At 44.4% G+C, this 72,089-nt stretch overlaps 3 protein-coding genes across 9 annotated transcripts in view; 1 reads left to right on the top strand and 2 right to left on the bottom strand.

Annotated features, from left to right (window-relative positions):
• Positions 1–3,729, top strand: part of LOC146354544 (melatonin receptor type 1A-like) — an 8,474-nt gene extending 4,745 nt beyond the window's left edge. The window contains exon 2 of the mRNA XM_084832433.1: positions 2,652–3,729. Within this exon, the coding sequence (XP_084688559.1) occupies positions 2,652–3,430 (779 nt within the window). The 3' untranslated portion in view covers positions 3,431–3,729. The remainder of the gene's footprint in view (positions 1–2,651) is intronic.
• Positions 3,730–12,846: 9,117 nt separating this feature from the next.
• Positions 12,847–64,991, bottom strand: LOC146354543 (proton-coupled amino acid transporter 1-like). 7 transcript variants are annotated; one of them, XR_014788430.1, is made up of 12 exons: positions 64,867–64,991; positions 56,265–56,412; positions 54,007–54,097; positions 48,729–48,817; positions 47,254–47,349; positions 45,645–45,729; positions 43,431–43,649; positions 41,830–41,928; positions 38,313–38,479; positions 29,822–29,991; positions 19,423–20,076; positions 12,849–17,296 (listed from the first exon to the last, which is right to left on the bottom strand). XR_014788430.1 is itself a non-coding variant. In XM_084839195.1 (11 exons), coding segments are annotated over exons 2-11 (1,161 nt in total). In that variant the 5' UTR covers positions 56,408–56,412; positions 64,867–64,991; the 3' UTR covers positions 12,847–17,294. The 7 variants fall into 7 exon arrangements, 5 of the variants coding, with proteins under 5 accessions (XP_084695321.1, XP_084695318.1, XP_084695319.1 ...); XR_014788431.1 differs by lacking the exon at positions 12,849–17,296 and adding an exon at positions 18,309–18,390; XM_084839195.1 differs by lacking the exon at positions 19,423–20,076 and having other exon boundaries at positions 12,847–17,296.
• Positions 64,992–67,477: 2,486 nt separating this feature from the next.
• GM2A (ganglioside GM2 activator) overlaps positions 67,478–72,089 on the bottom strand; it is a 19,465-nt gene continuing 14,853 nt past the window's right edge. The window contains exon 4 of the mRNA XM_084839189.1: positions 67,478–71,328. Within this exon, the coding sequence (XP_084695315.1) occupies positions 71,161–71,328 (168 nt within the window). The 3' untranslated portion in view covers positions 67,478–71,160. The remainder of the gene's footprint in view (positions 71,329–72,089) is intronic.

The following is a 72,089-nucleotide window of genomic DNA, read 5'->3' as shown; positions in this document are numbered from 1 at the left end:
TGGAGCCAGGCGGGCCTTGGTGAGGAACTCATTCCATAGTTGGGGGGACCACCCTTTGTGATTTGTGGTGTGGATCACCCCTATCCAATACCACCACACATCCATGGTCCTGCTGTACTGCAGTGTTGGAACCTGCCAATCTTAACGCACGGTTGCTCGTGATGGGGAAGCCATTTCACGCAGAAACAGAAACCTATCAATTGTGGTAGGAGCTGCCCTCTGCAACAAACTTCTTAAGAATGCAGTCCCAGGCAGCTATACTAGAAAACCTATTTCTGCCTGCGGAGCTGTTGAGAGAACGTGTGGGTCACCTCCATTAAAAGCCTCATGATACAATTAAACAAACGGCTTTTCATAGCTACCAGTGAAGCATTACAAGGAGTCCAAAATCCTGATTGCCAGTGACTACGCCTGTCTTTCGCTTTCTGCTTGCCCACTTGTATGCAAGCACAGGGCCCCTACTATTGAAACCCTTTGGATATAGATGCCAGGCAGCCAGTATGAGAGAGGACATGATTCAATACAATGAGAATTTACTGGCACGACAAGTTACTGAGTGAGATTTGGTTTTGTGCCCCCTGCTGAAAACCATGTGAAAAAGAAGGGCAGGGAGAGGGTATAGGAGGGAATGACCATGTATGGTCAGAGAAATGGACTCATCTGGTCCAGAAACATGTCTCCACTTATCTCCGATATTAGTGAGAGAGAGAGTTCAAGAGATCAGATGATTCTGCATTAACCCATGTTTTGAAGTTTGCATGCAGTGTGTGAGAATAAGAGGTTTGGTGGCCCCTTTTAAACAAGATGATACAACCTAACACTTACTGTATGTATCCTCTCCCCCCAAATATCTCTACATCATTTTAAGAACCATGGTTATAATACTGACTTTCAAAATGTTGCACCATGGCAGTGAATTCCATAGGTTAACTCCATGCCATGTAACATTGTCTCTCCTGCCTTTTTGTAAATTTTAGGCCAGCTTCCTTTGATTCTATTGTGGGGCAGCTCATTTGTTGTTCTGCCACTTCTTACACGCCAGTTAGGATCTTTGGACGCTTCTGCTACATTCTTCCTTGCTCCTCTTTGCTGGGATTGGCAAGAGCATCCCATTGGGTGTGAGAATAGAGCTGCTCTGTATATGCAGTTTCAGAGGCTGTGCTGGCATAGGGTGAGCTGGAGAGAGACTGGTGCTGGGTTTAGCCAGCTCCTGTCCAGTCCTAGAAAATATCCTAGACAATACAAAAGAACTACATCAAAAGACGTTCCTCTCCACAATCAAGATGGCCATCATAGTCTCAAAATTCTCATCTCAGCTTTTCCCCTTTAGCCTCTAAGAGTGATTTGCTGTCTGTTGTGCCCTTCAAAAGACTGTTCCCAAAGAGTCTGTCCCCAGGCCTCCAGGGATCACTGGTGCTTTATTTCCCATCACAGCTGTCCATCAAACACAGTTCTAAGCTGTAGTTGCTAAAGCCTCCCCCGCCCCCAGTGATCCTGGTTGCATCAGGTTTGTTTGTGCTGGGAAAGAGCACATTGTTTTCTCTGGTGTCAGTACAGGCAACTCACAGCCTGCATGTGGCCAGCTATGGAAGCCCTAGGTGGCCCCCCAATTTCTCCCTCCCATGCCAAGGCAGTACAATTGTGGATGTGTGGGGAAATGGGGCTCCCCCCACAGCCTCTTCCCCAGTATGTAACTCTGGGTGATTTGCAGGAGATCAGCAAGGATCTCTGATTCCCAGTTGTTTAACAATAGCACCAAAAAATGACTTGCCGCAATCCACCATAACGTATACTGCTGAAATGAAGGAAGCCTGGGGTAACCAGGGGTGGAATTGTTGTTTGAAAGGACTATGAAATCCATTCAGTTCTGGTACTCAAAAACAAACTCCTGGGCTCAGAATTCTTTAATTGGAATTGTGTGTCTTTTGATGGATTCTCAGGTTGAGCCAGCTCCTCTCCAATCCTAGAAAATATCCTAGACCATATGAAAGAACAACAAAAGACTTTCCTCTCCACAGTCAGGATGGGTATCATCATGCCAAAAGAAAGTAGATCCCACAGGCCTGAAGCTGCCCAGCCTGGCTCTATGGGTGTGCTGCTAAATGAACAAAAAAACCCCACAAGTTGGAGTCATGGGTGGGCCTCGGGGGGATTATAGTAAAGAGAGGATAATGAAAGCATGACTGAATTTACCTTCTCTGTCATCTTTACTGTAAGATTATCTCAGTATTTCAGAGAATTTCACCTTACCATGTCTGTGTCAAGTATGTCTACCATTACGCTTAGCTGAAAGCTGAAGCATGACAGCACAGAGAGGACTGAGGGATGCATTTGTGCACACTGTGCAAGGACGACCCCCCAAGCGTTCTGTGGGCTTCCTGCAGAGCGGATCTTTCTGTCCCACACATCTGGGATAGATTAATCACAGCTTATGAACAATGGGATGCCATCATGGAATCCAGCTCCTCCTGCAGTGAAATGAAAACACAACTTATTTGAGACACAGACAAGAAATATAGCTGTATCTAATGCTGGCACCGGTAGGATTTGGGCGGGGGGGGGGCAGGGCAGTGGGGGGGGGCAGCTACTATGTCTTTATAATCAACCATTACCTTTCAAATGCCTTTAACTGCTCAACTTGTACATTCTAGGGAATGCCTTTGTGGTCAGCCTGGCTGTTGCAGACTTGCTGGTGGCTTTATACCCCTACCCGCTTGCCCTGATAGCCATTTTCCATGATGAGTGGGTCATGGGCTACCTCCACTGTCAAGTCAGTGGTTTTCTGATGGGCATGAGCGTCATTGGCTCCATCTTCAACATTACTGGCATTGCCATTAACCGCTACTGCTACATTTGCCACAGCTTGAAGTATGACAGGCTCTTCTCCCTCCACAATACCCTCTGCTACGTGGGGTTAGTTTGGGCCCTGACGTTGCTGGCCATCATGCCAAACCTCTTTGTGGACTCCCTGAAGTATGATCCACGGGTGTATTCTTGCACTTTCGCCCAATCCGTCAACTCCCTTTACACTATCATGGTGGTGATGGTACATTTCGTCCTGCCTATCACCATTGTCAGCTACTGCTATCTGAGGATCTGGGTACTGGTGCTCCAGGTACAGCAGCGAGTCAAGCCAGACATCCAACCCAAAATAAAGCCCCACGACTTCCGGAACTTCCTGACCATGTTTATGGTCTTTGTACTCTTTGCTGTCTGTTGGGCGCCGCTAAACTTCATTGGCTTTGTGGTGGCACTGAAACCAATGTTGGATTCTTCCATACCAGAATGGCTCTTTACCACCAGCTACTTCATGGCCTACTTTAACAGCTGCTTGAATGCTGTGATTTATGGAGTGTTGAATCACAGTTTCAGAAAGGAGTACAAGAGAATCATACTAACTCTGTGCCAGAGAGTTTGTCCAGCGGACTAAAAAATCCACTGAATCTAAATGGGATGAAAAGATTGGATTGGATCACATAGAGCTGGCTAAATTGTGCAAGAGTACTTTTATAAACCATGTGAAGTGAACAGAGAACATCATTCAGTATCCCAATTGCCTGCAGCGGGGTGTTAGATGGCTTGCCACCGTTTGTCCTCTCGGAATACAATGAGGTTTGAGAGTGGCACTTTAGGGAATAATTGGTGTAGTAAATAGTGACTTTCCTAGCTTCTCATTCCCCCAGTTTCTCTCATCAGCAAAATCACATTGGTAACAGATAGAGCTGACCCAAAGAATTCTTAGCAAGTGAAGTGTTTTATTCTGTGAACTGCTCCCCAACCTCTTGTGGTTTTCTGTACTTGAGTCCCAAAGTCCCACCGAGTTTGAGATTGCTTTTGAGAAGATATCTGATACTCCCAAAATGGGTTTGTTAAAAGAATTCCAGGGACCATGGCTGGGATAACTCTCTGATCAGTGCTTTTTCTTTCTCTGAAGACCCAGTGCCCCTGATCTGGCATGCAATCTGCATGGAGTTGCAGGTGTCTGTATATCAACAGATGGCCACGTCCCCCAGCCACCCATCGTTTGGTGCTTTCCTGCCTTTTGTGCAGTTTTTTTCCCCATTCTAAAAGCTTGCAGTGCCTCTCCTAAGGCTTAATTCCTGGCAATAAGATATTGTAAGCTAAAATATGCTGGCATTTTTGGTTCCACCCTTGTTGCCTTCAGCCACACCTGGAATGTGGCCCCAGAGAGCTTCTCTGAAATGGAATTTGGCCCTTGAGAAAGAGATTCCTGACCGCTGCTTTATGTGGATCAGCCATGCTGAGTGGGCAAAAGCTGGCCGGCTGGCTGAGAGAAAGAAACTAGACTGTGTCATCCAAAGAAATCATGCAGGCATGCCTCTGTGTGCACTTCCATTTAAAAGTCTCTACCCAGGCTTGTTTCTATGAGCCCAAGAGTGTGCACGCAGCCTTGCCCTTCTCCTGTGTTTTTTTTTTAATCAGAGTGAAAGAATCCACACTGCTTGGCTTGGGCCAGTTGCCTTCCATGGGAGGAAGGGCTCCACCCATGGAAGAACTCTCCACCCTATTTTTGGGCATCCCCTTTCCCCCATGCCATAGCTCATGGCTTTCAGCAGGATCCAGGCTTTGTGCAGCATTTCAGGGAGCTGGAGGGGCTGCCGTGGGGAGTAGGGGTGGGGAAGTCCATTTCCAGCAGCACAGTTGATCCAGCTTAAATCTGGAACCAATCTGACTTCAGGAGATATTCTCTAATGTCCACTTGACACGTGCAGTTCACTTTGGTTACCATCTTTTTATGTTTTTCTTTCGGGGTGCATGAACGCTATAAAGTGAGTGCAAGCCAGGAGGAAGGAGCGTGAGAATGGTCGATAAAAGGGGCAGTGTGAAACTTCTTGATCGGGCTAAACTTGATAGATTCAGATGTATGTCTTCTCACGGAAGAAGGGCTTCTTCACACAGTGCATAGTTAAACTATGGAATTCACTTTCACAAGATGTTAACGTTGGCCACCAATTTGGATGGCTTTAAAAGGGGATTGGACAAGTTCACAGAGCAGAAGGCTATCCATGGCTACTAGTCCTGATGGCTATGTGCAACCTCCAGTACCAGAGGCAATATGCCTATGTGCACCAGTGGCTGGGCAGGAGGGTGCTCTTGCACTCATGCCCTGCTTGTGGGTTTCCCGTAGGCATCTGGTTGGCCACTGTGAACAGAATGCTGGACTAGATGGCTCTTGATCTGATCCAGCATGGCTCTTCTTATGTTCTTAACTTCAGGTACAAACGCACTGAAAGGTTTAGTGTGCATGAGGGCACCTGGTTTTTCCACATAGAGAAAAGACAACTACAGGGACCTATTCATTGTTGTCTGGGTCAGAATATAAAAGCAGCCATGCTGGATCAGACCAAAGGCCCATTTAGTCCACCATTCTATTTCCAGAGTGGCCAACCAAGTTCCATATGGGGGTCAATAGCACCCTCCCACTCATACTGGACACCATATAGGGCAGCCATTGATAGCCTTTTCCTCTGAAGGCAGTAAGCACCTCAGCTTCCTGGGAGGAAGACGCTTCTAGGCCATGCACAAATTGGCTTTCCACCCTCCCACTGCTTATACTTGTCCCAGAGAGGAGATGGGCTGAGCAAATCTGGGTATGGATTGAAGTGGGGTAGGAAAAGCTTGTCTTACCAGGTCCAGCAGTATGATCTTTCCAGCTTTCCGTTGCCCATGTTTGGCCCAAAACAGAGGTCTGTGCAAAGCATAATCAAAGGTATGGAAGACGGCTATAATGGGAACTTGGATGTTCAGAAGCTCCTGGGCTTCAGTCTTGGTCTCTTCCATCTTTCCATCTCTACAGTGTAGAGCACTGGTCTGTCTCCAAAAAAGGGGTGCGTGATAATAATGCAATGAAAAACAGTTTCTTAGAGAACCATGACATTTAAAAACAAAATAATTGTTTGCTTTTGAAGAAAGCATCTCTGTGAGTTTAATGTTCCCTTCCAAAGGAGTTGATGGTCAAAGGTGAATGCTGTTGAGATGAATGGTCAACAATAATGGAAAACCATCATATGAAAAATGAAAGGAGCTCAAAGGCAATCTACAATTGTCTTGGGCCCCATTTTAAAATGACATTTTGCATTAAATGATCCTAAACATTATGGCCACTCAGAAGCCAAGTTCTAATGTTACTTGTGATATTGACAGGATATGGTGGACTAGAACTAGTCTTATTCAGGATCTAGAATATTTTTGAGGAGAAAGTTCAGATATCTGGGTAATCTCCAAAGTATAAACTGCAGCAAGTCTTATCTTCACAAGTTTCCAGAATGATAGAAGAGCATACAAAAAAAACTGAGGGCCAAGTTTCTATGGGATGTCTTCAGCAAGCAACCATGGTTCAAGAAGCAATATGAATTTCTACAGTTGAAACAATTTGTGTTGTAGACCTAACATGGGTCAAGGTGCAATAAGAAAAGGAGAAGGTATTCTGTACAACAAACTGAGAGTCTGTTCCAAGGAGGAGGGAGCAGGGTAAATATGGGGTGGTTTGTTTGGACTCATCTCCTTCCGGCCTATACAATTCAATCTGCAATGATAAATGCTGTATTCCTTTCTTTAGCCTGATCCAGACATTTTTTAGAATTATAAGAACGAGGTTGTTCTAGGATTGCCTTTCCAGGAGAAGAAGAAACACTTTCACATCATCCCATCACACCAGAGAATTTGCAATCCTTTAAAGAGCAGAAGGAGTCTGCAGAGCAAGGGCAGGCAATCTGATGCCCTCCAGAAGTTTTGGACTATGAATCCCAGCCAGCATAAGGAGGAAGGGCAGTATATAAATTAATAATAATAATAGGAATTGTAGTCCAAAACATTTGAGGGGGTACTGGGTTAGATACCCTAAAGGGAGTTAACTGCCACTACTTCCAATATTAAGTTTGTTTGCCTTATCTGTAATGAATATCCTCTTATGCAGGGCTGGCCCAACCATTAGGCAGAATGAAGCAGTTGCCTCAGGCGGCAAATACTTGGAGGCGGCAGTTGTTAGAAGAGAGAGCTGTAGGCCACGTGCCCCGCCTAGTGCCCCCTAAGCTAGCTAGCTTGCCTTCAGGTGCGGTGGAAGTTGCTGTTCCATTGCCAGTACTGAAGAAACAATCCCACTGGCTTTTGTACAGAGAATGGGAGAGGGTGCCATCTTGTTCTTTGCCTCAGGCAGCAGAATGTCTTGGTCTGGCCTTGCCCTTATGTTGCTGAAAGGGACATAGAAAAACCTTCCACCACCATCTTCTCCTGACTTCATTTCCTGCACTATGTATGCATTTGATTTTTTTTTTTAAAACACGTTTGTATCTCCACCTCCCCTTTAAAATGCTCAAGGCGGCTAACAACATTCAGTTAAAACAAATAGCTGGTGTGCGAGGGCCCCGCAGGTCTTGACATCAAAAACTCTGGTACATGAGCAGGCCTGGGGATGAAGCTCTAAACATGCCTGCTGTTGCTGGTGGTAAAAGAGCCCAAGGATGGGAGCGAGAGCCCAACACAAAAGCCGCAAGATGGGACTATTCATCTCAAATGGCGGTAAGTGCTCAGGGCACATCTGGGTGGAGCACTGGAATGGGTGTGGATTTAAAGCATTCACAAAATTCTGCGCCACACATGTGGGGGTGCCAGTAGTGTGTTGATCCTCCATATGGCCATCCTCAGACCACTAAAAAGAATATTTTATGGGTGGCACCAATGGCAGGTGAGGCAGTCTATACCATTGGCTTTCCATTATTAAAACAGGCAAATATGACCTTTTAAAAGGGATTCTTCATGTTAAGTACCTAGATACATAGAAAGACTGGACTCCTGTACCTTTAACTGTAACATCAAAGAGGATGTTATTGCAGGTTGAGTTTGTCGCTCAAGGCTGTGAAAAGTCACAAGACCTGCAGGCATGGGAGAAAAATGCTGTAATCTTCCCACAGTTAAGCAATGCACACTAATGGTTGTGTCAGCAAAGTTTTTCCTCACAGTTAAAAGAAAATTCCCTTTATTCTCACAGCCCATTTCAAAATGCCAGACTACAGTCTGGGTAATACAAATATTTTCAATACAAGGACATGAGGAAGAATTTGGCACTGAGCTCTTACAAGCTTTGATCAGCAGAGATGCAGAAAATTGCTATCTAAATATCCAGTGAAAGCCAAAAACTGGGTGTTGTGTGTGTGTTTTTTAAATGGAGCTAAGCAGGAATTGCAATCCAAGACAGCACAAATTAACTTTTCCAAAAACCACTGGTAGTTTAGGATGCCTCAACTGAAGTGCACATAGCGTGGCTTGAGTTCCAAAGACTGGAGTAATCAAATCTTCCTGAAGAGCTGGGGACTTAAGCAAAGCATTCAGACCTGATTCACATGACACCAGGTCTGAATGCTTAACCCGTGATGGGCTGCGCTGTGTGCTCTGCATGTGTGGCCGCTGTGTTCAATATGCAACCCCTGATCAGGGTGATCTGGAGTTGTGCCATGTTGTGCAAACCCAGCTATCATGGGTTATTCAAGGGTTAAACAACCCTTGCATAACCCTCAATTAGTAGATTTATGTGAAGGTTGTTTAACTCTTGAATAACCCATGATGGCTGGGTTTGCATGATATGGTGCAACACCCTATCGCCCTGATTGGGGGTTGTGTATTCAAGATGGTGGCTGCGCACTCCACAGCTCATTGTGGTTTAAATTACCCACAATGACCCTGCCATGTCATGCAAACTAGCCCTGTAATAAACTTGAAGCACGCAAAGACTGCTGGGATTCTGGGCATGACGTCCAATGCGAGTAACTTACCTGCGAGTAAGTTCCAATGAACACAGTGGGATTGACTCCTTAGTAAATATGCATAGGACTGCTCTGTATATGCCTTTCCACACAATTTTGTCAAGTGTATTTTTATCCTTGGCACAATACTTATCCTAGTATCATAGCCCATCACTGTATAATGGCTGGAGGTGGCAGAGAAAAGGAAGATTTGCTGTATCTGTGAGACAGAAGAGTGGAATTCTGCTACAATTCATAAAGCTTTTATAAACAGAATGGAATGACACTGAGTTGCCAGCTTTACGTATACTAGGTTGGATCCATGATCTGTCTTCTGCAAGAGGAAGGGCTCTGCTCACAGACGGTCCCCTCCACCCCAGAACTCACCCCACTCAGCAGGGTCTCCTGACTGTGTAGGGTGAAGGGGCATCCCTGGGAAGGAGGGGACAGGGAAGCCCACTTCTGCCAGCACAGTTGATCCAGCTTAAATCTGGATCCAAGCCATTGTGTATAAAAGCACAATGGATTTTTTAAAAATGTAAACATGCTTGACAGCTACTGAAATTGCACAACAGGGTAGGAGGGACAGGCATGTTGTTTTTAGTTAGGATCATAGGAAGTTGCCTTATGCTGATTCAGACCATTGGTTCATCTAGCTCAGTGCTGTCTACAGACCCGGCATCAAGGGTAGGCATGGTTGGGTACCCGCCAAGGGCCTGCTGACAAGAGCCCCCTGGAGTTGCTCCTCCTCTTCGCCATTGCAACCTGCTTGTCCACCTGGTTCTTGCTCTGGCCCCGACAATGGTGGTGGTGAGAAGCTGGAGCAGTAGGTGCCACGGCCTGCTTGCGCCCTGGCTCTCTGCCTGTCAAGCAAGCAAGTGGAGGCAATGAGAAAGAGGACGACGAGCAGTAGCAGCTGATGATGACGGTGGTGAGAAGGTAGACTCTGCGGGAGGGGGGGCCATGGAAGCTTTCTTAAGGCCCCTCAAAGACCTGAAGCCAACATTGTTCTACACACTGACTGAGTGGCAGAGGCTCTCCCTGTGTTTCAGAGAGGAGTTTTTCCCAGCTGTACCTGGAGATGAACCTGGGACCTTCGGTGTGCAAAGCATCCACGTGCTCCACCACTGAGCTATCGTTCCTCTGGGTGTCAGTGACCCCTCTTTCCCCCAGTGCAGGAGTTTGTCTGAAGAAGTTTTCAGAGTTGGTTTTTTAAAAGGTGCTAGTGTTGTACGAGTATTCCAGCATTGCAGCTCCACCCCAGGAAAAGTGCTTAAAAAACACACATACATGCCGGCACAACTTGGCAGAGAGAGTCAAAAATATCACTTATTGATACCCATGACACATGTACTTCCATTTCACACAGCATTCACAGGCCACTTCTTACATTTGTGTACACCTAGGATAAGTGCAGTTAAGTACAGAGCTGCCCTGGGACTGGAGAGCAGATGGGAAGCACATTGTGGCTCCTGCCATCAGCCAGGGAACCAAGGGCCACTGGGAGGCTGTACCACCTGCTTCCCAGGAATAACGTAGAGCCGAGGGTGAGACCGGACTGGCCCAACCTTTGGCCAGAGAAAGAGCAGTTGCTGGGAGCTCACTTCTGCCTCCCTGCCAGAATGAACGCTCAGCTTCAACTGAGCGCTGCCCTGCTGGGACTGCAGAGGGAAGGGGAAAGAACACCCTGGCCCCATCCACCTGCCAAAAGAACAAGAGCCCCTTATTCAAGGAAGAACACCAGCAAGGGGAGAATAGCCTGGCCCCAAAGTGTATTTAAATGCCTGCTTATAGCTCACCACCTTGTTCTACCTTTGAAGAACTGATCTCCCTCCACTTCCTTTTCCCTCCACTCCCCTTCCCTTGCGTGTCTCGTCGTATATGCTAAAATTATAGTATGTGAAAGACGCATGTTGTGTTTTTTTAAAATAATGCATTGTAGAAAATGCATTAGATTGTTGAGATAGCACCCCACAGCAATGCTCTCGGAGTCTGTGTGTCACAATAACATATAAACAAACTTGTAATACTAAAGAATAAACTAATTAAAACACAAAACTCCATAAACCCAACACCAATAAAGCATCACTTCTGGTGAGGAAGACTATACCCGAGCATGTAGATTATAAAACCAAACATTCTCTTAAATAGAATTGCCTTGACACGCTTTTAAAAAGTCAAGAAATGAAGCGTATCAAACAGGTACAGCCATCACAGAGCCACGGTTGACTGCAGTTGCCTGTCGAGGGCACACTCCGTGGCAATCCTGGAATTGCCTCCATGTAAGCACTCTCATAGATGTTTGCTACAGGCAGCGCCAGGTTTTGGAGCTGGTGACAATGTCTCACTGCCATTGTCACCAGCTCCTTTTGCTTCTCTTTCCCATCATTGCCTCCACTTGCTTGCTTGACAGGCAGAGAGCCAGGGCGCAAGCAGGCTGTGGCACCTACTGCTCCTGCCTCTCACCACCACCACTGTCTGGGCCAGAGCAAGAAACAGGTGGACAAGCAGGTTGCAATGGCGAAGAGGAGGAGCAACTCCAGGGAGCTCTTGTCAGTGGGCCCCTGCTGGGGTGTGGCCCCCTAGCAGGTGCCCCATGATGCTGGCCCTGGATACAGGGAAGAAACCTGATTTCCAAAAGATAACATTCTGGTTTGGGTATTGCCTGGAAAAGGCAGCCTAACCAAAATGGAAGCACTTGAGGGAAGATGTCTTGATTCTCTGCAGCACATGAATGACAACTGGGAATTTAGGGGGGTACGATATACTGATAGCCCTGCAGGGTTATATTGGTATTCCTGGCACCGTTATTGACAATGAAGGCGGCCAGTAATGATGTGCTATTAAAGCAAGTGAAGTGCCCCCTGGTGGCTCTAAAATGAATGGCTTTCCACTAACTCACTTCTTCCAAGGCCCATGTGGGAACAGCACACTTGTGATGCTGATTCATTAGGATGCCAAGATCAGCTTTTAGCTTCCCAGAGATGCAGTCATTAGACCCTGGAATCTGGCTCAACTTCAGGAGAATTCATTTTCCCCATAAAAAGAATTCTAGTTAAAAAATCAACTGGAGTTTTTCTCATGCCCCTTAAAAAAAAAATCTACCTCGAACTGCAGAGTCCAGTTTTCCCCTGTTTTATTTATTTTATCACTCCATCTGCATTCCAATCTTGTTCTTCTCCCAAAGGAGAGAGGGTGGGGGGCATTATTTCATTCCATTCCCACAAGAACCCTATGAGGTAAGTTAGGCTGAGAGTGGGTGACTGTCCAAAAGCCACCCAGGTCACTTCTTAGGCAAGGGGGCATAAGGCAAATACTGTAGTTATTACAGAAGTTTCAAAACTACACTTTAAAAAGAATTCCCAGGGCGGTTTACATAAAAAGGGAACACAGTATCCAACACTGCTGTTTTACTCTCACTGGTTCCGTGGTGCACGTGGAACCCACCACTTGCACAACAGGAAGTAGAGTTTCTAACAGTAATTCTGGAAATGAGTGAAAACACTCATTTTGGGGGAACGGGGGAGGTCTGTGCTGCTCCCTCCCGCAAGCTCTGCTGCCCTGCCCTGTTCCAGAAACAAGTAGTTTGCCTGTTTCTGACCACTGCAGGATCCACTAGCTTCCACCACTAGAGCAATGGGGTCCCACTAGCATGGGGCCAGCATTGAATACTGCCCAAGGGGATGGGACCACGCTTAGTCATGCTTAGAGAAGGCAATGCAGTGTCTAACTTGTCCCATCGACTTCAATAGGCCTAGATCCAGCCTATAAATGGCATTACAATAAATACCATAGCCACTACCATGATAGCGTGAGCATGTGCGCGTGCAAGGGTGTGCATGCACGTGTAAGTGGGTTCACGTACACTCTAGTTCCTTTCTCTCATACGCTCACACAAATAGCAGACATATGTTGCCAATTAAGGCAATGGATGCTCAAAGTCACCAGGAAGAGCAACATCTTTAAGAAGACTTCAGTTGAGTCAAATGTGATGGACAGGCCTTCTCTTTTCCCACTGAAGAGGCCAAGACTAGTCACTCATTCAGCCGGACAATACAGATCCTGTTTGGTCTCACATCCCACCTGGCACCCCCACTACATATACAATGCTTCTGCTTCACATGATCACGAATGTGCCAATCTCAGAATTGGGTTTCCAATTTGCAGTACTGCCATATTATAGTTTCAGAGACTATTAGCCACCAAAGCCCTGTTCTGCATTCTAAATGAGAGATCATAGAGAAACATCTGAGCAAGAGATAAATTCCAGCCGTAAGTTGTTGCAGCCCCCTCTCCAGAGTGTGTGAACTGGTTAAGGAAAACCCAATTGAGAGACCCCTGCTCTTGGCAATCAGACTATGATGCAGCTCACATGACATTTCAGAGCAGGGAATTTTGTGATGCAAGTCATAACCCCTTTTTTACAGGGGATGTCTCATTTTGTAAGACAAAGTCAAAGTCACAGGGCAAAGTTGGCCACAGTAGTATTTCACAAACTCTCTCCCCTAAATGTTTATCCCTTTTCTGGTTGGTGTATACACCTTTTTAAAGGTTCCTTCAAAAGCTGCAATAACAAAGCTGAGAAGCTTCCATTTCACAACCCCCACAACTTACTGTACCGCATAGCAGTGTTTCATTCCCATTTTCTTGCCTGGCTATAATGGCACTCACTCACCTATTGAAGCCAACACTAGATCGCATTAACAAGGCAAGTGCCCTATTCCTGCTCCCATCGTGATGGAAGGAGATGCAGTCCAACACATTTGGGGAGAACCAGATTGGGGAAGGTTGCCCTGTTTCTTCTGGTCATTAGAATCTACTCCAAACCCTCTGGGTGTAGAGGGGGTTCAAAGGGTGCACATCTGTAGAAGAAAAGTAAGGGCCCTTGATAGCCCTGGAGATTCTGATGGCTGAATGGTGCTACTCAGACCATCTAGGGGATGGGCAACGAGACTGGCAAGGGACCAGCACTATTTCAGGTCATCCTGAGCACGTGGCTACAAAGTGACAAGGTGAGTACAGCAGGCACCAATACCAGAGGTGGGACTGGCAGTGCCCACTCACCTGAATGAGTCACCCCCTCGGAGTGTGAAGGCAGGCGGTGTAGGAAGAGGAGATACTGTCTAGGTTTGGATGATCACAGGGGGAAAAGAAGCCATCGTGGCCTCTCCCCCCATCCCCACCACATATGCACCTGTCACATAATTACCCGTGCTGCAGCGTAGGTTGGCATGTCATCCCAACCCAGCACCTGGCACGGCACGAGTGGCTTCATATCCACCCTACAACCCACGACTTACAATCTAGGACAGGCCATGATCTAGTCCTAGTTCTAGCTGTTGATCCTCGTTTAAACTAACAGCGTCAACACATCTTTCCCTAGCTGGATAGCATAGAAACCTTATATATTGCCAGAGTTGCACTGGAGCATCATGCTCATGAACAGTTAAGTCAGCGACTATCATTTGCACAGAGCCTCAAATAACATATTGTTGTAATTTGGGGGATTGGTCTGGTTGTCCTCATGGGGTCCCTTCCAACTCAGTGATTCTTGACTTTTAAGATTTCTGTGAATGGGCTTTCTATCAGTGTAAGTTGCCTGGTAGGACTTGGTCCTAGTTCTGCCAAAATGCCGAATATTCTCTCCCCTACCATTTCAGCTATGGAATGTGCTAATGCAGAGATCTGTGGAAATGCAAGCGGCTGCAGCTGGAGACAGAGCTGGGCTGGATTTCTAGAAGCAATCTTTAGGGTACAAAGCCCCCCCCCCCAAATAACCTAATGTGGGAGCAGAAATCTGTTGGAGCATTAATGCTGCCAATCCCCATCTATGCTCAATTGGTATATAGTATAAATAAACCATTATGATATGTAATCATTTACCCAAAACACCAAAAACCACCAGTGACTTAATTTCAAGGATACTGCAACCCTGGGTTAAAGCTTACATCCCTGGAGTTCACTTCTCAGAGAACTGGGATGCAACCATATATGCTCCATTGGAAGGAGTGGTCTCCAAACACCGCTTGGCTTCAAGAAGCAGATCACTCTCGAGTCCCAGCTCTCATGACCCCACCCTTCTCTGTAGCTAGCAGCCGCCAATTCCAGCTTGAGAATCCTGGGGTCCTCAAGGATTTGTGGGTTTTGAAATTCTCTTGTTCACTGGGAGGACTAGTTAAAATAATGGATACCTGCTGGGGTATCAATTTATTTGGGAGTGGCCAACTATTTTTATTAGTGTTTTATTTATTCTTGCTGCTTTATCCTTATTGCTACTGAAGTCAGATATTAAAAGCCACATGCAAGCAATTCAAAAACTGTTTCAAATAAAGTTATTGCAGAGCCTTAAAGTAAAAAATAGACTTTATTGAATAAAATATCCAGTAAAGTACATGATTCGGATACAGCACCATCACACACAACATAGTTCTTCCACTGGGTATGCGCTGTAGCAGCATTACAAAGTATTTGCTTGCGATATACAAATTTAGGCACAAATAAATACACACTAATTGATTTAAGATCCATATACACACACACACACACACACGAATGACTTTGCCTGTCTTTTAAGTTGCCACTTCTTTTAAAACCGTTTTGTGGATAATTATATGTTTGTTAAAATTAACATATCCCCAAATTTAACTTGCCCTAAAATTTGTTTGCTTGATTGTGCATCATATATACATATATAAAAGATGACAACATACACAGCAGAGCTTCTTTAAGAAGTGCTGACATTTCTATACTTTCCTCTAGTAAATCACAGGAAAAGGTCCAAAGCTGCAAATCCAGAGTAACTTAGTAGGATTTCAAACAAATCCCCAAACCTGGATCTGCACATGCAACGGGGGTTTTCCCCCATGATCATCTATGGGGAGACAAATAAATGCAAGTGTGTCAATCAGGTGAATATGTTTTGTGTTTATGCACAGAGCCGATTTGAACTCCTAGTAGGAGCCATTACTGGGGACCCTGGTCAGCAATTCTCCTCCCATAGAAGTCTTAGAGAAGACCCAAGTTGCATTTGGATTTTGCATGCATCTACTACACAAGTGTGGTCACTACTGTTCCATAAATTAAAATCAAGCATACATTTGGTTTAGGATTGAAATGCCCTTTTATCCATTTTCAAAGTCAGAAATGACCTAATGACACAGATGATCCTCATGAAGAGAGTCCATAGTTTTAAGACCAGTCTAGTGTCAAATCAGGGAAGGAATGGTATTTTGAAAGGAAGGAAAAAAGAGACTTCATAACTCACATATGTCCAAAGACCACCATATACTAGCTAACATTAACAAGACTACACAGATCAAATCATTTGCCACCAGGATTAATTAGCAGTAAACCTGAAATTGATAATATATACATGTGGGTTTTTCTCCCATTAAAAATTTATGGATGTTATAACAGTTAATTAGCTGGGAGTCAAGTAGAACCATTCTTCCCATTGAAAGATGTACTTCAACTAGTGTTAGATTGGAATAAAAAATGATTAGAGAACCACTACAAATGGGAGATCGAGACAACTACCGAGAATTGTAAACATTCGTTTGTGTTTCTAAATGCAAGGGTAGTGACTGTAATAGCTATTAGCAGTGCATAGCATTATGGGAGTGACAGGAAATTAACAATGGCACCTCCTTGTCACAGAAGGAGAAAGTACTTGCAGACCTTCCAACCAGAGGAAATTCTATGGAACCAAACACCTTCCAACTACTTCTGACCTTCAGGAGGCAAAGACCCTCCTTCAATAGATTATATTTAAAGCGTATGCAAAATTGGCTGTATGGCACTCATTAACTGAAATGCTGGATGAACTCCAGAGCTAAACAAAGGTAAAACACGGTTCTGTAATCACTGACCCCCTCCCCACCCCGCTCTTAAGTTCCCCTTGTTCCTGCAGCCATCACTTGTCTTTTCAGAAATATCCCACAATGAATGGGTGCTAGCCTTCACACAGTCACTGATCCCATGACAAGTCAAGATAGAGCAGTAGCAAGGAAGCAAGAAACTCTACAAGTGTAAGCATCGATTATGGGCAACTACTGCTTCCAATATGGGCGACAATAAGAAACACTTTTGAAAGGGAGGGTGTGTCTAAAAACCAGCTCATTAAAAGGAGTTACTAATGTGAAGTTACTAATCTAAGCACATTTCATGTTGTCTACTCTAACTCTCATTTAAAGATGTGCGAGAGTTCTATAAATATAATCTTAAAATGTTGTGCCAGCACCACAGGATCTAAATATCTATGTACTAATATAGCAGGGCTCTGCTCTGCTAAGGGTCCAGATGCTAGGTGATCCCACACTCACTGGGCTCAAGTAATTTCAACTAGTGTTTCAGCATTAAGAGACAGTATAATGAAATTGTCTACTTTTTTCTCATGTACCTGTAAACGTCCTGCTTCCCTCACCATCCAGGAAGAGAAGTATGTTTCCCATGTAAACCTGAGGCACTCTTCAGGAGAAAGGATTCCTTTGCAGTTTTATGAGTATGAGAAGGGAGACAGGAAGCTGACCTGCATTTCTCTGACAATGGTATCAATAGTGTTAAGAAGCAGTCGATAAAGCATCATGGTTACATATTTAAAGCCAGAATATATCATCTTAAAAAAAAAATTAAAGCAATTCACAGATCACTGTTACTTACACTTGAGCAGAGCTATCCATGTAAAAAAAAAAAAATTATACGAACACTAGAGTGGCATCTCTGAAAAACCACCCGGGGCTACTCACGAAATCCCTCACTCTCAACACCATGCTGTGGCTACAGGAAGTCCCAAAGTGGGCTTTACACCTGCATTGCTTGAGTGCTCTAAATATAATATAACATGCATCATACCTTCATTCGTTTAGTTGAGCAACTTAACAGCACAACCCTGTTCATGCAGAAGCAAGCCCCTATTGAATTCAATAGCGTTACTCCCGGGTAAATGTGTATAGGATTGTACCCTAAGCCAGTAGCTTGGAAGCCTTAGCTACTTGGATAAAAGCACAAGTCACCGTGATGCAATCTGCATGTGTTAGGACTTTAGAAAGTGGATACGGTAATATTAAATAATTGATTAATTAAGACCATAACCCAAATTAAAATATTCTTATGAGCAAAACTTAAATAACTTTGGCTTGTTTGCACTATGGAGTTTAACATAGGCCTTGTTAAAACATTACAGCTGTGATCCTATGCAAATGTACCTGGAAGGAAGTTCTGCTGAACTCCATGGGAGTTACTTCTGAGTAAACATGCTTAGGGTTGCACTGTAAATGTTATCTTAGGGGTTGGTAATGAACACATGCAAAGTCCTATATTTTAGACAAAATAAGGCAGGCCTTGGTCAAAGCAAGCTGGCGCGTTCCATTTTGCTTTTCATCCCAGCTGCCTATGAGAACGATGTGCTCCATCCAATGCTACGTAAGCCGATGCTACTTGTGCAACAGGACTTCTGCTTGCTCTCCTCCTCCTGCATGCCCCCCAAATCTGCTCTGGAGGATCCCCCAACCCTTCCGAGCAGATCTGGGGGCCTATTAGGGGTGGGGAGCCACAGGGGGGAGGAGGAATCCGTTCCACGAGCAGTAGTTCCCATTCTGCTTGCAGACTGACAGCATTGGATACAACCCATCACCTATATCAGCAGAAAAATGACAAAGTGATATAGCAGTGTACAGGAAAAGTACAAGGTTTTTTTAAACAGTAAGAAACTTCATGTGCATATTCAACCCATTCTTTCATTCATTCATTTTCCTTGACTGACTAGCTTTTCTGGGCCTCTTCCCACATGACATTTTACCCAATAGGTATAGCAAAAACCATGTACACATCACATGTGAAGACTGCACGCTTCAATTTTAATACATTTATACATATTGAAGAGCCATGAGCATTGCTAGCATGCCCCCAGTATGTGCACGAGCCAGAAGTGAGACAAAAATCTTCATGTGGCTGCGTGCCTTTGTGTTTTTTCCGTCAACACGTGCATTCACGTAAAATGCCCCTATTTACTCAGGTTAGCTTCCTATGGGATTATGACTGGGGTACAGCATCAGCCATTTCGATTGCTATGTATTTTCTCTGTCATTGCTGCCTATTGGTTCAAAATTTATCTTAAGTGAATGCCCATTTCTTTCCCATTGCAAAAAAATTCACAAGAGAGAGGAAGGTTTGTACCTTAGAGCTGACCACTCTCCTCTGCAACTATACAACTGTAAATAAAACGATCTCTCTGTCAAACTGTTTCCATATCCCATGCCCAAATCTCCCACATACCTTTCTCCCAATGTATTCAGTATCAACTCTGCCACAGGGTTAAGCAGAGAAAGTGCTGGACTTAGCAACACAAACCTCCTTCACTCCATCTTTTGCTTAAATTCCAACTGATATCCAATGATACGATATGCAACTGCTTGCATCATTCTATGTTGCCTAAGCCTGCTTGTGACTCTCGCAATATCCACACAGGGGCAGAGAAGGGGCACGTCAGAAAGCAAGGAAAGAGTGGGGGAGGACAACTAATGCATGGCACCTATTTTAAAAAAATTGCTAGCAGACTTCCATTTGCCTCTCCCCTATTCTGTGCTTGCTGCCATTCCCAAGATATATACCACTTTCACTAATAAATATTTAATGTGGAAGAATTTACGGCAGAACTCAGATATACCGTTAAAGCTTGATGCAAGCTGTCAACCAGAAGTGCTTCAGATTTCAAGACAGTGGTGGCTGTGCTTGTCCTCCAAGGGCTGGTAACCCCATACTCAAAGGGCGTCATAAGAATGGCTTTTGAGGAGTATTGGGATACTTAATTCTCCACAGATTCATTGCTCTGGATTCAAAAGGATGTTGTGTGTACTTAAATCAACCCCAAACTTGTACCCAAAGGAGCACAGATAACGATCTGTCTTTTCCCTTTGCGACCTTGCCCTTGTATCTACAAAATAAATATACTCGGGAAGCAAGAAGAAGCAACAAGTCACTGCAGATGCTCCCAGGGAAACGAAGATCCAGCCAGGCTGCCTAAAGATTCCATAGCAATGGAGAAGAGACAAGTTACAGTATCACTGTAAGGCACTGGTGGCATTGGAAACAGTTGGGACGATGAGTTCCAAGAGAGATTCGTAGGTCCCCACCACAAATCCAGTACAACCTATAAAACTGATGAGGACGTCTTTGGCGATGGTGAGCGGGTGCATGCCCTCAGAGTAGTAGGTAGCAATCTCCAGGAGGGGTGGGATGATCAGGGCCAGGGCACTGCTGCTAATCGAGCCCACCAGGGAGATGACAATGTCCAGTCGAGGAATCAAGACTGCTAGCACACCTGAGAGACCGGGAAAAGCAAAGAAAAAAAAAATAAAAATGTTGTTGCTGGCATCTAATGAAGAAGACTAATTTCGAGCCAAACAAACCACTGCAATAGTTTGCTACCAACTTAAAACAGTGTTTCTTCAGTTCAAAGCCCTGAACTTTTTAAAGTTCAAAGCAGAAGGGGAGGCTGTACTGGGATGGACCATAACTTAGTGGTAGAGTACATGCTTTCCATGCGCAAGGCCCTACATTTGACATCGCCTACTAAAGAATCCCAGGTAGCAAGTGTTGGAAAAGATCCCTGCCAGAGACCTTGGTGATCTGCTGCCAGTGAAAGTAGACAATAGCTTATTAGACACACAGCCCAATTCAGGACAGGGTAGCTTGATATCTTCAAGGGTTCTAGCCTCTACAAATACTTTCCTTCTTAGTTTTCCAAAAACCATTCTTCTAAAAGTTTAGAGACGCCCTCTAGCAAACAGAGGTGAGAACTTGTGCTGTATTTTTCCTCTAAAATCAATCTGGTGGGATAGCAGATGGGAAATTTGGGAGTTCAATCTCCACATCTATCGTGACTCTCAAGTTTAAAAATGCATTCCTTAGGTATGTATGTAATTCTGTTTACATCCTGCCCTTCATAAAAAAACTATCCCAAGATGGGTAACAACATTAAAACAATAAAAGACAATAAACAATATATGTATTCCCTTTAGTGGTTAGACAAGGAGACAGGCCTCAGAAGTGCTAAACAAATCAAAGGGCTTAATCCTGATTCATACAAGAAGAATGGAAGCAGCCGCTTGAACAATGGAACTATGCAAAGCCGTTCTACATGGTTCAGCCAAACCACTGCAGTTCTGTGGCTGACAAAATCATTCCGCTAATGGGATTGCAGTCAGGCAAACCACATGATGGGAAGGTGCTCCATATAAATAGTTCCCTATTTGGAATGGTGTATCTATGCAGTTCTGTTTTGAAAAGATTTCTAAGGCTATCACTACTTTTCTGTAAGAATAGGGTCAAGGCCAAATCCCAAATCAATGTCTTTTGGAGCACAGCAATAGCTACTGTTCTTCAGACTTGATCTTTTGGAAAGAGTGCAGCACCTCCACACTTCCAGGAAGCTTTGGGGCTAGGTTGGAAAGACCCCACACATCAGGCCCCTCCCCCTCTATTACCCACAGATGGGAGAGATGCCATTTCAGCAAACCCCAAGACTCCACGGACAGAGTTGGCTGCCCCCAAAGCATGGCCTGTGCTTGAGCAATCTAGTCACTCCCCGGCTGGGCAAAGGAAGGAGCAGGCTTCCAGAGACTCATGAGAGTCGCTCCCCGGCTGTCAAGGGGAAGACGTGCCTGGGAAGGATGCTGCTGGAGCCTAGCTGGACCCCTTCCCATTGCTCAACCACTAATGAAGAGAGTTTGGCTCTTTCCCCAGCCGCAACCAAGTCCCCTGGGTGCCCGCCCCAATCAGCAGCTCATACCAGTCCATCTCAGCTCTCTCAGCCACCCTCACGTGCCCAGGGGCACAAAAACCCTTTCAGGCCTAAGACCTGGGATGCCCAGCCATAAGCCCTCGGGGTCTCAGCCCTGCAGCCTCACCCCCTTCTGTCTGGGAAAACAGTTTTGCGAATCACTCTGAGGATCTTAAGCGCCGCCTTCTCAGGCTTCTGGACAACGAGGTATCAGGCACAAGCAGCACAGCTCGTTTGCACAACTTCCCCAAACAGGCAAAGCACTACAGTCCTCAGCACAAGGATCTGATCAGGTAATACTAGAAGGCTGCTGGGCTAAGAGGCCAAAGGCCGACAGCTGAGAGTCCCACCTTAAGGCTGAAGGGTTCAACTGCCTTTTACATGAGGGTGATCCCCTAGGGCTGGAATGGACTTACTCATCCAGGATTTTGATACAGATTCAGAGATGTGGTGCACTAATTCTAGTATGGATAGTTTACATATATTATGTTCCTTTCTTTAACAGGGCTGCACAACCTGCGGCCCCCCAAGGACTTTACTGCGGCCCCACTAAGGGTGCCCTGATCCCAGTGGCTGTAATCTCCACTCCTTCTCCCAGAGATCCTCATATAAATCAGTCTTTTCCTGCTGCTACTAGCAGCAAGGAAAGGGCGATCTGTATCAGGATCACTAGAGGAGGGGTTGGAGAGAAGGCTCTGTTCCCTCCCCCAGAGATCCTCATACAGCTTCTGACCCCTGAAGCAGCATCACATGCAACCCTCAGGGTCGAAGAGGTTGTGCACCCCTGCTTTACAACCTGGCAAAATAAGCATGGGGAGAAGTTTATTTAGGCCTGAAGACCAACAGTACTCATGCTGAGGACTAAAGAAAAAGGGAAACAGACGCTGCACTGAAGGTAATGAAGAACTAAGGAAGTAGAACTAGGCAATCAAGTGATAAGAAAACAGGTTTGTTGTACTGCTTTTATAAAGAGCAAAAACAAATAAAATAAAACCCGGAACATTTCTATACTACAGTGTTTGAGAAAATGATGGTATGAGTTGCTCCAGGACCAAAAATACAACTTGGCCATTGCAAAGCAGAGAGATGCTGAATCCCTGGCATTTGGCAGGAGAAGATAGCCTAAGAAATACAGCCCATTCCATGGGGTCCTTGGGCAATTCAGCCTCCAATAACCCTCCGATCTAGGGTCCATCTCGTCCTCACCTGCCCCTTTGCTGCTGTGCTACAGAATCTAAATACCCATCCAGAAAGAGACGGCCCTGCTTGCAGAGAGAGCCTAGAGAGTGCGCTATGCTGTGAATGCCTGATGCCAGCCACCAGCCCAATTATGCGGAATACGAGAAACAACAGGGGAGGAAGCAACAGGGAAATTCTCCAGCTTAAAAGAGGGGAAGATATCAGGTGGCAAAGTCATGGGTGGAAGCTGTTCCAAACAATGTGCTCAGTCTGAGCAGAGTGAAGATTTTTTTTCATCTGTCAGGAGATGGCAAGGAGCCTCACGTTATAAGCTGAAAAGATAAGCTTCTCCCTCGCCCTCAAAATGGGCAGAGTGGGAAGGATGTCTGTAGAAAAGCACTGAAGTAATTAGCTGAGAGGCACATACTTGGGAAGAACTAGCCTGAACAGTTTCCCTTCTCTTAATGGAATTAATCGAAGATTAAATGTGACATGCTTGCGTCAGAGCTGATAGGATGTCAAAGGGCGTTTTCTGGACTACAAGACAGTCCCATTAGAAAGTCACACTAAGGAATTTCATTTTTAATAGTGTCAGATTTCTAACGTAGGGAAAAACAAGAGGGCTGGTGTGCTTAGGTCAAAGCTGTCAAAGGACAGTATATCCTAAGAGTTTAATTGGAAGTCAGTCAAGAAACCAATGCTTTAACCAACCAACTTAACAGCTCTGGGAGACTTTCGGCAGAAGGGTGAGGTTATAAATGCTGCAAATAAATAAAGACGTACACCTTTGCAAACAGTTGTAACAGTAGTGGGAGGCACATTAATTAGCCATGCCAAAATTACTGAACAGGACACTGGAAAAATGAGACAATGTTTTTGGATTTTGCCCCTGGGTTCCAGTGGCAGGGCACCAAGAAACACAGTTTTGTAACTTGATTGCAAAACCTCAGAAGATGAACTGTGCATATGTAAATGAGCTGTACTAAAAGGGGAAACCAATTAGTTCTGTCAGACTTGCAGTTTATTAACAGGAGCGCTGGGAGGAGCACAGCAACGCATGGAAGAAGTTAACCACAAAGGCAGTGAGTTCTTTCGGAAAGGCTAGTCAAAACACTTCATCACCACCTTTCACAGGTCTGGATGTGTCTACCAAGGGACCGCCGAGTTCAATGCCCTTTCCTGTAAATCATTTTAGAATTCCCAGCCAAAGATGTTCTAAATCAAGCCATGTAACAGCTTTGAAGGCATGACCACTACCTATACCTTATCTTGGACCCAAAGCCTGAGGAGAGATCTTAGGACCACTTCCAAAAAACTCATGGTTTTGGTGTGCGTGTGTGCGCACATGCCTGTATGCATGCTTTAAAGCAGGCTGCTGCTTATGCAGTTTCTAAAGGCTTCATTTTTTCAGTGAGAAGAGCCATCTCCATAAGCCTGGGAGACTAGGACAGGACAAAACCAAACAAATGGAGAGACTTGGCTAAGCCACAATGCATTTTTTTATACAAAGAGCTCAGGTGCTTTTTAATCGCCACTATGGGGGTGGGATGGAAATTGAACTATTTGCACCACAAAGACCCAGGTTGTGCTTGGGAGAAAATATGGTTTTGTTTAGATTAGGGGTGGGCAACTTGTGGCCCTCCAGATTTTAGGGCTTTTTTCCTCTCCTATTTTATTTCATCAGCCTACAACTCCCACGATCCCCCACCGTTGGCTATGCTGGCTAGGGCTGATGGGAATTATAGGACAAAACATCTTGAGGGCCACACTTCACCCACCCCTAGTTTATGGAGAGCCCCCCGCCGCCCCCATGAAGGGATGAAGCAGCTACAGATTCACTGTGAAGTCTGGAAAGCTAATGAAGTTACTTTAATTGGTGGAGTTTGGGTCTAGATGAACAAACAAAATGATGTCAAGCCTTCTCTAACTAAACCTCAATGAGCTCAAGATCTCTCTGAGCAAGCTGCTGATGCCTTGAGTTTGGAAAATCAGGTTTTGCCACGTATTCATCTGATGGGGGTGGAAAGTTACGTCGCCCAACTCACAAGACCGATTGTTCGGGGGCAGGCAGGGGGGGCAGACAGAGGCATCATTAATTCAGTAGCAATGGCTTTAAATAGAGGTAAGGTCAGATCCCATTTTGTATTTATAAATTTATTTACAGCAGCCTACCTCAAACTGGGTCGCCCCAGACGCTTTTGACTACAACTCTCATCAGCCCCAGCCAGCAGGACCTGTGGTGAGGGATAATAGTTGTAGTCCAAAACACCTGAAGGAACCCCAGATTTATAGTATTTATAGGCTGTCCTATAACCAGGTTCTTAGGATAGCTTACAACGAAGTTAAAAGCAAGTTTTTAAAACTCTCATGTTTTCTTTTTAATCTTCACAAATATCCCGGCCTACAAATGCATCTGAAGTAATCAAGCTCTCCTGTGAAAGCCTGACCACCTCAGATACACACATATGAAACAGTATGACTTAGATCTATCAATGGCTATTATTCAGCCATGCCCGTTAAAGGGAAGCTCAGACCATTCTTCCCAACTAAGGGCGGTGGAGAAATTAGGAGACATTTGTTAAGGGTGGGGGGAAGAGTCAATTGACTTTTGGGAGGGGGAAGACTTAGTAAGCTTACAATTACAAGATGGCCCCAGGACTTCTTCCAATTAAAAAAAAACATGGTTAAAAGGTGGAAGACCTCCAAAGCAGCTCTGTAGCTGTTTTACCACCACCTTCATAGTGAAGGAACCATGGCTACTGGTGCCGGGCACTTTGAAAATGGGGCCAGAACGCCCCTGGGAATGACTGTATATGGTGATGTACAGTTGGTCCTGGGGCACTGTATGGGGGGAAAATGGCTGTCCATTTTCCCAAAGATGGGAGTAGCCATCTTTTTTCGTACAATGCCCATGGAACCATGAGATCCCCAGCATCTCCAGGTAGGGCTAGGAAAGAATCCTGCCTGAAGCCCTGGAGAGCCACTGCTGCCAGTCAGTGTTGACAATACTGGGCTAGATGGAGCTAGGCTCTGACTCGGCATAAGGCAGCTTCCTATGTTCCTATGGTATGCCATCACATACTATTATTTCCAGGGGCATCCCAACCCCATTTCCAAAGCACACAGCAATAGCCACACTTCCTTCACTATGAAGGTGGTGGTAATACAGCTACACTTTAATGTGGTTTTAATGTTCGATATATTTTAAATTGCTTTGTTGTGTGCCATTTGGTTTTAATTTTTGTGAACCGCCCAGAGAGCTTCGGCTATTGGGCGGTATAGAAATGAATGAATTAATAAATAAATAAAATACATCGAGGACACAGCTCAACTTAGGAACACTTGACAACCAACCCTTTTACTTGGGAAAAACCTTGAACATTGCTTCCCCCGCCCTCCATTTTTGCCTTACAACATTTCAAGCTAAAGCTTAGTTTGACTTAAGGAAACAGAAATCGAATAGGACTTGGCTTCCCCCTTTTCCTCTTTTATAGATAGATAGAGAGGGAGAGAGGGAGGGAGGGAGGGAGGGAGGGAGGGAGGCATAGTATCTTACACACACATTGTCTGGAAGTAAGCCCCACTGAACAGGGTAGACCTTACCTTCTGAGTAAACATGCATAGGACCAGGGTGTCTGAATGCCTATGAGTATAGGTTAAGATGAGGAATGTGTCAATGCCAGGAGGAAGTCATCCAAGGCATACTGACGTTCCCTTCTCCATCTCCACTTTCCTCTATCCTCCAAAGGCATGACCCCACCAGTGAGCACTCAGTTGGACCAGTGAATTATTGGTCTGTCAAAACGCAGCAGTGTGTGAGCAACGCTATGACTCAGCCATAGAATAGTAGGGTTGGAAGGGGCCTACAAGCCAGAGTTGTCACACCTCACAGCAAACAGGATTTTAACGCCCACTAAAAAATAAAGAGATAGGCAGCCAAACCAAATTACCCAGCTGCCGCTTCTCAGCCCTCAGGGAGCCATGGTTACGCTTGCCATCGATATTAATTCAAAGGGCTTTTAAGTAGACTTTGCTTTTATTTTGCTTAGCACTTCAAAACCCAGAATTACATCCTCTCTTTGGACACCCAAGCAGTGACAAAGACTTACGCTGGGGCTGGGAGATCATTGTGATTAATATTCATCCAACTCACTTAATTGCTCTTATCCTTGCTGAGAGCCCAGTAAGCTTATACTCTGAAGGCACAAAGCCTATCCGGGATATATGCTAGAGTGGAATCTGCATCCTTCTCCCACAGCACCTTTCTGACACATGACTAATCCTCCTATCTGAGAGGGGATCACTTGCTCTCAGGTGCTGTCAGCCGCCACTTTAACCCCTTGTTTGTTCCCAGGCACTTCATTCAAGATGGAGGCACAGTGGGAAGGAGGTTCTTGGGTCCAGGAATGAGGAGTTTACCTGTTCTGGACAGGGTCCCACTCCTCCTGAAAGAAAGGGTACTCAGTCTGGGTGTGCTCCCAGATTAATCACTAACACTGGAGGCATACGTAAGGCACCTACGATTATGTACTTTCGAAGCTTTTAAAAAACTTTCTTGTTTACCCTGCCTTTTCCCACCCATTAACGCGTCTTAATGTCATTATGCTTTTATGGAGGTGTATTGCTTTATCATTTGTTGTAAACTTCAGGATTCTAGAATAATTTGCTGTAAGCGTCGGGAGTTTTGAAAATGGGAAGCGGCATATAAACATTTTAAAATAAGAAAATTTGGCCCTGGGTGCCCAGCGTTGCATCCCTGTGAACCCTGGTTCCACTTTCACCTCCAGGAGCAACTAAGAACATGTTTAGCCTTGAGAAGAGAAGACTGAGGGGAGATAGGATAGCACTCTCCAAGTACTCGAAAGGTTGTCACAGAGAGGAAGGCCAGGATCTCTTCTCGATCATCCCAGATTGCAGGACACGGAATAATGGGCTCAAGTGACAGGAAGCCAGATTCCGGCTGAACATCAGGAAAAACGTCCTGACTGTTAGAGCAATACAACAATGGAACCGATTACCCAGGGAGGTGGTGGGCTCTCCCACACTGGAGGCGCTCAAGACGAGGCTGGACAGCCATCTGTCAGGGATGCTCTGACCTGGATTCCTGCACTGAGCAGGGGGTTGGACTCGATGGCCTTGTGGGCCCCTTCCAACCCCACTATTCTATGATTCTATGATAATAAAAAAGGAGAAGTGGGAATTAATCTAGGCGAAAAATACATCCAGGGGTGACGGAACAAGTTTTCACAAAATTTAAGCCACGCATATTCAAGACATTTTTGAAAATTGATTCGTTATGAGGAACAAACAGAAGCTCTCCCGGACGTGCGGTACAGATGAATGCAGGTGCCAGCGCTCCTTCTGCCTCCCTTCTGTTCTCGCCAGTTCGTGCCACAGAAGGGGAGCAGGCAGATGCATGCGCCACCTCCATGGTCTCCACATCTCCTTCATGCTATCAAAGCTATCCTCGTTCTCCTCGTTGCGCAGTGCGGCACCAAATAAAAATGTGCGGAAACCCTATGTGGAGACATCATAACCTAGGGGTCATTCGCAACTAAAATACAGCTTGTTCTGGTCAAAAACTCCAGTGGGGCAAGTAGTCCCACTGCTTTACAGCTAGCAACGATGGGTGCTTTGCCCGGAAGCCAGTTACGTCGTTAGAACAATCCTGAAGCCGCTTCAAGTGATGCAATGGCAGCTTCAGCTACAGCGTGGTTACATAAGACTCTGGCACAGCTGTGATCAGAAATGATGCTATGAAGTGCGTTGAGTCGATGCACCAGCTTTCAGCCAGGCCCTAGCTACTGGTGGGCAGGCAGAAGCCTGACTGCGCTGCTGCTACACAGGGTGCACAGGAAAGACTCTCCTTGCATGCCCTGTGTAATGGGGGTTGGGGGTGATGTGGGCGGTCTCTGGGGGGAAGCATGCATGTTGCATGGTCCAGGGATTCTCACATCAAGTTGCAAAGAACGAACAAGGGAACATATAGCCACTGATCTCAAGGTCTTTACTGGACCTTGTCTGAAAGCAGAGACAAATAACTTGCTTGAAGCATGGACTCTCTCCAGTGCTGCAAAAAGCTATTTTGACGTCTTCTCTAGATTTCACCTACAGCCTTTCCCCATGCTACAGATAAACAAGGGGTCTGTATCTGTGTGCACATGTATGCACAAGATATCCTATCGCAGCAGTAAACTTTGCCTGCAAGCTTTAGCCACCTTCTTTGCTGGATCATATCTGCAATACTGGTTGGAGATATCAAGCTAACTTGGGGCATAAGCAACATATACAAGCTGGAGACAGCAAGCTATCTTGGGGCATAAGTAAAATGTACAAGCCTTGCACAGTTCTAGGAATTGGCAAAAATGGTATTATTGGGGTGCATCAACAACAAAGCTAGTCTTATCTACCCATACTTCTCAAGCTTGGCCCTGACAAATCCTACATGGAAGATAAGGCTATCAATGGCTACTAGTCATGCTGGCTATATATTACCTCCAGTATCAGAGGCAATGGATGCTTCCACTGGAAAAAGTGAGTGAGGGGGTGTGTGTGTGTGGGGGGGGCATTTTTAGCTGATCCTCCTTCTGCAGCTCCACACATGGTTCTGGAGGGTCCCCCAACCCTACAGAGCACATTTGCAGAAGGCACAAGGCAAAGGGGGGGGGGGAGAGAGAAAAGAAATAAACAGAAATCACCGCCCTGTCCCCCTTACTCCAGCAGGAGTGTCCCATGCGCAAGTTCCCACTTACAGGAACTCTATATCCAAGCTTTCATCTGCAGATGCCGAGCCAAAATGGATTTTCCAGGTGAGTCTTCCCATGGGAATTCATGCTGGGTTTCCCTTCACGTTCACAACAGGAATATTTAACAACTCTGAGTAACCTCTTACTGGCAGCAAACAGCATTATTCACTTTAGACAGCTAAGCAAAGCCATCGCACTAGACCGATGTGGACTAAGTCACCGAGACGCTGCAACAGCAGCATCACCTTGCGCACACACCCATGACGAGGCCTGCTCTTGATTTAATTTTTAGGTGTTCAGGATACGTCTTTCTTGCCAAACAGAAAGAAAACATTCACCAGATTTGGCCTCTTACTCACATGTTATGCAAACCAGAAATGCCCTCAGCAGCAGATTGACCCATAACGCCCAGCGTTCAGAGACCCGAGAGACGGCCATCGGAATTATTATTTCTGCAGGGACATAGAACTGCAGCGCGTAAGTGAAGAAGATCCCAATGGAGTAGAGCAGCTTAACAGACTGATACAACCTGCAAGAAAGGACAAAGAAAAAAAGGTGATGCATCAACACTTAAAGCCACTCAACCTCCCATGTGAAGAACTTCAGTCAAACACGAAAAGGAAGACAAGCCAGTGACAAAGCAAATTGAGAACGTCTGTGCTCCCTAAGGCATGGAGCAACAGGGTACCTTGGCAGGCAATTACTGCTTGCAAAAGTGAAAGCGAGTGCTGTTCCTGACCCAGGGGTTTGTAGAAACCAAGTGTAACATGGAAAGGCACTTGCCCTGATCAAATGGCTTTACTGCTACGCAACAAGGCATAGACTTCCTAGGGCAAGCAATGCCTTTTTCAGAGCCAAGAGGACAGATGCTGAAGAGCTGTCTGTCCCCAAATGATCTGACACCATTGAACTTTGTATTCAAAACTAATCACAACTTCATGGGCTCTAAAAAGTTATGGATTCTTGTTTAGAGTGGAAGTCTCCCAATTACACAGACTCCTGTCGGAGGGGTGTGCGTGTTTGACAACTGGCAAGAATTTTCAGCTCTGATTTTACAGAAAGGAGCTTCCTAAAATTCATTATGGAGCAAAAAGATAAAATATAGCAGAGATAATTAACAGGTCACACCGTGAATAAATATGACTGCATTGCTGAAATCCGCCGACACAATTAGACAGCACTGCTAACAGAGAGGTATTGGGAAGATAATGAAGGATGAACTGGATGACCTCAAGAACGGGAATAGAAATGGAATGAAATCCTTAGAAGGCAGCTGTCCTACATTTAGCCGTGCATTTTCATCTCAGGATAACTCTGCAACTGTAGAGGGAGTTATATAGGAGGCATTAAAACTATCGGTATTGTCCTGATATAATTCTAGGGTGCATCAACACACAGAGTACTGTGCACAGTTCTGACTGCTGCATTTCAATTATGCATGGTGTGGGAAAAATGAACAGGGAGACATTTCTGCCCCCCCTCCCCCAGTAATAGAACCAAGGGTCATCCCATGAACCTGAATGGTGGGAGAGCAGACAAATTCATGAAGGATAAGACTACTCATGGCTACTCGTCATGATGGCTGTTATATTTATATAACATCTTTGTAGGCAACCTTTTAGGATACAACCCTCTCAGTGTGGCTCACAAGATATAAACATGCTACTCCCATGGTGCATGAATACCAGTTGCTTGGGAAACCATAGGGGAAGAAGATTTTGCCCTCATGCCCTGCTTGTGAGTACCCCATTGGCATCTGCCTGACTGCTGTGGGAAACAGAATGCTGGACTTTTGTTCTTATGTTCCTATAAAACAGAAAATATTGATACAAGGCACTGGCGATGCCAGTGAATGCTGTATCCAGTCTGGGTCATCCATTTGAAAGAAGGATGAATTCAAACAGGAGCAGATGCAAGGAAGAACAACCAAGATGATTACAGGAGCATAGAATTTGCAGGACTGAAATAGGAAGTGAGAGAGCTTGACCTTTGTAAACTTGGGGGGGGGGGAAGAGGAAGCTGAGAGGGATTATGATGACATTCTACAAATATATTAGAAGGAATTAGAACTATTCGAGACTTAGGAGCCGTGGAGACAATAACCAATAACTACACACCAAAAAGATGGACAGGGTTTTAGCTACAAAAGATGTAAATCAGGGGTGGGGAACCTCCAGTCTCCCTGGAAGAGTTGAAAACTTCACTGGATTCAGAAAAAAACAAACCTCCCCCGCCCCCCATCCCCTGCAAATAATCCTGTAGCTTCTCTTGATGTTTCAGGTATGACTCATGGTCAGGACTTCCCCATATGATCTTGGAGATTTTCCACATCACTTTCCCCTGGGATTCAGGGGCTGCCACAAGAAGAGATAGGCTGGTGGGCGACACAATATTGTACCCAAAACTCTGATTGGGAGGACTTAGGTATTTCACGGTTTCTGATCATCTCCTTTCTCCCACAGCAGCGTACTTGCCAGCATTGGCACTGGTGTTCGTTCTATGCAATGCTGATGTCACTCACTGCTGCTTGCACTCTCACCAGCTTGACTCAAAGGCGAGCTATTTCGGGAGTGACGCATAGAGCATGTTTACATGGAGGGAGGGGTGCAGGGAAAAAAGTGTAATATATAAAAATGGCAACATTCAGAAATCAGTGGAAGAACATTTCAGTCTCCCAGGACACTCTACTGTGGACCCGAAAGTTGCCATTCTCCAGATTTTCAAAAGGGAGACTCCAGCAAGAGATTGCTGCATTAGAACTTAGCAAGAAGTTTGATTCCATACATATAGGCTTAAACTGAGACAATGGTTTCTTGTTCCACTGCAGATGTTTATTAATACAGCAAAGCTGAGAAGTCTGCATTATCGCCAATTACTGCTGTTCCGAATGGTCACTTCACTTATCTTAAACTTTACACAGAATTGTTAAAGTGTATTTGTTGCCATTTCATGGCCATTCGGTCCCATTTTCTTTCTGCCAACTGATAACACTTCATGCATCTGATGAAGTGGACACTAGTCTACAAAAGCTTATTCCACCCACAACTAACCTGTTAGTCTTAAGGTGCAGCAAGAATCTGTGTTGTAACAATTAAACTTTCAGGCAAATTTGGTGGCCTAGAGAAGTATCTTTGTTACTTCTATCATTCATTCCATGATTCTTAGTGACCTTGCTTCTTTAGTGCCCTAAATATTATCCATTTATTATATTTATACCCCAGTTGCTAACCAAGATTGGCTCCCAAAGTGGCTTGCAATTAAAATCCATGCAAAGGTACAATATAATTAGGGAGTATGTCTGTTCATTCATTTATTCATTCATTATATTTCTATACCGCCCCACAGCCGAAGTCTCTGGGCGGTTCACAAAAATTAAAAACCAATTAAAATGCATTATATAAAGTATAAAACCATTCATGTAATGGCACAGAAAGAATAGCACACCCAACAACATACAACTAAAACAATCAGCCAGATATAATAGACTAATTATATGCTGCCAAATGCCTGAGAGAAGAAGGCAGTTTTACCTGGCACTAAAAAGAAGACAATGTTGGCACCAGGCGGGCCTCATCAGAGAGATTATTCCATAAATGGGAGACCACCACCAAGAAGATCCTCACCCTTGTTGCCGCCCTCCGAGCCTCCCTCAGGGGAGGCTCCCAGAGGAGGGCCTTAGATGCAGAGCGTGGTGTACGAGGTGGTTCACGCCAGGAGAGGTGTTCCACTAGATACTGTGGTTCCAAGCTATGTAGGGCTTTATAGGTCAAAACCAGCACTTTGAATTGGGCTTGGAAGCATATAGGCAGCCAGTGCAAGTGGGCCAGAATCAGTCTTACATGTTTGGACTTTCTGGTCCCCATTATCAGTCTGGCTGCTGCATTTTGCACAAGCTGCAGCTTCCAAATTGTCTTCAAAGGTAGCCCCACGTACAGCGCACTGCAGTAATCATTTACAGTGGTCTCTTCTGGTCCACTACAGTTGACCATGCATTCCAGCCTTCAAAGGGGGGGGGCACTGGGAGGTGAAGACAGAGTCAGGAGCTGGCAAATGCTAAAGATGCCAACTAAGAGAAACAGCCCTTTCATTGATCTGAACAAATGCACTTAGTTTCTAGGAAACTGAAGGCTGGGGCAGAAAATGTTGATGACTCTGTGAGGGACAGAAAAGCTATTAAGCTAGCAACCTGCCATAGGACAGGAACAGAAAGTTGTCATAATCCTAAATGGTTTCAAAGTCCAAATTCAGTACAACCCACCCTCCCTTGCCTTGACTGAACAGTCCGTCCTCTGTACATTGAAAGACATTCCCAAGATAAGGGCGAGAAAGAAGCTTGACTCCTTCTGTTCAGAGAGCAGACTTGCGGAGTTGTACAAGAACAGCTCGACAATACCAAAAGCCCCCAAAGGTTAAAGGATCCCACTGGCAAAGCAAAAATATTGGCATAACCTGCAGCAGCCAGCTGAGAGTGAGCCAAGAATATAACCCACATATTTTCCTAACCAACAGGAAGGGGGCGGGAAGGGGAAGAATGGCTTCCCAAAAAATCCAAAGGAAGAAAGTACATGAGGGACAGTTTCCCTACTTATTGTTAAACAAAAGGAGAGCACCCACACATCTATCTGTTTTCTGTTTGAAGAGGAAGAACAGCAACCCTGAGCAGCACTCTTTGGACACCTACAGAGTGACTTCAGGAGCATCTAAGACAGGAGCAGGCGACTTGCTCTCCAGATGTTTTGGACTAAAAACCCCATAAGCCCCAGACAGAATGGCCAATGGCCAAGGATTACGGGAGCTGTAATCCAAAACATCTGGAGGGCACCAGGCTACTACCTCTGGTCTAAGCTATACAGTACATCAATGGATTGGATGAATTAATAGGTGACAGGAAAGAAGACTTGAACAAAACATGCATCAGCGGGGCATGAAACATTTCAAGGGATATTACTAACTGTGGGCATTAAACACTTCAGTCTTACTCAAAGATAACAAAATACATAGAAGAGGGCATGTTTTAATCAGAGCTTCAACTGGTTACTTCAAACATATCCCAACCAGCGTTATTGTGAAAGATGACACAATACCTCTGCTCTTGTCTGGCAACAGTGCTTTGGTGATAGGTAGCCAAGGTTAACAGAAGCTAAGGAGGTCAAGGTCATTGAGGGGAAAGAAAGCATCCATGTAAGATGCTTCTGCAAATGCCTGATGACTTTTCTTATTAAGTGATGTCAATGCAAATTAATGCTAGGGTGTGTTCTGCAGCACAGGGCAATTTTCAAGGCTTAGTTAGACATGCCTATTCTGCACATTGCATTCCTGGAAGACGACAGCCTCTGTGCTCTGCCTACACAGTTGCGATTCTCTGCCCATTTGCAGCACAGGCTGGCAGCAGAGAAAATGGGGCCAAACAGTGATACCTGCCCACATCACAAGGACTTCATTTTGCAGGTCCTGTTTAGGACCCAAGTAGTAACCCCAGGAGAGGGAAAAGGTTTTCATGCAGCACAGTCCTGCTGCTTTTCACAGTTCCTGTATTTACTGTTTGCCTAAAATCTCGAAGGGACTTATCCTATGCAGATAGTTGGCCATCGCTGAACTCGGAGGCGGCCGCCTATCCAATGCAAGGTGGGCAGAGCGCAGTGGGGATCTTCTCCTCTGTGCTCCGGCTGCCCTGCATTACTGACTAGATGGCCGATTTTGGCTGACTAGCTGGAGCAGTCTGGGGCAGGGAGAGACTGGACAGCACATTGACAGCCTTGTAAAGAGGCTTCCCCCATCCCCTCCCCACCCCCAGGAACACCCCCTTTTTCCCCGCTCCACACTGCTCTTCCAAATGCGGAGCTGGGACGATCTGCACTGCCTACAAGGCAGCAGGGGTGGGGAGGGGGTTCTCCAGGAACCAACCAATCCTACAGCCATCTAGCTGCTGCCTGGCGGCCACAGGATTACACCCTAAGACCCTTAGGCCACCTTGAGAGACTGAACATCCCAAACCAAAGCATGAGTAGCAAAGGGAACAGAAAAATGGCTTTAATTCACTTTTTCCAAATCTTTCCAGCCAATACAGCCACAGCAAATTGCTGTAGACATGGACATGTATTTTTGTACCAAAGTACAGTTTTGGGGCCATTTCACACATTACATGAAAGGCCAGCTCCCTTTGGCTCACTGGTGTCTCCAACGTGAGAACCATCGTGCATGAAGAGGAATAGTGTGCCTGAACACGCACTTGATGGCATTAACCAGGGTCACCTTTTAACCAAGATCTGAAATCACGGCATAGAGTAACATTTCAGATGCAGGAGAATCTTGGTTAATGTTGGTGCTGACTTACCACTTAACAACATTAAGGTAGGAAGGACAGAACTTTCTTCAGCTTCAAGGAGGGAGGGAGCGAGCATTCTTGATGCTGGTGCTCCATTTGTGAAAGGCAGTTGACAGGAGCCGGCTTTACATTTGCAGCAGAGAACTACAGTCTTTTCCTTGGTTAATTCATGTTGAGTCACTTCTTGGCCTCTGAGTTTGCGAAAGGTATTGGAATTTGAAAGGCATCTGAAAGCCTCCGAATCCAAGTGGCACAGCCAAAAGGAGGCCCTAAGCTCTGGCTAGCGGTGGGTGAAGCGAGACAGAAAGCATTTGGACTGGATGTCAAATGCTTTGAAGAAAGCGTGCTAACAAGATGCCTGTTCAGTTAGCATGGCCTCCAAGTTACAAATAAACAGAACAGCCAAAACTTTCAGCCAACGCAACCACTAGGCTTTTAATTAGGCCTTTCCCTCCATCTTGCTCAAACCTGAGCTTCTCAGAATCCGAAGGGGAAAAACAGCTGGAAAAAGCAGTTATGAAGAGGCTACGGTCTTAGATCAGCGCAACTGGCAAAAGCTTTGTCTGGGGGCTCCTATGGCAAAACAATTTCAATTTTAATATTATTCTCTCAGATAAGACAGTCCCAGGCGGCTTCCTATTTGCCAGCTTGTCCATAAAAGAGCAGAGTGCCATTTGTATAAGATGTAAGCAAGCAGTAGATGGTGCAGACTACCTAATGCCACTTGCTAGTTCCAAATGACACAGCTTGGACACATTAGGCTTTGAACAGTCTCTGCGTGTTGCCTTTGATTAATAAGACAAGTGAGTCAGACTGAAATGCGCAAGGTAAACCCAATGTGATACTTTGCATTTCCATCTTCAAAGCACTTTGGAAAATATCAGCCCTCACTTCCAGAGGTATTGAAGGTGAAGCAGCAGGTTGAAGAACAAAGAAGAACCCACTAGGGAGCACCCTAACCCTGCCCCCTTTCAGCCCTGCCTTCATTCCCATTGGTAGCCTACCAGTTTTAAAAGGGCTAACTGGTGAACACCCAGCTGGTAAACAGAAACTGAAAAAAAGTGGCAAGGCAGCTAGTGATATAAGAGGTGAGTTCAACATCCTTTAGACAAGAATAGAATGCTGCTTAAAGGTCAAGTCCATATGAAAACCAGCTGTCATTTAAAATGTTAGTTGCAGAAAGAATTCTGGGCTTGCACAGGTAATGTCTGAATAACATTAAATAAGACCTCACTGTTACATTCCATAGAGCAGAGGTGGACAACACACAGCCCCCCACAGCCCTTTTTGTGGCTCCCACCCCCCCACTGCTATTAAATTTGCTGCGGCAGCAAATTCAGCGGCAATAAGACCCCCCGCCAACACCCAAAAGTTGCCCACTTCTGCCATAGAGAACTCTTCACCTAGCATAACAATCTCTCCCTCACACTGTAGAAGTTAATGAGTGTCCGCATTCATAGTACATTGACTTGAATGCAGTATTTCCCTGACCAACTGAAATCCACCCATCCTTTTTTGGCAAAGATCAGGTTGTCAGGAAGAGATTCCATTCAATAAAATGGCACAGCCCAGTTCGTTCAATAATTTTCACCCCCAAGGGAGAGCCCAAGAAACATACAGGGTTAAGATTTCTTTCCGAAACATAACAAGCAAACAGGTCCCCTAAGGAAGCATTGGACAGGGTTCCTAGACTTAACCCTGTTGTACTGCCCCCTCAGGTTCAAAGAAATATATAAAGGAAAAACAGAGAAACAGCGAAGAGCTAATCAAAATAGCTTCCAGCAAGATTTGAGCAATGCTGCCAACAGACACGGATGTAAGGAAGGTAGTGTTGGAAGCCCCGGTTATGAACTTTTAGATGAGGTCTTGCAAGTGCAGACAGAGCTGCCTTGGCTATGTCCTACATGTGGCAACATGTACAGACACTCAATGTAAATAGGCCTAGATGCACAGAATAGTGAGTCAGAAGGAAGAGATTTTGCAGATACGGGATCCAGGCAAGTATGAGCGGGCAAATCATTTGCAAAAGCAAGATGACACATTGCAATTACAAGGTTGGCCGCTCTGCACTGTTAAAAGTTTCCACAACAGTAATCCCAAACGGTGTTTCCCAAGTGATGCTGGCCTCTTTCTGGTACAAACTGCGCCGCTACATCCGGTTGTTTCCAGAAGTGCCTGCCTTTCCAATCTGATTTGGAGATGAGGTATATGCTTGATTATACTATCACAACCTGTTTCTGGATCAGTTCAAATGCCACAAATTTGGAAAGCAGAGGGAAGTGGACTGTTTGGGGAGATGGTGACCCCAGGACAGAAAGATGAGGAGCCTGAACAAACTGGAAGACTCCACACACACACACCCCGCCCCTCTTCCTGCCACCGGGCCAGTGCCCCAAGTCCCTTGCAAACTGTTCCTCCGCCTTAGCATCCACCCATGCACTTCCATCCGACACCACTTCACTGTATCCTATTGTTCCAACTCCTGCTTGCATCAGACCAACAGAAGAGCCTTTGCCTCGACTCACCAACAGTTGGGCAGATTGAGAGTTATGCTGGGCTGGACGTGGACTCCGAAGCGTAAGTATCCCAGTACTCCCAGGCTGAGGTAGAGGAAGCCGACAATTCCCATTCCCACATAGAGGATGATGGGGAAGTGCTGAGGGGTCTTCATCTTGTTTTCTAGAGGAAGCACCTTGGTGAACAAAAGGAAACACAGAATTTAACTGAATTGAAAAGAAAACACGCAGAATGTATCACGTTACTCTTCACTTTAATTAAACCTCAGCCTGTTAATTCTGCAACAGAACCTCAACAACAGAAGACACTGGGGTATACCAGGATTCCATCTAGCTCAGCATTGGGTCTCTTCAGCAATCAGCCAGATGCCAAAGAGATCTTTTCAGTTAATCACCAGCATCTGGTAGCGACAAACACACTCCCCGAACACAGAGGATGACTTTTGACCATGATGGTAGCTTGTAGCTACCAAGAACTGAATCCAACAGTTATTAGTCTAAACCTTCAAAATAGTAAATTTAGGGCGCAATCCTATGCATGTTTAGACAGAAAAAAGTCCTATAGCAGGGCTAGCTGGGGAATGCTGGGAGTTGTAGGACTTTATGTTTAAACATGCATAGGATTGCACCCTTAAACAAGTCTCCCATCACGCCCAAGGAGCTGTGGCAAGGAGTTCTATACATTAAATCATTTCTATACCGCCCAATAGCTGAAGCTCTCTTGGCGGTTCACAAAAATTAATTAGCTGTTTTCATCAGCTAATATAGTTATAAGATGTTTTCATTATTGACACACCAATTGCACCTTGGGTGGCACTGCCTTTAAAAAGAAAAGGACTACTATTCCTGGAAGAAAGGACTGTGACAACTTTTAATCTCTTCTCATACACACACAATGACCTGGTTTGCATGATCAAAATAAGCTTATTTATTTATTTATTTATTTATTCATTTCATTTCATTTCTATACCACCCAATAGCCGAAGCTCTCTTCTATTTCATTCTATTTATGCCACGGTGGCTTGTTTAAATCACGGCACATGCTGGGGGGGGGGGGGGGGGTTCCATAATCATCGCCTGTCACGCAGCTTGTCATACCATCTGAAACCAGGCAGCATGGCCTGTTTGAGGGAGAAACATCCCTCCAATAACCCTCCCACAGCCCAACAGGTTCAGACAACATGACAAGCTGCGCCTGGGTGGTGATTATGGAAATTATGCCTGGCACGCACACTGGCTTAAATAAGCTATGGTGGCTTATTCTAATCATGCGAACCGGCCCACTACCTTAATTAACCCTGCCAGGACACATAGTACACACATTACCACCTGTAAAGAGTACTGCTATAATGTGCAGGATGTTCTGTAATTCCAGTATCTTAATGAACTTTGAGTTTTTGGCTTCCGAGTTTACACAGTGGCCCGGTACAGATAAGAAACAAGTAGCAGGGCAATTAAGTACCATTCCATCCACACCTTTTACTGCTTCCTCCCCATTATTTACCAATGCTCAATGGATTAGCTTTCAATGTCATGCACAGCTAGAAATATTCCTCTGATGTGGCCACTGTTCTTTAGCCCCTCATCTCTGCAAGCCATCTAAAATCCACTCTCCTCCTTCCTTATTCTTTGCCATCCTGGTCCTTGCCAAATACATTTAAAAGCTGCTTCCTATGTTGCAAGAAGGGAAAGGCACACTGGTATATTGCATGAACCTGTGCATTCTGTGTAATGCAAAAAAGGCAAACTCATACACACTGCAGGGACTCCCAATATAACTACTGTTTCTAGGGAGTCCAATCAGTGTACATGTGACAGAAGAAAAAATGGCTGTCTCTTCCCCATCATGGGGAACATTTATAAACATGGCAGTTTCGGGGACAGGGGAGAGAGACCTAACCTTTACTGTTGAAATCATAATTTATGAGCCAATTTGTATAATACACGCACACAAAGAGGCAGAGATGCTCTACGTAGAAGTCATTCATAGAACTCAAAATCAACCACAGATAACCACAGATCTGTGTGTGACTCACATTTCTGAATGCAAATCACATGAGTATCACATTTCTGCAAAGCCTGAATATTTTTTAAAAGTATATAATGCTTTTCTTTAAAAAAATGTCAAAGCAGCTAACAGAATAAAGACAAAATGAACAGAGATAATATAAAACAAATTGCCGCTAAATCTACAACCTACCCTTCAACACAGAATTTCACAAGCCAAGTCAATTTCCATACATTTCCTTAGATTATTATTTTTTCCTTGTTAATGAATGCAGATATTTTTGAAACAGTGGATATGAAGACCAATGCATGAGTCTTTTGCACCAAGGTTTGGCTAGAGCTATGATTGGAGTAAGTTATCCATTGCCTTCTTAATCTCCAGACCAGGAGATTCTATAAATGCACGAGTCAAGCACCTTTGTTTTTACAGTTGGAACACTGCTTGGCATTTAGATTAGTTGCACTCCACTACAACATAGCCCCTTTGCCTCTCATCCTCTGCTCAGGGCTATTAGAAAAGCCATTCTCCTTCAGGACCAGCCTCACTGTTTGGCAGAGTAAGGCAGTTGCCTCAGGCAACTGATTCTGGATGTCATGAAAGGGCAGCAAAGAGGTGTTTGTGGGATTTTCTGCCTCAGGTGCCAAAGTAATTTGACTGGCCTGGGGTATGATGAACCTTTGACTGTGGAGGCAAAGTGTGCCACTCGCTGCTCTACCTCAGGCATCAAAACCTCTTGGGCCAGCCCTGCCTTTAGTATTTTGCACCTCCCATCTCAACTAAACATACCTAGTTCCTTCAGAGCCTTGCATTCGCTCTTATCATCTTTCTGGCTCTGAATCCTCGACAGTTTGTCCACATCCTTCTCAAGGACACAAACAAAAACTAAACCCGGTGCTCCAGGGCTGAGGCCTAACCAGTGTTGGATGGAGCAGTGCTTTTTCTTTCCTGTCTTAGATGCAATGGTTATCTGGCTAATGCATCTCAGAATGTCATTAGCAGCTCAGGAAACAGAATTACCACTGCAGAAAATTGATCCTAAACCATGGCAAGATAAGACAGACAAATTACCTGAGAATACAGGGGGAGGGAAGAAAGGAGAAAACTGACACAGTAAACCTATTCAGATAAGTTCACTCACCCACACCACCATTCTGTGCTACAAATGCACTTTCAAATTAAAAAAAAAAAAAGCTAGAAAGGTCAATGTAAAAGTATCTTATCCCAGAAGAGCAATACAACATTACCATAACACTGTTAGGCCCAGAACACCATTAGCTTATCAATACCCTGCGAAAGGTTACATGGATGCTTTTCAAAGCCTGAGGCTGAAGCAGCAAGGAAATTCCAGATGGGAATAGATACGTAGTATTGGTCGCCTCATATATGTCCAGCAGCCAGATGACAAGCGCTGCCGGATTCCTCCCCAACCAGGGAGAAACTGCCCCCAACGCCCTACCACCACTGAATTCTCCTGCGACTCCCAGCAAAGCAAGCTAAGCAGACGCACACAAGACTTACCACTCCAATGCCTTCAAAGGCAAAGATGGCCGTGCCGAAAAACAGAGGAAATGTCTTCCATGGAGCCACCATAGGCAGATGGGAAGGATCTGGAATGCCCTGGCAAAGGGAAAAGAAAAAAAAGGAGTTTAGATTTCAGGGAAAATGAACCAATGACTTGGGAGAGGGTTCCAATAGGAAGCTACTGGGTCATAGGAGACTGCATTAGACCAAGGCAGTCCAGTATAGCTCAGGTCCATCTATCTCAGTATTGTCTATACCAGGGGTGGGCAACTTATGGCCCTACAACTCCCCTCATCTCTGGCCAGTGGGGAGGGAGCATGTGAGTTGTAGGCCAAAATACCTGGAGGGCCACAAGGTGCCCACCCCTGGTCTAGACTGACTGGCAGTGGCTCTCCAGGGTCTCAGGCAGGAGGCTTTCCTTGCCTGACCTAGAGATGACAGGGACCCAGCCTTCTGCATGCAAAGCATGTGCTCTACCACCAAGCTCATTTCCCACCCCCTCCGTGCCCTCTCCATAAGGACGTGTGGAATTTGAAAACGCTACTATGAATCCCACAGCTTACTGAAAACAGATGACCTACTACAAGCAGAAGCCAGCCAGCACCCCAACAGTTGCTTATGCCACACTTGGTGTTTTTTCCCCTAAATATGCCTAATGTGTTACCAGTAGCAGTCTTGCTATACCAGTGGTGGCCAGTCTTTATGGCACAGGCACACTATGTCCCAAAGTATTTTGCTCCCCCTCTTTCGCTCCTAATATTCACTCGGCAGCCAAATCCTTCTGGGACCACCTGTATATTGCAGCACTCGAGCTCCCCGCCAATTTTCCACCACTCCAGCTAAAACACTGGCTCATGCTGTGGTTGTCTTTTGGCCAGGCTGCGGCAACCGTCCTCTTTCAGGCCTTCCACCACCATACCTCACTACCCTCCCATCTGTCCAGGACTCTTCCCACTCAAAATCCCTTCACTGGGTTCCTTGTCCCCAACAGAAACTCCTTGTTGCTGCATTCAGCACATTTCACACACTGGGCTTACCCCGTACCTTATCACCTGACATGTAACCTTTGCCCCTTGAACTCTACCACTCTCAGCCTACTGGAAGTATACTGCTCCCCCGCCCCCACTAAACACTCTGCACTTAATCTCTTGCTGTACCCTATGCCAGATACTTCCCTCGCTATTCCTTCAAATCCCTCTTCGGAACACACTTCTTCCCCAAAAGGCTTTGGCTTAACCACTTAGCCCTCACCCTTCCTGCAACCAAAACAAATCTTGAGTATACATAATGTATTTGAATGCCCTCATCCTGTTATCCATGCCTTCCCTTTCTCTGCCTATGTTGAAATTTAAGGTGGTAAGGGTGGAGACCTGCCTTTAAATATAAATATATATATTACTCTGCATAACCCCATGTGCATTGATGGTGCTATATTGATGAAATAAATAAAGCACTCTTTTCACTGAACTGGACTGACATTGGACCTGCAACGTGAACCTCCAATGGCTTGCCTCCACAAAGGCCCCACTTCAAAATGGCACCACCATTGCCAACAAGGAAATTCAGAAAGGAGTTTTCATGCTGATCGCTCTACATACCCTGACGATATACTGGTATATCATGATCAGGCTGGTAATCATGAGAAGATTGGCCAGCATGGAGAAGATGGAGAGTATCTTGAGATTCTGGATGAAGACGAGCAATATCACAAACGGCAACAAGGACAGGATGTATAACTGGGAGCTCATGGTTGGAGCCATGATCGCCGTCTCATTGGCACTGCAGTCATTGGTTGTACCATTGGCAGAAGATATCACCTATGGATTAATAAGTTGAGGGAAATGGGTGATTAACGGGCTTTTTCCCGCCTCTGCTTGATTTGTAACATGATTATGACAGAATGTGTTTGACAATAAGTTAATATGCGTCTCATTCCAACAACGGGAATATAAGCAGCCCGGTCTTAAAAATCCAGTTTGCACACACCAAGTATTCTAGAATCTGTGTTACAGCCACACCATAAGACCAGGGTGCAAAGAAAGGTCGAGCTTTACATCGCTGTCCTGGAAAGAGCACAGACATCAGTTTATAAACATCACCCTATGGATACTGATGGGTACACATCTTGCACAAGCAATAAGATGTTATAACTGTCCCCCTTACATAAGAAGTGATACCTGTCCCCGGTATACAAAAGGGTGGCAGCAGAGTACACACAGGGCACGGCCAGGTTGCCTTCAGCTTTTGATACAAGTCAGTCCATGCCTTGCTACTACTGCTTGTCCTTAAACATTAAAACATTTTCACTAAGCCAGTCATGTGATTGAACTGAAATGTGGATCAGGAAGAGAGAGTGCCAAGTTATGCTAGACTCTTAATCAGAAGGTTGCACTCACTGCTGAATCACAGGAACGCCTGAAGGAGAATCACAACTGCGGATAAATAAATAAGAATGCACTTCTCTCAGATTCAGAAAACAACTGTTCAACAGGAGAACACATGTCCACTGACGAGATAAAGGCAGTCCTGTTTTCTGCTGTTCGCAAGGGATGGATGTTGATGGCTACAGCATCTTACTTATGATTTCCCCAGAGCCACAGGAGACAAGAGAGACACAAATTCATATGGTTATTGCAACTCTCTTCTCCTCTAAGTGCAGTGAGCATATTCTACAAGTTAATCCCTGTTCTGCCCAAGCTAAAAAGTATAAAGTATTCCTGTACCATTATGGTGCAGGAAGGTTTGGTAATTGTGTGGAGTATGTAATTAGAACTGTAATCCCCACTGTGCATTGAACTGGAAAAAGGTCTTATTTAATACTAAATTTATTAAAAACATTTTTCAAGTTAACTGAAAGTTAAAACTCACACAATCTTCAGGTAATCAAACTGGAACATCCTAAACACTAAATTATTAAAATATAAATATGTCCTGAAATTGACCCAGTGGATTTGCCACACAGACCTGGTAGCTTCAAAGTAGTAATTTAATGACGAACCTAACCTTATGTAGGAGTATTCTTAGTAAATTGTGAGAGGCTGTGATGGTAATGGAGAGAGAGAAGCACCAAGTTACACAGGCACAACCTCAATGCCCACAGTCACTATAAAAGCTAGCTATTGCTCCATAGAAGAGGATGGCAAATGACCAAGGAACAACACATTGCTATTCTCCTGCCTCTGGATTTCATTAAACAGGGAGTTCCGTTAAATTAAACAGGACATTTCAAAAACAACCCAGCATTGCCTCCTTCGACAAACCACAGTATTGATTTTCATAACCAGCTCCAAATACAGCCATTCTGAGCATACTGTCTTCAATAATGACATGCTACCATCAACAGAAGATAAAAAAAGCCATTATCCATTACTTTCCAGCAACAATGTATTGGATACACTCCAGTGGTCTGTTTAAGGGGCTGCCAGTTCATTTACATTTACACCATCTCTTTTGTGGGTGTACAAATGTACAGTATCTGTTGGATACCTATTGTACTTTACATCTTCTCTATTCTAGGGCAAAATGGAGGCAACATATCCACCATACTAAGGAAGGGCAGATTTTCATTTATAAAAGGGCCCAGGGTTCTGTATACCACAGCTAAGCCACTAATTTGTCACAAGCTAAATGAAAATGAGGTGGTGTTTTTTCTTGCCTGCTAGGACAACTCCAGTTATGGAAAATAGGCCCGTCTCTGCCCATCTGTTATAGGAATAATGAAGATGCTTAAGTTAGACCAGCTCTTAAATTCCTCAGTTCTCACCTAAACTGCCTTTAGACATTACACCACATTAAATTATTTTGAGTCTTACCTGTTTTAGATTGTCAGCCAGGAATACAAAATATACACAGCAGAATCCCAGCTGAGTGAGGATCAAGAAAAAAACTACTAGGTACCTGAAAAAAAATAAGATATACATGTTAAAGATGTACAATCGCAACAACTCAACCTGTCTGAAATATTTCAGTTAAGGCTTGAGAAGTACTGTCAGAATTCCAACTTCTATTAAAAAATAAAGTTTCTAGCCCTTATAGTCACATAAGCCTGAAAGCATGTTGACAAAAAAGGGATGCCCTTGAATGCAAGTGGAGACTTTTAAAGTGCAAGCGGAGGAAAACTCAGAGCAAATATAATCAAAGAGCTTATTATTGAGTCTGCATCTTCTCAATGTCATCCAAGTAGTTAGGGGCTTTTAAAAATCCACCCATAGTGGTGAAGTAGTGAAACCCTTGAATGGCACACTATCAGTTTTGCAAGACATTTTGAAGGTAAAATCACAACATGGACTCCACAGTTGCTACAGGTCAGTCCTTTGAAGTGTCTAGAGCTCTATCTGGTCCTGTATTGTTCGATGACATGCAACTCTATTTCTCCTTATCTTCAGATCCAAGGGAGACTGTGGGTGTGCTAGCCTGGCCACGGTAATGGACTAGATGAGGGCTAACAAACTTGAGGCTCATTCTAGACAAGGCAGGGGCACTCTTTCTGGATGGTTCCTTGGTCTGTATGAGCAGGATTCAACCTGCTTTGGAGACAGCTGCACTCCCCCTGAAGGACCAGGTTTTTAGCTTAGAGGTGCTACTGGATCCATCACTGTCATTAAAGACACAAGTGGTTTTCTGTAGTCTGAAGCACCTTTTACCAGTTTAGGCTGGTATACCAGCAATGACCTTATCTGGAGATGGATGGCTTGGCTGCTGTGATTCATGCTCTGCTAACCTCTCATTTGGACTATGTTACTGTCTTGTGTGTGGGGCTGCATTTAAAGATAATTTGGAAACTACCACTGTTGCAAAAACACTGCAGTGAGTTTTAACTTGGACCAGGTGGTTTGAACGTATCATGCCTACCCTGTCTTGCTTGCACTGCTTTCCAGTTCACTTTCAAGCCTAATGCTGGTTTCAGCCTATAAAGCTCTACATGGCTTGGTACCTTACTACCTGATGGAACACCTCCCCCCATATGTGCTTACCCATGTCTTAAGGCAGGGTGGGCCACGCATAACCTGTGAGCCACATGTAGCCCCACCCTCACCAGATTTGCAGCCCCTGCTGATGAGATCAAATCTTCCTTCACAACAGTGCTATGTAACTTCCATGCCAAACATCCCCATCCCCGCCATGCATGCAGGAAATAACATCTAAAAAGCACTACCATGTAAAGCAGGAGCACTGTCTATTCCCCTCCCCACCCACCCCATTTAAAATGCTTAAGGGAGCAATCCTATGTATATTTAGACAGAAAAAAGTCCTACAACTCCTAGCATGCCCGTAGTTGTAGGACATTTTCCCTGTCTAAATATGCACAGGATTGTGCCTTTAGACTATCTAGATCTACTTCTTTTCCACATGCATCGACTATTTCCAAGAGCATAAAGAAATTCACCCCCCCACACACACAAATAAAAGCAAAGTAATTACCTTCCCCAGATGGAGTGATTCCTAAGCCATGAACTGGGGCTGGCTTCTAGCCCATGCTTCACAGCATCCCCGTAATCCACAAATGGTTTCTGATGTCTAATTGGGGGGGAAAAGAGAGGAGTGGGTGGAAAGGATATTTGAATGGCTGAGCTGCTTGCTACAGAAGCATATGCTGGAGAAAAATCATGGTTGCAAGCCACAGACAACATTATTTGGGGGCAGTTCAGATTTTCTGCTGCACCATGCTAAGTTACCAGTGCTTTTCTGTTGAAGCCAGGCATGAAGTTAAGGAAGTCAGGTCCTTTGGAAATATGCATCAGACCCTGCATGCACACCAACCCAAGGAAGGAAAAGAAAACACTGTTGGAATCTTCAGCTAAACAGATCTGCAGCTGGCATTTGCTTATGGCTATGGAAAATTGTTACTGCCAGAGAACGTCTCACACATGCCTAGTGGTAAGGGAGCTGCTTCGCCACGGCAAAATCCCACATATGTGTGCGTGCATGAGGGAAGTGGGTGTAATTCAGGTTCATATCTGCTCTGCTGAGGCCCTTCCATGAATATAACACATCCGTACCTGCTTTTCAGAACATCAGATTAAGTCAATGGTGGTGGACATACATGTCCTCCCCTCCCCTCACTGACTTAATTCAGTACCCTGTCGTTGGTAGGGTAAGGGTTGCTTATCCCTGCTCTGGGTCACAACCACAGTTTTCAACTTGCTTTTCACAGGGCTAGCAGCATGATCCTAACTACATTTATTATCATTCTGCTAACTTTGTGAAAAGGATCTTGAAAACTGTGGCTATGATCCAGAGCAAGGAGGCAACCACTACCCTACCAGCTACAACTCCTATGACCCCTGACCATTGGCCATGCTGGCTGGAACTGATGAGGGCTGCAGTCCAAAACATTTGGAGGGCCACAAGTTGCCCACCCCGATCCAGAGCTCTGCTTGCCGCTGTGCAGGCCTACCCATTCTCTCCAACTTGCTTTGCATGCGTAACTAAGTGTCGCCCTTACAAAGGAAAATGGGTGCACCAAGTTGTTACCTCTCATGGAAGAGCATGGGAAGCTCCTGCACACGTCAGGCTCTCTCACCAATATTACACGAACAGAGCAAAACAAGTACAAGAAAGCATTCCGGAGGCTGCTGCATCTAGGCACAGTGTGGTCCAACAGAGTCATGACTAATGTAAAGATCAGGTCTGGCTGGATTAACTAGATGTCTCCAGCCAAGTTGCCGCCTCTCAGATCCATTTCTCCCCTCTGGGTCATCCTGACTCTTATTCCAGCCTCCCAGGTTTTGTGCAAGGGAAAAGAACAGTGCTTTAGACCATGAGAATTGCCATCTAGTTTAACTCATGTTCAAAGAATGGAGGTGGGGTATAAGGAGGGTGGAGGTGGCTGACACTGACAAGGAAAATAAAGCCACTTCCTTTAAGGAATACTACTCGCTCCCGTTTCCTCTTACTTCTTGCAGAAATGATGGGCACACTTCACCAGGATGTCCATGCAGTGCACTGCGATTATTCCGATCACAAGAAGGCTGATGGGGCCCATCTAAACAACACGAGAAGAAGGAGAAAGGAATTAAGAGCACACTTTCATGGCTGATAAATGCAAGATCCATGGCAGTAAAAATCCAACAATTTTTTACCAACAAAAATAGTAGAGCCAGTGTGATGTAGTGGTTAGAGCACTGGACTGGGACTCAGATCAGGGTACTAGTCCCCACTCAACCACGAAGCTCTCTGGGTGACTTTGGCCCAGTCAACCTAACTTATCTCACAGGGTTGTTGTGAGGATAAAATAGACAAGAGGAGGCCCATGTAAGCTGTCTTGGGTTCCTTGCAAGAGGAAAAAAGGCAGGATATAAATGTAATAATAAATAAAATAAAAACAGCCCATCAGCAGAAAGAGAACCTCATGCTCCAACAGCTGATAGTTTTATATTTTTTATTGTAGTGCTGCTTATTATTGTCCTGACAATTACATAATTCATACAGCGTTTGAATAGCATTTTTAAGCGTTCAGAGCACTTCACACACATTATCTTGTAGTCCTTTCAGCAACCCTGTAAAGTAAGTGATTATTATCCCCACTTTCCAGATAGGAAGAGAGATGTGGCGGAGGCATCTGACTTGTCACCTACGTGACAGAGCGGCGTTAAGTGAGACATGAGCCGGGGACTTCCCATAGTTTGTAGCATAGCATAGTTTGTAGCTACTATGTTACACCGACTCTGACGGAACCCTGGCTCGTGACAGCAGCTTCTATAAAGAAGAAGAAAGGCACCAAGCGTTCCATCAGCCACAGAAATAAACGTATCTGAAGACCTAGCTCTGCTGCAAATGCCTTTGTTTCTTGCAGTTCCCTCAATAATCCAGAGGCAGGATCCATTCTGCAACAAAACGTGTGGCTCAGCCTGCTTTCAGGCAGCAATTCTGGAAAAGAACAGCCCACACCCACTTGCTGCTGGACGGGAGAGCCTCTCTGCGTTAAGTGGAATTCCATCTAATGCTTCAGGGGAAAACCAAGAGTAATAGAACACCAGCATCTCAGATGTAGGAGGCTGCTCAACAGATAAAGGGCCAAGGAGGACGGCGCCTTCCTAAGATTAGGATAAGAGAAGGGAAAACAGACTCTGTGCAGGCCCTCTGCCTCTCACTGCTGGGTTCAAAGGCACATTTACATGCACTTTTATAACAGGACCCCTGCCCCAAGGTTGCTTGATAGGGCTTCAAAGGAGAAATCAGAGGTTCTGCTGCTTCACTACGAAGCCAACAGCGCACTCACTGGTTTGTGTATGGGCATGTATTTTATTTAATGTGACTATGTCCTGAAGAAACCCTTTTTCCATCCTCTTTTCAGCTAAAATTATTATCCTATTTTTCCTTTTCTTTCACTTCGGACATGTCAAACTCTCCATTTGCCTTATTAATTCACTGTTAGCTCCCTTTGAATCTGGTTTTCGGTCTTACTGTCCCATGGAATCTGCGCCTAACAAGTAAGAGATGATGGATACACGTAAACTACATGAACAACGAAGAGCCTTGAGGGCCTCCAAAAACTAATTTATTATGGCATATGCCAGGGGTGAGCAATTTCTAGGGTCAGGGGGCCACACTGCCCCCCTAGACCCCATTAGGAGCCACACCGCTATCCCTGTAAATTTGCCACCACAATTCAGCTGCATGGAAAAAGCTGCCAAATAGCCCCCTTTTTAAAAGGATAAACTGGCTGTTCACTGAATTTCAGTGGCAACGCTGGCAAAAAGGGGCTATTTTGCTTCAATAGTAGCCAGCAAAAAGGGGCTATTTTGTGCTGTCCTCCTTTAGCCCCTTTTTGCTGCTGTTGCCACTGAATTTTGGCAGCAAACAACTGCTTTATCCTTCAAAAATGGGGCTATTTGGCCATTTTTTCCTATCATCACTGAATTCCTGTTGTCATGGGGGGGGGGGCTGCATGAAGCCCATGTGCTGCCCACCCCTGAAATGAAAAATAGAATGACTATATAAAAAGCAGAAAATAAATAAAAACAGAAAAGGTGCCATGTAGCTTGAATTCTCAGAGGGTAGCTGTGTTACTCTGTTGCAGCAAAACAATAAAGTCTTGTGAGACTTTAAAGACTAACACATTTATTATGGCATAAGCCTTTGTGGGCTACAATTCACTTCATCCGATGCAGGAAGTTACAGGCTACCCTCTGAGGATTTAAGCTACATGGCACCTTTTCTATTTTTATTTATTGTCTGCTTTTTATATAGTCATTCTATTTTTCAGTTATATTATTTGAGTTTTAGTGAACATGCGCTTTATTGGTTCCATTCTCCTGGTTCATAGTGTCTTCTTTCTCTGTGTTAGTATCTCATCTTCCTCTTTCAACCGGAGTTCTTCAAGTGCGATTGTATGTATCTTCTTCTCCCTAGCTGCTCCATTTTGATCCCCTTCTTCCCTCTTAACATTCACTTTCAGTTTTATGCTGACAACCAAAAGCTCTGCTCCTCTTAGTGATATCTCTGCTCATCTTGTTGCTTTTTCTGATGACTCCTCATTGCCTGACATTTAACTTCTAAAGCAATGAGGAGACATCAGAAATAGCAACAAGATGAGCAGAGATATTATAAAAAAATGATTAACTTGTAAGCTGAATTTTTGTTTCTTCTAATTAACTTACTTTGGGTAAGAGGAATATTCTCCCTTCTCCCCAAGTATGGAACTTTGAGCTCTTTTCTTTTTTCTTTTATTCAAATCCCTTCAAAAATCAGACCTGTGAAATTTTTTGTTGTTGTTTATTTGTTCAGTCGCTTCCGACTCTTCGTGACTTCATGGACTAGCCCACGCCAGAGCTTCCTGTCGGCCGTCGCCACCCCCAGCTCCCCCAAGGTTCGAGTCTGTCACCTCCAGAATATCATCCATCCACCTTGCCCTTGGTCGGCCCCTCTTCCTTTGGCCTTCCACTTTCCCTAGCATCAGCATCTTCTCCAGGGTATCCTGCCTTCTCATTATGTGGCTAAAGTACTTCAGTTTTGCCTTTCATATCATTCCCTCAAGTGAGCAGTCTGGCTTTATCTCCTGGAGTATGGACTGGTTTGATCTTCTTGCAGTCCAAGGCACTCTCAGAATTTTCCTCCAACACCACAGTTCAAAAGCATCTATCTTCCATCGCTCAGTCTTCCTTATGGTCCAGCTCTCACAGCCATAGGTTACAATGGGGAATACCATTGCTTTAACTATGCAGACCTTTGTTGTCAGTGTGATGTCTCTGCTCTTAACTATTTTATCAAGATTTGTCATTGCTCTCCTCCCAAGAAGTAAACGTCTTCTGATTTCCTGGCTACAGTCAGCGTCTGCAGTAATCTTTGCGCCTAGAAAGACAAAGTCTGTCACTGCCTCCACGTTTTCTCCCTCTGTTTGCCAGTTATCTATCAAGCTGGTTGCCATAATCTTGGTTTTTTGAGGTTCAGTCTTCTTTTGTCTCACTCTACTACCAGAGTCTTTGGTTTACTCTTTTCTTTTATCATAATTATATTCTTTCTGGTTTAACTATCTCAACTTCAGCCTCTCCTCTATGCTCGGGTCTGTTGCTCATCTGGTTTTTTGTCTCCTTCATTTTACCCATGTTTCTCCTTTGTTATGGTTTCTCCACTGGCTTCTATTTCCTTATTAGATCCAGTGTAAGCTACTTGTTCATGTTTAAAATCTCCTTATTCTTCAATCCTTACTTTCCTTTTTTTCCCATGGTCTCTGCTCTGTTACTACTCTTTTCTTGCCTAAGCCTCAAGTTTCTTTAAATTCCTTTGAAGGCTCCTAACAGGTCAAAAAGTTAAGCTTAAAAATAGGTACTTCTATCTTGAAGTCTCCATCCATTCTTACTGTCCCATATCATCCTCTCTGCAAGCACCCAAACAGAATGTAAGGCATAGGCATGATCCAACAGCACTTTAAGTCCCACTGATTTCAGTGGGAAAGTTAAGCAAATGCCTCTGTTCTTTCCACTTCCCTTTCCAAACTGCCTTGTTGGCTAGACTGTAAGCCTATAAGGCAGGGTTTCTCTTCTTTTTACTTGATTTTTTACAGTACCTAATGTTGAGGATTTTAAGATGATCATTATCATTACCAACATCTTGTTTGCAGCCAGTTCAGTTATTTTGTATACAATATACTGTAACATGAAATAAGGACTATTTTGATGTAACGTAGCTTAATTGTAGCTCACATGATTTGAAGTATATGTCCCTGAAGAATCCTGCCTTGCTGGGAGGATTCCAATCCCTATGTTACACAGACAGAAGAGAGTTAGGGAGTATGATGCCACACACTAGAGGGGACTTTTTTTAGTTTATGACCTACATATTTGATTACTAGTTAATTATTTCATAATTCAGAGAGTACATATAATATTCTGGCTGAACTGGACCAATGTTGCATAATGTACAAACAGACTCTTCCCTGCTTTTAGAGGCCTTATTAGAAGAGCAGGAAGGAGAGCACCCTGAAAATATTTTGGCTTAGATGTTTTTGATGACTCTATTCAAATTGCTAGGAAATGCAAGACAGGTAAGTCTATGGTCGCAGTCCTCTATCTACTAAAAGGCAATGCTTTCTCTGTTCTGCTTACATCCTGGATTGAAGTAGGATTCTAAAAGCAGTCAAGGACTATTTTCATTAATGGAAAAAATTACTTGCTTGATCTCTCGATCTCTCTCTCTCCACTCCAGCCCCAGTGGGAAATTTGTAAACAGGTACAGGAATGCAGAAAGTTCAGCAACATCTCAGTATACCTCATTTGAAGCAGCAGTGCCCATGAAGAAAAAGTAGTGGTGAGAAGTAGCCAACTTATTTTACTTCACCTTTGACATCTTGGTCATTCTTCTGTGGATATCTGGCCACCAGAAGTCGAATGCCAGAAGTTGAAACACTAGCCTATCAACTGCCAGCTATTACATAGTCATATTCTGAAACTGCAGTAGATGAACTAGGATTAGAAGCAACAGCTCAATTCTGGAGAAAAAAGCCACTTGTTTTCCCCAGAACTAAACTCCTAAGGCTGTGATCCTATCCACATATACCAGGGAGTAAGCTCTATTGAACGCAATGTAACTTAGTTCCCAACAGATGCTCACAGGACTGTACTGTAAGGCATCAGCACAAGTATCGTTTGTTAAACAAGGAGGAAGATACAGATTTAATGAATCCTGCAGCACAAGAAGTTAACCAAGATTGCAGTGCAAAAGCGGCAGTCTTACCACAATGCCAGCGTTTCTGATGGCCAATGGGAGCCCCAACATGCCTGTACCAATGTTCCCTTTCAACAGATGTATTAAGGTCTGAAGCCATCTGAGAAAACAATGTAGAGAGAACATTAAGTACCTTAAAGGATGCAACCCTATTTCTTCCAGGCAGAAACTGCCAATCACATGTATTCTGGAATTTAAGTTAAACTACAAGAATGTACTAATAGGTTAGTTAAAAAATTGGGTTTTAAAATTTATATTTGAACTTGCATACACATTTTCACTCAGGACAATGCTCTAAATGGCTTACTAACATATATGATTGCCAGTATAATTTAACGTCTAATTTTGACGTACACTTGATTATTATAAAAACTTTTAGACTATGGCACATTCACGCTAAGAAAACTAAACTGATTAACAATCATTACGGTTAAGTTAATGGAGACGAACTGAAGAAAAGGGAAGGAAGAAGTATCAGGGGAGGCAAAAAAAGAAAATAAACAACCATTTCATCATCAAACCAGCAGGTTAAGATAGCTATTACAGCAGCATCAGAATTGGAACTTTTTTTCTTCAAAAACAAATGCCCCCAAGTGAAAGAGAGGTATCTTCACTAGACACTGTACGGCAGCCTTCCCCAGCCTGGTAGCCTCCAGATGTGCTGAACTTTAACTCCCAGCATCTCCCAGCCCGCATGGCTGACTAGAGAATGCTGGGAGTTGTAGAGCAACACATCTGGAGGGCACAAGGATGGGAAGGCTGCCGTAAGGTCTCCAAGCACCTGACAAGCCTCGGGGGGGGGGGGGGTCCATAGACCATCAGGAGAACATACTTTTGGTCACAGAATCTTATTTTGGAAGGTGGTGGCAGCCACAGCAGTATCAGTCCCATTAATCGCATTTCACAGGAGAGAATACATAGGACAAGGCTCTCCTACGTTATTCTGGATCAAGGCTGTACAAGGCTTTAACAGTCGACGTAAGCACCTTTACATCAGCCTGGAAATAAACCAGTGACCACTGAAACTCACAAAAGACTGATGTCATGTCGTCCTCCTGGCAGCTAATAGCTGAAGTTTCTAGGCTGCATTCAAAGGAGCCCTACGTGAAGCATGCTACAGAGGCCATATCAAGAGGTTACCCTTGTATGCACAACAGTGGCCAGATCCTTCGTTTACATGAAAGTATGCAGCGGTATTAACTGAAGCGGTCAAAGCATACTCTTGACAACAGGCACATGCAGTATGTGATGCAACTCTGCAGCTTCCACAAAGCTTTGCAGCTTCAGCAGATGGTCAGTGCAATCTGAAACACTTTGTGGGAAAGGGGGCAAGACAAGCTCTCAAGTAACGTCATAATAAGAAAGCACAGTCACGTCCATTAGAAGTTCATTTATTTATTTTAAAGAGAGAGACATTGCTATCATTTGCAAGAAAGACTAAGAAATCAAATGCATTTTGAGACTTCTAAAAGGTCACAATTTCTCCCAGGAAGCAAACATGAATATATTGAATTTCCTTAAAGCGAAGTCTCAGCTTGCTCCTGCATGTAACTGTTACAGATCAGGGATGCCAAAACTGGAACTTCGATGAACCTAATTCAAAAGACAGACTGAGAGCAAAGCAAAGCTATGGCTCATTGTTTTAATGGGTTTCAGTACACCGAATGAGGGCGAGGGGCAGGTTTTCCATGTTCAGAGGAGCTTGGAAGAAATAATGCAGATAGACAACACATCTATGAAAAATGTGTACTTGCAGGTTATGGTTTCCTGAGGGAACAAGGGGATAGAAGAAATTCAAGTTCCATGCCTAAATGATCTGAAACCACAATAGTCTTGGCTGGCTGAATTCATGCTTCCAAGGGTCCAAGAAGTGCAAGCCCATGGGCTTTCATATGACTGCCACATGGAAGACAAATTACAGTACGTGCCTGAACATGTTTCCCCCCAAACCTGAGTGAGCTTAATTATGTAGAACTGGGATATATGACCACCCCTTACTTCTTCTATATTTACATCCTGAAAGGAGCCTTACATGATAAACATGTTTCTCTCTTAGTTAAAATCAATTAGCCCAGCCTTCCCCAACCTGGTACTCTCCAGATGTTTTGCACTTCAACTTCCATCAACCACACCAACAAGGCCAATGGTGAGGAATGCTGGAAGTTATAGTCCAAAATATCTGGAGGGCATCAGCTTGGGGAAGGCCAAATTAGCCTGTCTACCAATATACACCCATAGAGATTCAGATGACGAGCTCAGTCACTTACGTTGTCCCATTTGCCTCTCCAAACCGCTGGTAGGATGATGGGTTAGAGAAGTTCCTTAGGCCTTCTGGGGGGCTGCCATCAGGAGTCACCTCTGTTGAGCTGTAGTCATTGTAGTCTTCGCCGCGCAACCTCTTGGTGGACATTGTGACTGTGGGAGAAGCAGGATTAGAAACCATCGTTCCTACTAACTCTATGCTTCTTCCTGGGGCTGTTGCAGACTCCACTGCACGGACCTTTTCTGGATGGGACATTGCTGCAGTACAAGTGCCCTGCTCCAATTAGTGGAACAAGTTCTGCCTGGAAGAGTTATATAGTGCCACACCTCCTGACCTGAATGAGGAGTTGCAACAGTAGCACATTCAAGAGGAAAACTCCAGATCAGAGATGTGCTTTGGGATCAGCACTTTAACTATAATTACCACTGGAGTCAAAGTGTAACCCTGTCAAAGTCCAGAACACCCACACTTTCCCCTTGAAGGCAAGAAGAGATACCCACTCTTGATCTGTTCAGCTGTTACCACTACCTTGAACATGATCAGCATACATTCTTCCACTTACTGCAAAATGTGTATCAGTTTTCCCTCAACAATTGGGATAAGAGGCTCATCTGACACACAGAAAAGGATTGCAGAAGTCAGTGCCTGTTTCCTGAATCCTGCAATTTGCCTCTGAGAGGTATCGATGACAAGTACAGAAAAACAAGGACCTACTTCTCTCACCCAGCTTATCCCACCGGGCCTTAGAACTAGAAAAATAGAATCCTTCAACTGAAATAATACAAAGATCAGAAGACTGGCCTATTCTTCCTTCCATGCATGCTGATGAACCTGGCTTCAAAGGTGGAGTGCCCATCTACTTCTATATCTACTGCAGTCGCTACAGCCAGTTCTGCTCCCACGTTAAATAGCTAAATTGTGTAGTGCTTGGGGAGGGAACACAGCATGCAGAAGGTTCCAGGTTTAATCCCCGGCAACTCCAGGCAGGGCTAGGAAGGAATCCTGCATGAAACCCTGGAGAGACGCTGCTACCAGTCAGTGTTGACAATACTGGGCTAGGTGGCCCAATGGTCTTACTCAGTATAAGGCAGCTTCCTGTGTTCCTATGTACTTTCACTGGCACAGATTTAACCTAGGCAAAGATTATAATCTAACTATTCCTGCTCTTAATGTCATCTGTCCCCAAACAAACTTCCAGTTTCCAAAACATGCCTTTCCACTGGGAGAAAAACCATGCAAGGAAGCCAGAATAGATGTACGCAAAACATTTTTTTGCCCAGAGAGACAGAAGTAGTTAGGAGGTACTCAGAACAGGACCGGGTGGTGTGATGCCCTCAAAAGATGCCCATTATAGAGTTGGAGGACCTTTGCCTTGGTTTCGTTTTTTACAGTGGCTTTTCTTGGAAGCCACAGTTTAACACAGGGGTACAAGACCTTTTTCGGGTTGAGGGCCAAATTCTAGTTTGGAGAAGCTTTCAGGAGCCTCATTCCAGGGCTGGGTGGGGCCGAGGGCAAGGGGCGGGGCCAAAAGCACCAGCATATTTTATTTTGACGCTCTTTCTGCCAGTAATTAAGCCCGAGGAGAGGCACCTCAACCTTTTAGAAGGGCGGGGGGGCTGCACAAAATCTGGGAAACCACCAAACCAATTGATGTTTGGGGAAAATTGGGTGCGGCCAGTGGAAGGGAGCATGGCCATCTAGGGAACCCTGGAGGGCCAGATTTGCCCTCCCGGGCCAGAGGTTCTGCACCCCTGGTTTCCCATGAAGTAGTCGGACTCATAAGCATAGACTTCAGAGGAGGTGTTGAGTCAATTCAAGCATACCATTCCTGACCCTCCAACCAACCATGGTTTGGATGAGTAGATACATGTTTTGTGACTGTGTGCACACAGAATCTATCCAAACCATTTGAACCCAGATATTGCCTATTCATAACTTTATGAAATATTTTTCTATTCCTTGGCCATTGTGAAAGACTGAAAGGGGGGGGGGGTATTTTGACCTTGAACTCCAGATTGAGCTTGCTTTGTTCTCTTGTCCTCTCCGGTAATCTAAAGGATGGACCTTGCCAGAGGCAAGAGAGAGAGAGAGAGAGAGAGTGTGTGTGTGTGTGTGTGTGTGAGAGAGAGAGAGAGAGAGCGAGAGAGAGCGAGCGCTAGTTAGGAAGCAGTTAGTTATGCCCCCTTCCAATTGACTCAGCTGTAGGAGAGAAAGGGCTAGATTTTTTGTTGCCTAAACAAAGAAGATTCCATCTTATGAACTCATATTAAATATTCTGAAAAATAATACAAGCAAGACAGCACCTGCTGGAGCTCAGACTAAAGTTCCTACATCGCATGTTTTGTTATAGGATTAATGCTTTCTGTATAAGCAGACAGGAGAGAAGGTTTTTCATAAAACAGATATTCTGCAGTTGAAAATTTTAAGTATGGAAGCTATGAGCCAAATAATTATTGTGCCAGTGGTGCTTGGGATATTGATAGTAGCCCCTCCGGTAGGTTTCCCCATTCCAGAAAGGCATGACAGTGAAGGCCCAGTGAATCATCAAGATGAGGATAATGTTTGGTAAGGTCTCAACAGAAGCAGTTAATAGACAGGTCAATGACATTTTATATGATTGAAAAGACCTTTTTTTTTTTTTTTTTACAAAACTCCCCTTGCCCCAACTACAATGAGCTCACTGTGGCCAGGTCTTCCTCACTTTATACCCAGGCTGTTAATGACTGATGAAAGTATGGACACTGCCCCTCCTAAAATGGGGTTGAGGAAAAATACTGCTACGAGGCAGAGTTGATAAAAATCAATGATTTTTTTTTTTAATCCACGTTTTTAAATTTAAATTGGATTTTTTAAAATCAGATTTTTTTTTATTTAAATCAAATTTTGAAATTAGTAAAAATAGAGCCTAGGTCAAAGATATCATCCTGAATACTAATTATACAACTTCTAATTATATTCTATGAATATGTTAACAGCAGTTTATGGAGATGGGAGATAACCTCATCAGTCCTATTCTGCACTGCAGACAGACGCACGTGTTCTCTCTCACGCACGCATCCTCTCTCAAGGTCTTGCCTATCTCTAAGTGCAAAGATAGAGAAGGTCAATGAAGAGAGCATTTGGGGAGATGGAGTAGATCTGAATGAGGAGGAGGAGTCTGGATGTAAATGCAATGGATAGGGGAGGGGAACAGAAAGTGAAACCAAAAGTGAACAGAACGTATTCATGCAGTCCTGACTCCTGAGGAAACTTCTGCTGCATGTACCCTCTGCAAAAATCCCTATGCGTGTTTGGTAATGTTGTTTGTTGAAAAAGAAAACTAACCAGAAGAATAAACAATCGCATTAGTACAATTTAAAAGCCTGTTTGGTGGTGGTGATTCCACATCATGAAAAAAATATCATGATTAATTGAACAGTTGGAGATGGTTCATCTCCTGAATGATTTCACAAGTTCATTCTGCTTTAGTACTTAAACGACCAAATTATCATCCAATTTTTGGATGAAAATTAATTTGAAAACAAGTCAGAATATAGTGACTGTAGCCATGAAATTAAAAGACGCTTGCTCCTTGGGAGCAAAGCTATGGCAAACCTAGACAGCATAGTAAGAAGCAGAGACATCACCTTGCCAACAAAGGTCCGTCTAATCAAAGCTATGGTCTTCCCAGTAGTAACATATGGCTGTGAGAGCTGGACTATAAGGAAGGCTGAGCGCCGAAGAATTGATGCTTTTGAACTGTGGTGCTGGAGAAGACTCTGACGAGTCCCCTGGACTGCAAGGAGGTCAAATCAGTCAATCCTAAAGGAAATCAACCCTGAGTGCTCATTGGAAGGACAGATACTGAAGCTGAAGCTCAAATATTTTGGCCACCTAATGCGAAGAGAAAACTCTCTGGAAAAGACCCTGATGCTGGGAAAGACTGAAGGCAAAAGGAGAAGGGGACGGCAGAGGATGAGATGGCTAGATAGCACCACTGATGCAATGAATATGGACTTGAGCACGCTCCGGGAGAGAGCGGAGGACAGGAAGGCCTGGCGTGCTATAGTCCATGGGGTCACAAAGAGTCGGACACGACTGAACGACTGAACAACAACAATGGGACAAATGAACTGCAGGTGGCTATTTATAATTGGCCAGTGAAAAAAGCTACCTGGGGCAAAGAGAACTGAAGAAGAAAGTTTCACTGGAAATCAATATATTTTGGGAGTATCATTGGATTTAGGATATGGTGTTCTCTGCAAATGCCTGATTCGGTTTAGGCAAAGAAGCAGTATAGCATTCACATTCCAGGATTCAGATTTACCGCTTAAGGTTTGGTTCTTGTTGTGTAAGTTTGTTGATAGAGAATGTTTTGTGCTCAGGGTTTTGATTTCCACATGCAAGTCTTCTGTTATTTTGTGCTACTGTTTTGCTGGCAGTTGCTGGCTGGGCTTTGTGTGGCATATCTTCTGGCCTGCTGGTAGACTTCTGCCACTCCCTAGGGTAGAGCCATGATGCTGGAAGTCTACTACAGTGTCAGTCGTAAATATCTAATTTATTTATCTGGATTTCTACCCTAACTCCTCATATCCTGAATCTGTGACAGAGCAGGACACACATCAGAAGGCTTATGCAAATTCAAAGCAGGGATGTAAGATTGCAGTTTCACCACTGAATTCAACACAAAATTGCAGAACCATTTTAAAATGGTTTTGATTTCTTTCAGATACCCCATTAATCTGCCCCAGTCAAAGTATATTACGCATAGAACAATATCAGCCATTTCACCAGCCAACCAAATGGGGACCCCAAACTCTGTCCCAGTATCACCAAGTATTTTGCAATATCTATGCAAGCAAGGAACACTTGCATAGATATTGCATAGGACATGGCAACTTATACAATATGTTGGCATAATTAGCTGTTTATCAGACTGGGGGTTAAGAAAACTCTTCAACAAAGCAATCCAAGTACAGATAATTATACAGAAACAGCTGCGCCACTTCCCCCTCCTCCCTCACTACTAGTTACATCATAAAGTTCTTTTTATTCTCCTATATCTGGCACAACGCCTCTCTATAATTGCACTGGGGCTCTTTTCCTTTGAAAAGTAGCCAGGAAAAGTACCCTTTCTCCCTCTGTTTCCAGATTACAGACTGCAGAGTAGCAGGAAGCTCAAGAGGCTAATTTGACTGCAATCAGCAAAAAAAATTGCTAGAAAAGGTGGAACCTGGAAAAGTACTGAAGGAAGGGTTACAACCTTAGATAGGAGAAATGTTTGCAGAGATCATCCATGGTCTGTCCCTTTTTGACCGCAGACCTAACATATGCATTACTTCATACTTTAACTCCTATTGAACTATTCTCAGGGAAGGCAGAGGACCCAGGGCTCAGCAAAATATTTTATTGGAATTCCAGAATGTCAGCCAGAACGGGAGGGGGGATATTCACTTGTTCATTTTCCAGTGTGATATATGCCATCTTCCGTAAGCAATGCCCTTCTGCATTTTAGGGCAAACAGGCCAGTATCTACAGAAAAGAATAGATGGACACAAATCTGCCATCAGAAATGGCAATATTCAGAATCAATGGCAGAACACTTCAGCCTCCCAGGATTCTTTCTCACTGACCTTAAAGAGACGATTGTGGAGCAAAGACATTTCAAAGGGAGACTAGAGTGAGAGATTGCTGAGTTAGAATTCATCAGCAGGTTTAATTCTATCGCCAGAGGTTTGAATCGAGATAAAAATCCTTCATCATGCTACTACATGTGTTAATTCACTGTCATGCCAAGGCTGTTTGTGTTCTGAGCAACAGCTGCACCATGAATGACTAGTGTTAATAATCTGATTGTCACTGTCAGTGGTTATTGAATTTAATTTCCTTCTGACCTTACTGTTCACAATTCTCCCTTCTCCCCTACCCTTACCACCACATGTACCGTATATAAATCTGAAACTCTCCATAATACTCCACGCATCTCATGAAGAGAGCTATAGTCCATGAAAGCTTATGCCAGAATATATTTGCTGGTCTTTAAGGTGCCAGTAACTTTACCATCATATTCTACCTATTACAGTGAAAAATCAGTAGTAATCATAGTAAGAACAAAAGACAACATAGCTTTGCTGCCTTGTAGGGTTACTGTCTTACACATAGTGATTGCTATTAAGCAGTTATTTTTCATTCCAAGAAGATCACAATCAGTAGTAATGCTCAGAAGGTCACTGGCCACTGCTAGCCATTTGGATGCACCACTAAGTGAAAATACTAGTAGTATGGCAAGTATCATGCAATACATTGCTTGCACATTTGTTTTCACAGAATGGTTTGCTCCCTGTGTAAAATTTCCACCTCATTACTTTGCCAAGCAGATACACACACACACTTTTTTTCCAACTCAGGATGTCTTTCTGCAGCCTCCAACAGTAGGAATCCATTAGGATCCTGAGAATGGTTCCAAAAGCAGCCCAATCTCCACATACGTCAAAAATGAAAAGAAATCAAGTATAGCTGCCCAACCATATCTGCCCACAAAACTGTGCGCTGAATAGAAAGCTGCCTTATTGGTTCATCTAGCTCAATATTGTCTACACTGATTGACAGGAACTTTCCAGGTTTTTGGACAGGGGCCTTTCCTGGCCTAACCTGGAGTTGCCAGGGATATGCCCGTGACTTACCCACGCTATCTTCCCTGTGTGCATTCACATACTGAAGAGTTATCCAGCGCTCATGTAACAATTAAAAATGGCAGTCAGAACTGAAGGTCAGGCTTCCTTCAGTGCAAAAGCATTTAAATTCAATTTCCCTAGCATTGTCCCTTTTTAGACACCACAATCTCCCAATGACATCCTGCTTATGAGAAGCACTGCATATTAGTTTTCGTTTCCCCTTCAACTGCGGTACTTATTATCCTCATGCTCCAAACTCTCTGTTAGACAAGATTTCTTCATAGGTCCCCCATCCTATACTGGCCTCTCTGTCACATCCAGAAAATCTCTGTTTAGTGCTTATTTCTATCTGGTTCATGCAACTACTGCAAAACATCTGGATTTTAGCTCTGCTGTGCAATTTCATCCATTCAGGGAATCCTAAACATAAATCATTTCCATATAGAAAATGACACATCTACACACACACAACCAATCAATTTCTATGTTAGAAAGCTGCAGACACAGCAGCTTCCTCAAAGACATGCATATGATTTTCACACACAACCATATTCCCCCTACACAGAGATTGCGTCCACATAGTGTTGTGTGTTAAGCAGGTCTCATCCATGATTTTCCTCATCTGTGATTCTCTGATTGCCACTCCAATGACAATTATCCCAAACAGAGCCCAAACACTTTCCTGGGCAAGGTATTAATTTGGACATCCTAATATGAGATGGAGAGAGCAATTCTATGGCAACTAGACAGCGGCTAGATGGCCACAGGATATGCTGTTTTCCGGGAACTGACCTCAGAGCCCATGCTTCAAGGTTGGTTCCTGGAAAACCAACCTCCCCCCAAGTCCGCGCTGCCTTGGAGGGAGCGCGGAGCAGCTGAAAAGGGCTGGGCTGGGGGTGTTCCAGGGCGGAGAGAGCTGATCTGTGTGTACAACACATCCTATGTGTTGTACGGCAGCCTCCTCTCCTGCTTGGCCCCCCCACGGCTAGACAGCCAAAATCAGCTGTCTAGCAAAAAAAGCAGGACAGGAGCGGTGGGGAGGGAATGATCCCCCCATGCTTCTCCTGCCTTGCTTTGGATAGGCGGTCGCCTCCAAGTTAGGAGGCAGCTGCCTATCTAGATAGGATTGCACTCTTACTCTTGTACCCCTTTTTGCCTAATACAAACACGGCAAGGAGCCCTATACAGTATCCAATTGGTCAGATTAAAAAAAAAAAAAAACCTTCAAAAAGAGAGAACAAATATTTTAACCTGCATATTCAACTAAAACATGTTCTTCTTCATCTTCCCCTAGAATGCATGTCACATTTCAGTTTCTCTTTAGTGCCATCCTCTGGGGTAAATTGCCTATCACCAGATCTATTTTCAATGCATGTTATTCCAGACAAAGAGCACCAACGCTTCCTACATGAGTCTGCAACCTCCATACACATCCCATCGCAGTACATACAAGCACTATTGTTCTGATGCATAGACCCTTTCCCCAGCTTCATCTGACAGGCTACTTAACCCACACCACTACACACACCCTGGACTGCCCCTGTGCCTTTAACAGCTGCCTAATCTGGAGAAGCTCAATAGGCACTGCAGTTCCTACCAGTGCACCTTCATGCCAGAAAGAGCTGCCCTACCGATTAGTCATTAGAAAAATTAAAAAGCCAGCAACCCCATTCAACAACATAGAAGAACATTACTATGTATGCCATAGTGCCTCTTGTTTCAGGGGTGGATGACTTGTGAAATCCAGATGTTGTTGGAGTGCAACTCCCATCAGCCCCAACCAGCATAGTGAGGGATGATGGGTGTTGTAGTCCAACAGCATTTGGAGGACCACAAATTGCCCGCGCCTGCTCTATCGTGTGGCCGTATGCTTCCCCACCAGCAGGCAGCCCTCCTTCACACCACGCTAGCCTCGCAAAGCCCTCCTTCCACCCCATCGCACCCCACACTCACCAGCCCCACCGCTGATTTCTGCTCCTTTTCCCTTTCACCGGCTTTCCATCTCGGCCTCTTCCTGGGACAGGTCATCTGACGGAATCGCCTTTCGCTGCTCACGTGACTACGCCGGCTCAGCCAGAGACACAAAAGTCACCTGACTTCTTCGCTGAGAGCGTGGAACTCTCCTACTAGGCAGCTTGACTTCCGCCCAAACAGCCCGCACGCCTGGGAACGCGCAGGCGCAATAGTGGGGCTCTGAGCCGCCTTCAGTTTGGGACTGGGCTGTGTGTGAGACGGTCGGCGATGAGTGTTGCCTGCGCCACCTAGAGGACAGTGCTTACCTTGCACCAGAAGTCCTCGCGTGCGTGGCCTCTTCCTGCTCTTCTTGCTACAGAGCCAGTGTGGTGTAGTGGGGAGAGTGTTGGACTGAGAATTGGGAGATCCGGGTTCGAGTCCCTACTCGGCCATGGAAGCTCACTGGATGACTTTGGGCCAGTCACACACTCTCAGCCCAACCTACCTCACAGGGATGTTGTGAGGATAAAATGGAGAGAAGGTGGATCATGTAAGCCGCCTTGGGTTTCTTAAGGAGGAAAAAAAAGGCGGGATATAAATGTAATAAATACCACGAAAGGTTGAGCAGAGGTGGCTAAAGCTTAGGAGAGAAATGGCCTGAGGATGTTGTAAGGAAGGAGCTGCTCCACGTAGCTCCTCTGAGAGGAGGGCAGTTGGGAGATGAAGTTTCTCCTCTGGCTGCAGGAGCAAAACATCAGGCCTTTTTTCATCCCGAAATAGGACTGCGCCTACCTTTTGCCAACGAATGCCTACCTGCATTGTTGCTGTTGCGGACAGCTTTTGAATGATCCAAGGGTTATTTTAGTCTGCTGATACCATTTTTAGCTGCTGCTGTTAAATGTTTATATGTGTTGCGTTCTACGTGGCATGTTTAAATATGTTGTGAGCTGGCTTGGAAGGGGCAAAGGAAAGGAGCTGCAAAAAGAATGGATGGAATAAGTAAAAATTCCAGCTGAACGTCAGGAGAAACTTCCTGACTGTTAGAGCAATACGACAATGGAACCAATGACCTGGGGAGGTGGTGGGCTCTCCCACACTGGAGGCGTTCAAGACGAGGCTGGACAGCCATCTGTCAGCGATGCTCTGACTTGGATTCCTGCACTGAGCAGGGGGTTGGACTCGATGGCCTTGTAGGCCCCTTCCAACCCTACTATTCTATGATTCTATGAAAAACAAATTAAGCAGAAAATCAGTCGCCTGGCTTTGGGTATCATGAAAGGGCAAGGGATGGCTAGTTACCGAATTGATTAATATTGTATTTTTGCTGCCGCCGTGGGGGAGAAGTGCTGGTGGGCTCTGCCACGTTACAGAGCACCAGAGCAACTTGCACAATCTGTGCAGTTCGCACTCTGAATTCGGCAAAGGGGTGTGCAGGGCAGCCTTACCTGCCTTTTGCCCGGGACACTTCGGTGTACAGCTGCATCACCAAACCAGGCACACAAACAACCACTCCCTCGCTATGGTTCCATGTTCACAATGGTAAAGACCTTCTTAACTGACCATCAAATCAGCATTCATCACAAGTTGTATAACCCAACTGAGGTTGTGTACATATAACATCCCATCTTTGTGGTCTGCATAGCACTGTGTTCACTGCTATGTCTGATTGCCTGCAGGAGGGGGTGTTTCCAGTCTGTGGCAACTGACTGAATATGCAACAATTATGAAATCTAACAATCTACATAAGAAATTCTGGCTAAAGGCGAATACTACAGGCTCAGCAATCTTGCCTTATACTACAGGCTCAGCAATCTTGCCTTACACTACAGGCTCAGCAATCTTGCCTTACACTACAGGCTCAGCAATCTTGCCTTACACTACAGGCTCAGCAATCTTGCCTTACACTACAGGCTCAGCAATCTTGCCTTTGTCAACTGTTGGCATAACAAAACTAACTTCTCCATTGGAAAGGAGCATTTATTATAGCTGCATGGATGCAATTTGTACTATGCCCAGGGAATGCCAGTTTAGGCCTGTCTCACAAGTCTTGCATAAAATGGAGGCATCTTGGCATAGGCATTTCCCTGTCTGGAAAATAGACTACCTCTTGTCTGCCCAGGTGGGTGTTGTTGTTATTGTAATGGTGCTCCAAGGGATATACCTTCTTATGCAAAAGATTATGGAACAAGTGAAGATATAAGTCTGTATCTCAGCTACATTTAATTTAAAGTGTGGATAGCATTGTAAACACAGTGGTGCAGCTAGGTAATTTTAGATGCTGGATTTAATGGCCTTACAGGCCCTGGCTTTAAATAGCCATGTGTATTACTTCCATTCTGAAGCACACAATTACTTCTCCCCCATTCCACCACCATTCTATCCTTATAACTGCTTGTACATTACTAATATGGTAGAACAACCCCCCCAACAAATTAAAAAAGCAGTTTGCCAACCCTGTTTTTAAAAATTCCCTGAGCATGTTCAGTTTCACTTTGAAACTCACTTAAATCAGCACCGTCATGACTCCTTGCATAAAATGGACATTGCTTCTGCTGCCCTGATGTTAAACACATCTATCTGAGAATAATGCACCATTTTTAAATTATTTTTTGTAGAGAAGGATTTATTTGTTAAATTTATATACCACACAACTGGCAAATACCCTTGGGATGGTTTACAATCAGAAAAAACTAAAACCAAGGATGATATATTTTAAAAGTGAAAATAAGACAATGAGCATCCGTAACCATACACATCCCTAGCTGGCTGTCCCAACTATACGTTATTTAAAAAAATAAGAAAACATGCTGCAATGAAAAGCATCAGCCCCAGTGGACCCTGGCATGCCCATGCCAGCACAGCTGCTGCTGCTGGGTCTGTTTACCACTTGCCCCTTTCTGGGTAATCATTGGGAGCCCCCTGGGCTGCAGGGCCCTGCCCTGGCTGCACCACTATGTAAACAAGCTATGCACAACTAGCCATGCTTGAGAAGATGGCTTTTTTCTTGCTAACCCCAAGTGTCATAACATTCACATTTGAGAAAACAAAAGCAACCTAATACGTAAGAGAATCCTTTAAAAAGCACCTATATAGGAACTGGCTGTAACATGTAGATCAATCTTATACATGCCTACCTAGAAGGAAATTCCAGTGGGTTGAATCCAGATGTAGTTATGTAGCAAGTAGAACCACTGAAATCAATGGAACATAAATTACCTGTGGCTAATATCCCATTGATTTCTGAGCTGAGCATGTCTGTGTCTGGATCCAACCCAGTATGTTTAATAGAATGTACACCCAAGCAATTACACACAGGGTTGGAGCCTTACAGCATAATCCTATGTCGATTTACTTGGGAGTAAGCATGGGGTCACGAAGAGTCAGACACGACTGAACAACAACAAAGCCCCACCGATCATAGGAAGGGTGGTAAGGAACCTGCAGGGCAGATTGAGAAATGTCAGCTGTATGTTGATAGCAAGAATGGAAAAAGTCACTCTAGGATTATATTAATAAAGTATGTGGATTCCTGCTGTAAAAAATACTAGACAAGATGGATTAGCACTCATCTTCATGATAACATATAAGGACATCTGCTGGCACGACAGATTGCCAGAATTACACGTTTCAACAACCTAGACTCATAATGGTGTCTTCTGAATTTGTAAAGTGTTTTTTAAACAAACAAACCTTGTCTGTGATTATTCTAAGCTTTGTTGTTCTGTTGCCAACTCAGTTCAGTGGTGTAGTATAAATTACTGCAACCCTCTGAAACATTTGCATACGTGCACATAAACATACCAGACAATGACACAGCAATATCAGTAAAAAGGTTTATTCAGTACTTCCTTCCAGCATTAAAGGCCACTGGATTTTTTTCAACATGAAATTGGACCCCACAAAATCAATCAGTCAGTTGCTGATAAGCATATAGAATGGATAAAGTTTGAGAGATTATTAGCAAGATTACTGAAAGTGCAAATGAAATCAATAGAAAATCCATTATTGCTTATGAAATGTAGCAGATTCAGGCAGAAAAAATAAAGGTATTTCTCTAAATAACATGTTCCATATATTTACCCATGGGATTATATCTGGCATCGAGACAGACCATGGCCATTATCATTTAAGGCTTATGGGGTGTTTTAGCAGCTCAGTCGTATGAAAGCACTAAGTAGTATTAGCAGGTTGCTATAAACCCATGTCACCGCTCTGACACTTTAAAACCGAACAATAATAGCATGTGTAGAGGCAATAATGCAAGACAGTAAAATGATGGTCTTGTACATACACCTCATAGGTGATAATCTGTGGTGATAATCTGGGACTCTTTTACACATGTACTTTGCGTGCAATTACAAGGAAGGTCATTATGTCATGCAACAGTATAACAAAAAGGTGGAGAGGGCTCCTAAAGTACAGTTGAGGAATTTCCTCCTCATGCGCCACTCCCTGCCCATGACTTTTATTCTGTCTGGACTTGCACATGCTAAGCACCTTTTAAAACCTATCCAGATTAAGCAATGCAACCTCTCCAGGTCTAACTGGGACTGTTACTCCTCTATAAGATACACTGTATTTTCCCCAGTGTCTCAAAGGGACACTATATTTGTTTGGATTAGAAGGGGACATGAAAAACATGGTATGTGGTGGGGACAGATGACACAAAAGCATGTTGGGTTCATGGAAGGACTGGGATTTGGGAAGACTGACTATACAAAATGGCATTAGGTTATGAAATAAAATACACAGTCATGACAGTCTATCCATTCAAACCAAGTGGAATGGTACAAGATAAGGAGTATTAGTACTGTTAATACATAAAACTCCCTGAAGATGCAATATTAGAGGCAGAGTTCTATTAAGGTCATTAACATCAAGGGTAATAAAATCTATCTGCTACATAGAATACAGGTGCAAATTTGTAGAAACTTAAAAGGGCCTGTGATGATCACTCTGCAAGCTTAAGGTCTTATTGAGAAGAATGGAGGGGGAGAAAAGAACTGAACACAACCAATGGTTGTGTGTCACACATCATGGTGGTTAGGGGAAGAGGTCCAATGAACTTCAAATCAAGCAGGGACAACTAGAAGAATTAATCCTTAGCCTAAAGTGTATGTTGGGTCATTGTTAACCACTTTCAACTCTAAAAGACTAGGATCAGCATATGGTCTTCAACTGTAACAGTCTTTTGCCAGTGCAGCATGTGTAATATGTACTAAGTAAAACTGTTTGACTCAAAGAACTGCACATCTGGCAGGAATCCCAAAACAATTTGGTCCAACAGGAGTCAGGACACAATACATGATACAGAAATTGTTATTATATGGCACAGTAACTATATATCTTATATTCATGTCTTCAAATTATTTGGTTAATACCTGGGTCACTTATGCTCCAAAATGGTATTGCTTAGAATGAGCATAAGCCAATCAGGTTGCTCAATTCAGAGCATGTCTCCTTGAGAACAACAGAGAGGTGTCCATCGGCTCCTATTGGAATGCAGAATCAATTCGTTCCTTAGGAACCAAAAGGTCTGTAACCATCTTTCCTTCTGTAGCTGGTCAAGAAGAGAAAATTCCTGCTCAGGCTACCCAATTATCAGCGCGCACACACGTACCTTTCTAGTGTCTCATGCTCCTTTGGGAACCTGGGATGTAGGGGAATCTCAGGTATCTCAATGTGTAAAGATAATGGAGGATCTAAATATTCAAAAGATACTAGTTCTGATGACTCTATGTTAACTCCAGGCACTACGCCTCTGTATGCCAGTTGCTAGGGGATACGAGCAGGAGGGTGCTATTGTACTCATGTTCTGCTTGTGGGCTCCCCAAAGGACTTTGTTCACTGTGGGAAAAGAATACTGAACTAGAAATGCCTTTGGCCTGATCCAGCATGGCTCTTCTTCAGTTCTTATCATGCAGGTGCCATTTCATTTTATGTTCACATGCTGGGAAGCTGCACTCTCCAGTACATGCAGCCAAATAAATATGCACATTATCTATGCACTTAAGTATTATACTTCCCCACTCCCACGTAGGACAAATCTCCTGTGACACGGCCCTCATCCTAATCAGTCAAACATCTATATTTTTTATTTAAAATATTTGTGAACATTTCTTCATCGAGTTTGGTTGTCTCTCCAAGTGATTAAGAACAATCATGAAAGCAGTAATTATAACCTTTCTCCTTATGGCTGCGAAGTGGGTCTCTGCATTAGTATCAACGGGACAGGAAAAGAAGCTGGAAGGAAGTATGGCACTCAACGCCAAAGATGCGTGCGTTGTGGTCCTCTCAAAACCACCCTCTGTTAGCGTGCAGGGAAAAGGACAGCTTGGTACAGGCAAGCTCTTGATCACCGTCACTCATTACCAGTTTAAACCTGTAGTCCCCATTGGTGAGGAAAGAAGGCAAGTCCATGTTGGGTATGAAGAAGTCAGATGGAGGCAAGTTGTAAGAACCCTGAAAAGGGGAAAAGACACAGACACACACACAAAACTATCAGCCCAGATCAGTCAGTGCTTTGTGTCATCTATGTTTAGTTATCAGAACAGACTCTCAGTGCCATTAGGCTGCACTCAACAGGCAGAACCTTTAAGACAGCCTTCCCCAAGCTGGTGCCCTCCTGATGTTTTGGACTTCAATTCCCAACAGTCCCAGCCAACAAGGCCAATGATCATGAATGCTGGGAGTTGTAGTCCAAAACATCTGGAGGGTGCCAGGTTGAGGAAGGCTGCTTTAAGGCAAGAGCCAATAAATGAGGGTACACAATTACAGCTTGATCGGCAAGGCCACTGAAATAATCCAGGTCCTCACTGGAGTCAGCAGAAGGCCAATCCAACTTGCATGGCCAAAACAATGCACTCCAGGATGTCAAAATGTGGAAGATGCTACCTTCTGCTTCTAGAAGCAGTTGTAGTCAGCTGGGGAAGGCAGTTTCTGGCTCCCAAATCTTATAAGGCCCAAGCTGCTGCATGCACATTCAGACAGAGGCCTCCGATAAGCAAGGCACAAAATATGAACCTCAATTTAGGACACACTGAGAAGCGGTCTTGTAGGCTGTCCCTTTTCAGATTAGCACTGACAGGATGAGGAAGAGTAACAGAGCTGGGCAAGAATTTTGAAGCCCATCTTTTCAGTCCCGAGCAACGGATTTCACAGACAACGATGATCTCTTTCATTGGCACTTTCCTTCCTTTACTCTCGTACAGCCTGCCTCAACC

Source organism: Heloderma suspectum, chromosome 2 (assembly GCF_057233095.1).
Source record: "Heloderma suspectum isolate Gila_16-S chromosome 2, 16-S_ref, whole genome shotgun sequence".
Classification (NCBI taxonomy): domain Eukaryota; kingdom Metazoa; phylum Chordata; class Lepidosauria; order Squamata; family Helodermatidae; genus Heloderma; species Heloderma suspectum.
This window is presented reverse-complemented; position numbering and strand designations above follow the sequence as displayed.

What these genes read in the sequence shown, in the direction of transcription:
- LOC146354543 (XM_084839190.1), bottom strand. Translation starts at nt 56,407, where the DNA reads ATGTCCACCAAGAGGTTGCGCGGCGAAGACTACAATGACTACAGCTCA. An exon ending in TCAGAAACGCTGGCATTGTG is followed by an intron (nt 48,818 to 54,006) that starts GTAAGACTGCCG and finishes CGTGTTGTTTAG; the next exon opens with ATGGGCCCCATCAGCCTTCT. An exon ending in GCCCATCATTTCTGCAAGAA is followed by an intron (nt 47,350 to 48,728) that starts GTAAGAGGAAAC and finishes CCCCCCAATTAG; the next exon opens with ACATCAGAAACCATTTGTGG.